This window comes from Hippoglossus stenolepis, chromosome 20, assembly GCF_022539355.2.
Source record: "Hippoglossus stenolepis isolate QCI-W04-F060 chromosome 20, HSTE1.2, whole genome shotgun sequence".
In the NCBI taxonomy this organism is placed as follows: domain Eukaryota; kingdom Metazoa; phylum Chordata; class Actinopteri; order Pleuronectiformes; family Pleuronectidae; genus Hippoglossus; species Hippoglossus stenolepis.
The window spans coordinates 6652941-6725029 of record NC_061502.1 but is presented as its reverse complement, the minus strand read 5'-3'; the positions used below and the strand labels follow the sequence as shown (position 1 = coordinate 6725029).

Sequence of the window (72089 nt, the reverse complement as noted above, 5' to 3'; positions counted from 1 at the left end):
TTACTGACGTTTGGCCTCATCTTTCAAATGACAGTTTCAGAATTTGGGGCAAGTTCTTATCTTGCAGTGACTTTCAGGGAGTGAACAGGCATATATTGGTTTAAGGACGCTTGATAGATGCAGTCTGTGTGTTATAGTGGCCAGTGCTACTTATCAGTTTGATAGGACCAGTAATGTGCTACCCAAGTTGAGACGTGTCTTACAAGGTATTTAATGATAATGTTCAGTTATCTGGTTACTAAACCTCCCCGCTTCGTGAAAATATGCCTCTGCTGTGTTTCAACCAACTTGACACCATGACCTCAACAGCTCTGACTCCCAGAGGTGCAGTTGGAAGTATTTCAACACCAGAGGCAGCAGTTTGCTCAGTTGCATAGCTTTCATGTCTGCACATCTGAAGCTTCAGGAGTCTCCTGTAATTCATCCTTCTCTGCCTGTAACCTCAAACAGTTGGTCTCTGCAAAGCTGCAGCACCTTGATGAATGCAGGGTCGATACTGACGACATAAGACGACTCTGATTGTGATTGTGAAAGCGAGTGGTAAGTTGTGATTGGCCAGATGTAGATGGGTAGTTTAGGGTTAGGCTATGATGACCGGCCCAGTAAGAGAGAAGTGTTATAAGATATCTGATGATAAAACCAGTCACACATTCACCCTCACACACATTTGCAGACACAAACTCGCCTTCTACAGACAAATGGCGAGGGAGCAAAAAACCCACATACCTCCCACAGTCCTGCAGGGTTCTTGGCCCGGCGGAGCTAATCTGATTGATTCCCAGAGAAAAAAAGCAAAGATAATTGTATATGTATGTCTGTCATCGATACAATATTTTTAGATTTTGTTCTTTCTGTTTCATCTTTTTCATGTTTTTCTCTCTGTCAGGGTTGCATGAGAACATTTTCCGTTACGATGCGATCTGTGTGGCTGCGATACAGAAAAAGTGTGCAGTACAGAAAAAGGTCCCATTAATAACAGCCTATATAATAGCATACAAAAGTTTATAGTGATCTATTTTTGCTTTCTTGGTGAAGCCATATTACTGAAATAGTAACAAAACCCTTTTGAATTTTGAATTTATGTCTAAAGAAGTGGCGTATTAACGAGTTTGACCCTCTCAAAACTTCTGCACTCTAAAACGTTTGGATGCAACTGCAGCCTATGACTATTTTCCTGGCCTTAACCCCACAATATGTTTGTAATGGGGCTGTGAAAATTGAGCCACTAAAACAGTTGGAAATAGACCTATTGAATGCTGTCAATGACACTGGTTACTTTAACTATGGATCAGCACCCAAAATAAGGTACAGGCCCTTTTTATGCTGGGCGGTCTCCACGTTACAATCGCAGCCAAGGCTTCATCTGAGTCCTGAGCAGAGAGAAACCTTGAACGTCTTAATGTCGTATGAATGTCGTCAAATACAGTCACTACGTCCTGATAGTGTGTGAGTGCTAACTTTGAGCAGAAGTGAATGGAATGTCACCTCATGAGTGTAGTGGAGGTCTGATGACCACCGTGCGTTCACTGTTGGTAAAAGTATCAGCCAGCGTTGACACACCACAGGTCCTGTCTGTGCATGTGTGTTTGAGTAAGCTGTTATTTAAATGTTATTTTCAGCTGCGATGGTAAAATAATAGATATATACAGTATCAACTAGACTGTTATTGTTGTAACCCCAGACATTTTTAAGGAACATGAGAGAGCGTATTGTGCTGTAAGTTTTAGTTTCAGCATTATTCTTGCCTTTAAAATAACATGAAGGAAGATTTACATTATTCCAAAGCAGCAGATGATGATGATGAATAATTCATGATTTGACCAGTACCAGTAATTATACAACTTCACTATATAAGCTTTCTGATTTTAGTCTATTATACTTTCTGGTCTGTTACTTGAGTCATTCCTAATTTTCTAGTATTAGAATAGTTCGACATGCATGTTATCAAATACATGACTTTATTCTGGGTGTTTGCAGATCCCCCATGAAAAATAAAAAATGTAATAATGTGAATTTTAGGCTTTAAAAGGTCATAGATATGTTAAAATATTATGTGCTAGGTCTTAAATACATTTAGGCTGATCACAATAATATTAAGGTTCATTCAACGCTACTTCCATCATGCTTTAAAATAAGGAATTTTGTAAGACAATTGTTTTGGCGTCGTGCATAGTTTGTAATGTCTCATGTCAATGATACAGATATAAACCTGTAGTTTGCGAGATAACATGTCTTTTCAAGTGTTATAGGCTACATTACATTATCCTCAATCATTGGAATTGTAAATAATAAACATGTGACTCTGAAATTCCTTCATATCTGTCATACTTGACATGGGTCTTAAATTTAATTCATTATGGTCTTAAAAAGGTCTTAAATAGTCTTGAATTTATCTCGGTGAAACCATCTAAACCTTGTTTATTAGTTATGTCATTGATACACTATGTTCTAAGGGAACATGAGAGAGAGCTGTTTAAAGCTGAGATAATCATTTGGCAAGTCAAGTCAATTTTATTTAGATTTCCCATCATCATAATTAAACAACAATTTTCCATAAAAGGCTATTTAGTTCGTAAATCATACAAAACCCTCTATCCAAATGGAAAAAAAAAGCTAAGGACTGATCCCTTTGCAATAAATATTTTAACATTTACAGAGTATAAGATACAGCTAGTAGTTCCCAGGAGATATGGACATCACAAATCAGTTTGCTGAATTTAATCACTTCATTCAGTTCAAAGATTTGTATACATTATGTAGTTTGGTCACACTTTTCAGCATTTTACAAAGATAAGCTGTCGCTAAACAATCAAATCACTTCAGAGGGTGAAAGCATCACTGTTCATCAAACCAGACGTTCTGCTGCCAGTTAATTTTAAGTAGAGGGAATGAAAAGGTAATTACTTAAACCAAAAGGCACTGCATTGTGTGTTTCCTCTGTGGTCTGAGGAAAACTGGAAACTATGACTTTGTAATCCCACAGAAATACTAAAAAATACATGGCCATAATAAAAACTACACAATACAAGATAAAATATCAAAACTTTCCAGGGACTTTTCATGGACAGTGATACTCGTCCAGGCCAACAGGAGGTTAACCAGCTTTTGACCTGCATACAAACAGAACGTGTATCTCATAGATTTAGTTTCAACTTCATGGAAATTAGAGGGTATCAAGCGTATTGTATTCGATAACATAGTAAATTTGGTGCTTTAGTTTAAAACCAACTCTGGTGTTAGTTGACCACATGATACTGTTCCAGTACATAGAAACTCTACAGTCCTGTTTAATCTGACATAAAGGAGTTTGAAATAATGTATTGTAACTTTTCCCCTGTGGATTAATACACATGCAGTCACACACTCGCACAGCCATGTCATGTAAGAGGCACGTCTCCTCCCGGTGCTGCTGAGAATAACCAGATTATTTTATCTGGAGACACCAGCTCCTTTAGACATGGTAGCGATGGAACAAACTCCCCACTTCTGTCTCCATCTGTCCGTCTCCCTCTGACTCTATCTCACACTCTTTCTCTGTTTCCCCCACGCTTCCAATAAAAAAATATTACGAGACAGTTTAAAGTTAGTAAAACCTGTGCGCACATGTTGTGTGTAGTTGGACAGGCGTGTGTCTTTGTGTCTGTTAACGGACAAAGGTAAGAAAATGTGATCTTAGGGTAACAACATCTGAGGGCTCACATGCTGCCCGTTAAAAGATTTTACAGCCGATCTTTTTGGATGACGTGAAGGTCGGGGGGTGAAGGGTGAGAGGTCTTTGGTTGGATGGACAGCCGAGTGGTGAGCAGCTTGATTGGTAGAAGCAACTGTAGGTAAAGCCTACAATCATGTAAAGGAGATATTAGACAAATTCTGTTGGCGTATGGTATGTTAGGAGAGAAAAGGAAAAGGATTTTTTCAGCCCAGTTAAGACGCACAATAGACCCATCACATGATTTTCTCAAGATAAAAAGCAGTTGAAGAAATAAAATGTATGAAATATTCTTAATTACAGTAAATACATTTAAAAGTAATGTGTCCAATATGCCAACATCAGCTATGTTGCAACTGTTAGCTGTAATGTACTAAATAAAGTGCACACATAAAAAACATTTATCTACCCTTTTTTCAGACATATACTAGCATTGATAAAAATCAATTTGCCCATGCTTGTTTCTGCCGAGATGAACACACAATCCTCTATGAGCCAGCCATGCGTGAAATGATAAGGAGATCAAATATAAAATGAGTCACTTTCCCTTGAATAAAACATTTACTGTTCAGGTGTATTCTAACCTGGTGCAGCAGTTACACAGAATCAAGGTTTTGATGGAAAAAAATACATGGCAGGTTATTGGATGAATTATCTATTTATCACAATCCACAGTAAGTGAAGCCAGTCGGGAAGAGAGGGAAAACATCTTTTCCAGTTCTGAAGTACTTGATACTATAGCATTGTCTATGCTGAGCTCTTTAGGAGTCAGCTTTGTTGTTAATGAACAGTTTCTTCCCTCTTAAACTTAAAGCATGACTCTAGCTGCCAGTAGTTGCTGATTGGTCCAAACCACTGTGGTTTGGCCTCGAGCAAAAAGCTTGAAGTCTGAAGATAGATTTGGATGGTTAGGTGTTTTGCCAATTCTTCTTGTGTCATTTCTTTTGTTGAATATGCACAATAATCTGTAAAATTTCACTCAAAGGCTTGTTTAAAAGCTTGATGTTAAATAGCAGTTTATCAGGGATGAACTTTATCATTCTTTATATTTACATATGAGCACAGTGGCATAGAATAACCACTGCCAACTAGTGTTGTGAGGGTGTAATTGCATATACATAGAGATCCACCAGTGCATAAGTAAAAGACACGTTACTCCAACTTTCATCTTGTTGCATTTAATCATCCTCTCATTTATCTTCTGCTCTTTTTTTCCCCCCCACCTGTTTCTTATACACATAATATTCTCCCTCTCTGGGAGGGGGAAAAGGCCTTGCCTTTGTAGAAGATAAGAGTGAGGACAGTATCACATTAATGAAGAGACTCATTATCAAATTTATGAGGGCTGGAGTCACCAAGCCCCATCATTCTGCTGCTATGAGACAAGTAGTGAAAGAAACGCTGACGGTGAGATTGAGAGAGGCAAGGACGGATGGAGGGAGGATGAGGTGGACATGAAGGCGAGGAGGGACCTCTGCGATAAAGAAGGCATTAATGGTTTCATCTCTTTCTCATGCTCTGTTATTCTCTCCTTCTCTCCCTCACACCCACAAACACACAGTCAACTGCCCTTCCTCACTGTGTTTTCTTAAGACACTGATACTCCCCACTTCAAAGAGCAGCAATGAACTTTTGCCATGTATATTTGGACCTTATACACACAGACACACACACACACACACACACACACACACACACACACACACACACACACACACTCTCTCTTCCTCTGCGGTTTTCTCTCTGTGGTCTTTCATCCGGCCCGTGTGTCTCTTTGTTAGCCTCAGCGGAGCAGAGGAACTGAATCTAAAATAACCTCCATCATAGTTATCATATTTACACACGCATAAACCCCCCCACACACACGAAAATACAAAGTCTCCCGGACTCACATAATAACACTTTTGTTATACTCATAGCAGAGGCCAAGAAAACAACTCAAGAAATCACTCCAGTCTCTTTGGCTTCTGAGGAAGGGCGTCCAGCTCACAACCGCTGCTGCCTGGGAGGAAGGAAGAAGCTTCTGCATATGGATGAAATTGAAAGTGTTCCACAAGCTCTGTTAAGTGGGTTCATACATATAACATCGCAGCTAAAGACGAGGGTTAAAGGTCAAAGGCTTGTCTCTTGGTCTGGTCCGCTGCAGCGTTATTGCAGCATCTTTTAAATCAAACAAATAAAACTTAATTTTCTAAGACAGAATATTTGAATCACATCATTACGCAAACACATTCATGAAAATTTGCTTCTATGGTCATTCAAAAATGTTAGTATGTGTTCATGCTCATGTATGTGATAATATATTGTTTCATGATTTATAAGATTTCTAGAGGTTTTGAAGCCAGGAAGTGACAGTGTGGCAGTAACATTTTGTGCACACCAGTGCGTAAATGTGTGACTGCATCAGTATCTGTCCGTCAAACAACGCTTACACTAGCAGTAAGTGCAGCGATGATACTGCCGGCTGCTATCAGACCAGACCCCGAAGCCTGAGCCGTGACAAAGACACACCACAGAGACCTGGTTCATCTTTTCTCACCCTCTCCAGCACTAAGAGCTCGATAAGAGCATGCTCGCCTATACCGCTTAGCGACATGCTACATGACAAGCACACATTCAACTTTAACACTCACATTGTGTAAGGTCGGTTAGAGGCATTGCATGAGGTGTCACAGTGTCAAAAGTTGCTGACTCCAGTACATTAGTGTGGAAGTGTAAAGGCTATTTGTGTGTCTGGAAGTGAGGTAGATGCACTTTGGAAATAGGCCTGTGACAACAAGTGCCCAAAGTTTCACATTAGGACATGTTGAGTGTCCAACCTTTAAGGTGTGTGTGTGTGTGTGTGTGTCCCCAAATATACATATACTAGTTCACTGGGTGGGGACAAATTTGAGACTAAAGAACAGTAAATTGGGAAAGTTAGGGCAGCATGGTGGTCTCGAACAAAGGTTTTGGAGTAGAATCCTGGTTCGTCCGGGGCCTTTACTGTATGTGTGGAGTTTGCATGTTCTTCCTGGGTCTGTGTGGGTTTTCTCCAAGAACTCCAGCTTCCTCCTATAGTCCAGACAGGCACATTGGGGTTAGGTTAACCAGTGTAACTCTAAATTGTCTGTAGAAGTGGGTGTGAAAAGTTCTTTGTCTCTGTATGTTGCCCCTGCGATACACTGGCGACCTGTCCAGGGTGTACCCTCTCACCCAATGACAGCTGGGATTGGCCCCAGCTTCCCCCGCAACCATTTAGGTTAAATGAAGAATGTAATAGATGAATGGTTAGGGTTAGCAAGTAGTGGAAATGGTTAGGGTTAGGCTAAGTCTCAAGGAAATTAATGCAAGTCTCTGTCCCCAAAAGTGTATATAGCAACATGTTCTCCAAACTACTACAGAAATCTTACAATGAAATATTTGCACTTCAGATTCATTTATTTCACTGCAATGTGAGGGTTCATGGAAGGTAGAGCTGAAAAGTTGAACCCTCTCATCTGATACCACTAGAGACAGTGGAAGGTCGCTCTGCTCCATGTCTTGAACCCTTTGGGAGTTTAGCATGTTTCTGCTCTACTTATTGACCGTGTAGTGGTGTAGCCATGTGGGTGTTATCTGATGAACAACTGATGGTGCTTATAGCAGAGTTTCCCCCCTGAGAGATTTTCCTGCACACTGTAAATCTCACTAATAAGGTCTGGGCGCCTGGCGAGCCCCCTCCATTTCACCGGCGGGTGATAAATAACCACGGCCTTGCCGACCAGACAGCAACCGGACAGAGCCAACTGACTACAAAGAGCAAGAGAGCAATAACAGAATTTAAGGGTAATAACTGTGGATAGCAAAGACGCAGGAGTCACTGTGTGATATCAGAGAAAGGAAAGCCATGAAGAAGATAAATGTATGTATTTGTCTTTGTAACTGTGTGTAATTAAAAGGTCAGCGATAGAATAAATGTTGCAACAAGGAGGGTGGCAGCTTGTCTTCCTCTTTCCAAGTTTGTGTGTATGTTGTTTTAATGAAAATCTGGTTAGTTTCTGTGTTTCTACAGTAATGACTGATTACTGATGGAGACAGCCGTCTGACGGAATGTCCTCACCCCCGCAAGCTCATTATTTACACACACAAACACACACACACGGGGCACACTTATCGCTTATCTTCTCAGCTTATGAAGGTTGAAGTGATACACACACACACACTTGTAGAGTCAGGAGGAGCAGAGAGAGGTGATAGGGAGGTGGAGGGGAAGACATAGATAGGAGGAGGGAGGTACGGAAGAGGGGAGTCTGGGAGATGAGGGGGAGGAGATGATTCAAAGTGAGGGAACTGTTGAGTTGCTGTTATGAATGACTTTCAGGGTGAGAGGAAGTGGCAGGAGGTCAGTATCATAACCTCTGATCCCAACTTGCAGACGGTTTTCAACTCTACTGATATTTATTACTGTGATAATTAATGAAATCATGAGTTTTTCTGTTTCCCTGAAAACTAGGCAATTTTGGCACCACTCTGGTTATTGCTTTGGACCTTTTGTAATTGTAACCTCCATCCGGATCATCCAGGATTTCTTTTTCACTTTTTCATTGTGAGATAGGACTTTTTTCAACATTTTCATTAATTTCTCAGAGAATAGTTCACAGGTTCACATGTTTAGGGGACTGATATTTATAAGAGGTTGCAATTTGGTGCAGATCCAAAGAAAAATCTAGATATAGTGAATTTAAATGTAGTTTCAAACGGGGACTCTTGGGCCTTAGTAGAGGTATGCGCTCTTCTGACTTCCATAGTGTTTTCGTCTGCATTTGTAGGATAATTCGTTGATCCTGATGAAAAACATTACACATGTTTAGGAGACTGATATTTATGAATGTATGCACTTTGGTGTTTATGTTTTATGTTTAACTTTAATGTGGTTTAGAGAGTGGACAACTGGCGGAGGTATGCACTCTACTGATGCAGTACTTTAAAATATTGTCAGCAGTCAATCCAGATGAATATTGGAGCTATCTGTGTGTTACCTTCAGCCCATCTACCACATGTTTTAATCTAATAGTGGTTTTAGTTTGTGTACCGGAATAGACTCACTCATTGGGTGTGTTCATATTGCTATTCAGCTGACACTGCACACAACTCTGAGCTGTGTGTGATGATGAGGTCTAGTCACACAGGAAGTTTTTGGGTGGACGGTGAGTCCATGGTCCACCTCCAGTTTCCTGGTCTGGTCAGCAACCATGCAGAGTTGCTGTGCCCCATAAATAATGCATTAGCCCTTCTCATGTGCCCCCACATGCCAAGAAGGAAAGGTTTTATTAAATGATCTGTGATTCCTGTGTTTTTGTGTATCATGCATCATAAATCTGACTGTAATGGTCAAACATCATGTGGAACGTTATGCATATTTGGGACGGATCATATGGAGCAAACAAAGCATTGCATACAGTTGAACCTTACTCATGTGTTGTTTGGATCACTAAAACATACTGAAATACTAAGACAGTACTTTTTTTCTTAGCAAGAGAACCTTATCCCTCATGACATACGTATTATTAAAAACCTTTAAAGATACTCAACTGGTTTTAGTAAGGATTTATTTTATTTATTCATTATGCAAGATAAAAATAACATTTATCCAAAAGTAATCACAACATGATACTGTATATATAGATGAGAGCATGTCCATTACGAGTTTAAATACAGTACACGTCAGGCAATTCTTTAGCCATTGAATAGCCAAAAAGTAGATGCAGTGATTTAGCATCTATTTTTTTGTTTGAATTAATACCAATTCCAATAAATGAACTGCATTACATTATATGTAGATTTTTGTTTTCACAGGGCAGATACAGCTCACAGGAGTGTGTTCCACTGATGAGGTAAAGTGACAGTATCCATTTTCACAGACTGCAGAATCCTAATACAAATATCTGGTTTTGGGTGGAAACACTGCATCTTAACACGTGTATTTATAAGATAAATCTGCAGTGCTACTATAATTCAGTCAAGTTACACCTGCAATATTTCAGCTCTTCAAATGGCTCACTTACAATTACAAATAAACAGTTGTAGCTTCCATCTCATTAGTGAATGCTGTGGTCTTTCTTGCTTTAATTATCAACTGGAGAATCAGTTGTCGTTGCCATGAATTCCTCCCAGTGATTGACAATGTCACTTACATTGATGAGTCCCAGCTGCTACAGAGCGCTGGTCACCTGTTTATTAATATAAAACATATGTCCAAATGGCACCAACTTCAACACTGCACCCCCTTGTACCCTTAACAATGCACGTTCCAAGTGTGAAGCTGATTAGTTCTCGAGATATGTTCGTAATAGACAGACATACATTTCTAGAAATAGTAGATAGATGACTAATGTCCCATATTATACATATATACACTCACTGCTCTCTGTCTCATAACCCTGCCTCTAAACCAGGCAAACATACATAGACGCACACACAATGATGTATGTGTGAATAATAAGGTGTTAATTCCAGAGGTGTTGCCAAAATGCTGTCACCCCGACACACTCACACACCGACACTCAGCTCTTATTAGACCCTTCCACTCATTTCCTCTTTTTTTCCCCTTCCCTCACTGTCTTTAAAATATGTTAGTGATTTGGCCTTTCCTGCCACAACCTCTGATGGCTTTATACGAAACAGACACACACACATACACACGAAGTGCAGGACTGTGTGCCTGTGTGTTTGTGTGCACGGATCAGTGTTTGAGATTGTACAGCGTCACCTCTGCGCCTCACTAACTGTTGTTTCAACACACACACACACACACACACACACACACACACACACACACACACACACACACACACACACACACACACACACACACACACACTGTATCTGCCCCAACTTGTGATTACCTGGAAAGTGTTTGGGGCTCTAATATGCCTGATGGTGGTGTTTACAAGTTACACAGTTTTCACTTGTCAATGTAAGTTTCCTCCTGTTTCAAATACAGATGTCTAGGATTCAGGGCTTGGGGATGTTTACCTCTAGATAACTTTATTTTGACTGCTTTGTTTTGACTGCCTGTGCAGGGATGTGTGTGTGTGTGTGTGTGTATGTGTGCGTGTAGGGGAGGTTGCTGACAGACATGAACAACAGGGCAACCCGGGGGTGAGAGGGGACTTGTAGACTTGTGTGCGTGTTGGTGGTTGTTTATGGCGTTAATGAGCTGCTCGGACCAGGTCTCTTTTGATTCCTCCACACCACCTCAGTGTGGAAGTGTTGTGTGCAAAGACATCTGCTTTCTGAACTTGATAATGAGACACCATAGACCTTTTCTCCAGACAGATTTTTAGCTTGCGCTGTTGCACAGACACAAATAGACGTGTCCTTACTTTCTACATAAGCTTGCATTTGGAGTGGCTTGTTTTTGTTTATGATGTTGATCTTTTGAGAAGTTTCTTTTCTAGGAAAAATTTACAGGCAGCCCATATAGCACACATCTGCTCCATTGGCCTTTTGGGTGGATATCTATGTGCGCCACAGCAATGCATGTTTATGTGCTAACTTAGCAAAGAAGCCCTTGCATTTTATTAGTCTCTGTCTTTGCATCTGTTGAATGTTTGCTATGTTTTATATTTAGCTTTTACGTGCCCATATCTGAAATTAGCTCTGCCACGGTGGAGCTAATTCAGGGAAATATATGCCAAAATAAGTTCCACATAAAACACATTCTCTGGTTTCCGCTCGCCTGACTCGCTCTGATCACTCTGCTGTAACCTGCTAATCACAAGCAGCACGGCAGCACGCTGGTCACAGCCCACTATGTTTAGTGTTTACAAGACTGAAACGCGTCCCTGTTTAGACGCTAGATGCTGTGCTCATATAGGCAGAGAGACAGCAGATGCAAACACATACACAGCCACACAGACCTTGTGTTGTGTATATATCCATGCATACAGCCCAAATGCATGCAACACACGCTAACTACACATTTCTGTTGTTATAATTAGATTTGAGGTGAGGCAGTGCACGTCCTCAGACGGCAACATGAGGACATTCACCCAAACTTCAGCGTGTCTGTGGCCTGGATGTTGCATTTTGGAATAAGTTGGAGCATAATTTTAGATTTCTGACCATATAATGTAAAGACCATCATTCTCCACAACATTGAATAATTTGTGTCGCCGCAGTATAAAGAGCATAATTGGATCTTTACAAGTTGCTCTATCATCAGTATGGAAAGTAGTTTGTTCAGTTTGTTCCCTCTCCTCCCTCATAGGTCACGTAAGGAGACGACAAAAGAGATTAACTAGAAAACGTCATTATAACATTTCACTGAATCTGAATTCACTTCTGACTCATTTAAACTCCTTAACTCCAGTTTTCAGTAATTGTTAGATATTGAGGTGAAACCTGAAAACCTGTACAGGCAGCCCAACTTGAATAAATGGTAAATAGTCAGTATTTATATTGCACTCAAAGCGCTTTACGGTACAGTTTTGCCATTCACCCATTCACATACACATTCATACTTCTTTGTGCAGCACTTTTTACATCATACATCACTGATCTCTCACACTCTGCCGGTTCAGGATCTTGCCCAAGGACACTACATGTGGAAACTGGGAGACTTGGATTGAACAGGCTGGTTAGTGGACGACCCGCTATATCTCCTGAGCTATATGCCTCCTCCACTGCTTCTGTTTTTCTTATAGAATTTCACAAGTTGCGTTACCAGTTTCTTCTCACTCTCCTGCCCTCTCTTTGCTCTGCAGGCCCCTGCGGCGTTACAGAGCGTGACGCCTACAGCAGTCAAGGGAGTCGTAGCCGCGCTTCTAAATTGAATACAACTCTCAGAGTGGACAACACTCATGGCCACACACGCACTGACAGCGTGCTAACATTGCTTTTAATATTATAAGACAATGTGCAGAAAGACATAGATACGCCCATTCACATGCACACATACATACAATTTGTGTATGTGTGGGTTTTTCTTTCGTTTGTGTTGGTGAAAGTTCACAGGATTTATCTGTTAGTACTCAGACACCAGTGTGTGTGGGATCCAAAAACGGGAGAATCATGGGAGATTGGGTCAAAGGTCAATGCCAGGAACACCATACAGTGTGTGTTGTGTGTGGGTATCTGTGTGCACTGGAGGAGTGATGAAACGGTCTGGTCAGGGAGGGCGCTCTGCACGGATCATCAGATGTGTGATGGAAGGTGTTCACGAGGAATTTAGATTAGCTTTGAGAGAAAACAAATGAGAAGAAGGGGGTTGTAAGGTGACCTGAAAAACATAATTTCTGTAGAAACTGCACTCAGTTCTATCCAGTTTGTGTTTATTGAGATATTATTCCAGGTTATGAAAGGTGAAGAGGAGTGGATTCGACACTACGTAGGTCTATATCTGTATAGCCAGGTCACATCTGAAACCCAATCTGAAACCTGACTTGGGCATGGTCAAAAATATATCAAGTATAATTTCAGGTCAGGTGTCCATGGAGAGTGAGAACCGTGATATACAGGGATAGTTTAAAGAAAAATGAAACTTCACTCATTATCTACTCACACTGTGCCGATGGAAGGGTGGGGGAAGTGTTTTAGTCCACAAGAAACTTTGTTTGCAGCAGAATCCAATACAATTGAAGTCAATGTTGAGTCCTTCTTCAGACGTAATAAAACAACAGAAAAAACACAACATGCCTCTTTACTGCTTGTGTGGTTTCCTCCAAGTGTCCACAAGCCCCGACATTCATATTCGACTCGAAACGGCGTCATTTACACCAAGTTTTTTGCCAAAATGTCCACTGATATCTTCCTACGAGGTGCATTCACGGACCTAACTAACTAACTTAGCCTCTTCCTGTGAACTTTTAAGCTTAAAAAACAGTGTAAATGACCTCATTTCGAGTCGAATATGAATGTCAGGGCTTGTGGACACTTGGAGTCGAGTATGAAAAGATGTGATGAAAGACTTCCCTTTAGCATTTCCATTTCGTTGACCCTCACACACCTCACCCACAAGTGCTGAAGTGAAAAGGGTGAATTTTAGGGTTCATAAGAAATCCTATTTTAAACATGGAAAGAGACATATTTTCATTAGATGTTAAATATACTGAACATTGACGACAAGTCAGAGAGGTGAATTCATGTATGAAAAGAAGCTGTGCGTGTGTGTGTCTGTAAGAGAGAGAGAGAGAGAGAGAGAGAGTTGAAGGGACTGTATCTCTTTTGGCTGAACAGGGTTTATAACGCATCACCAGATCTACCAGGTCATAACCTCTGTTCACATTCCATTTTATTTCAATTACATACACAAGGCCTTGTGTGTGGGCACATTTGTGTGTGTGTGTGTTACACTGAGACGGAGGTTGAATGGTGTTTATTTGGTCATGGGTCTAAACCGGATGGGAAGGTGTGGGTAATAGCAGCACTGGGAGATGATATCATAATTTCACACACACATACATGTGCGACCATCGGTAGTATGGTCTTACTGGGAGAGGAGCTCATGCTACATTAGCGTCCGACTGCCGTGTCCTTCCCAGCAGCGTCTCCTGTTGTGGGTTGGTCGTGGGAACAGAGCACGCTCAGACGAGGCGGCTGACAGGCACGGCATTGACAGGAGACTAAATTCAACCAGGCCTGTCTCGACTCCTTATTTCTTTTCTCTCTATTGTTTGTGAGGTTGAAAGAGACAATAGGATTTACGAGATGTGGTTTTTTTGTCACACAAGAATGGATTGTGACCGCGCTGGATGATGTACATACATTTTATATATTCATATGTAGCAGCTAGCCTGGCACGCCCCCTAACAAAGCCAGGTAGAGCAGAGCTGAGGCTGACATATTCTATACATGCTGGATTTGGTAGACCAATCACAACATAGTGGGTCAGCTGGCCAAACAAAGCAGACAGGGCTTCACTGGGAGGGGGGCCTTCAAGAGACCTGAGCTAAAACCAAAACCGTTTCAGACAGAGGCTGAAAAGAGGAGCTGCAGCAATGTGCAGTATGAGGAAAAGTGTTTGGGTTTTCTGGACATTTGAGCATGTAAACCTTTTCAAGTAATAACCCAAATTAAAATGAGGAAACTGAATATGAGTATAATAATTCTCCTTTAAGAATTCAATAAGTAGCACTTCTGTCATCCAACAGAAGGATGTTTTTACTTTTCGTCAATTTTCCCTCCATTGGCCAACCAGATTTCTGTCATTGTAGTGCATAGTTCAGTTTCTGTGTACACATAGTACTGGTAGAATTGTGGTAGAGTTGATAGAAATGATCCTGACCTGGCAGTTACCTCTGCTGCCCAGATAACACAGAGAGGTTTTTGTCACCAGCAATTTAATATGCCCTGATGCTAACACAGCATCACAGAGACGACCACAACTGTAAACAAACACACACACAAATACAGGCCGCATACGTGTCTGAACGGGGAACAGCCAGAAACTAACAGTGACCAGTGGTTAAAGATGAAACAGATGAAGCTTCCTCTCCCAGCCGCTCTCATCTATCTCCCTGCCTCTGTGATGATCCCGACTGGGATAGTCTCGCCTCACTGCAGGTGTAAATGTAAGCTTGGGTGTGACTGAAGAGATCCAGGGAAAGACTCAGAGAGAGAGAGAGAGACAGAGAGAGAGAGCGACTAAAGCAGAGAGAGGGAGAGATATGTTAGCAGATTAGAATTGCCCTTGGCGCCTGTCTGTGGTTCCAGTGAACTGATGTGTCACCCGGATCCTGAGGGTGCTGACAGCCAAGCAGGGGAAAAGAGGTTGTTGATGCTACTTGAAGTTATTTAGCTGTTTTCTTGTTCTGGGAATTCTTGTCTGTGTTTTGAAATAGAAAACAGTGCAGCTCTAGTCTTCCTCTCAGCTGGTTTTTAAGTTTTAAACTCAGAGTGGACATTGCCAAAGTTAAATGATTTTCTTTCCTCAGTATAACACCCTAGACAGGGTGTAACCAACAGCTTTGGGACTTTATTACAAACATGTTTTATGTCCAAATGTTGGTTAAGTACCATGATGAGTATGAGCATGAACCTTCATCTGTCATTAATGAGACAGTAAATATAAAGATTTCCCAATGCTGTTTCTTTACCTCTCAAGAACACTTGGCCCTTTGTCAAACATGAAGGCTCTGTTCACTATCTGCTGCCAGTAGACGGATGTGCTGTATCATTTCAGCAAGTAGATTAACTCAGGAGTTATGCCTATTTTCTTCTTGCAAATTTTATTCAACTCGTCAAATTGTCGATCCCTTTTGAAGAGTAAAAAAGGTAGCACCAAATATTTGATTCATAGTAACTCAGTGGAACATTTAGCTTTCCCTTCTCCCTGATAATATGTGATAGTCGGTCAGACATTTATCAAACTCACGCGAGACTTGGCCGAGAGATTTGATGACAACTGCTCACTGACATCAGTGGAGATGGGAGAGTGTACGCTTGAGAAACAGGTGAGAGAGGAGGGATCTATCTCAACATAAAATTATTAGTCACAGATTACTGGTCACATTTCTACATAACAAAATATGTAGGGCCTCCACTAATAAATAATTTGATATAAATAATTTGGATTTTACTGATGCAGAGATGTTAGAAATGATGCACATGAGTTCATCTTAAATTGTATCCAGTACATACATTTTGAATCGGGACATTTGTGTGAACCAGTGCTCCGATTTGAATCATTGCATCTTAACATAGCTGGTTTATACAAGTGTTCATCTGTGTGTGAGTCTCTGTGCGTTCCTAAGTGACACACACACATGGTTTTCCCATATCTGTTTTACAGCCTTTTGCTGTATAACCCTGACCAGTGTCTAACCATCTGTCCTGCTCTCTGGATGCTTGTAATAACTAGTTACCCCCCATCTGCTCCCTCTGCCCTCCCCCATGTCAGACCCTCACACTGTGCTCACGAGAGTGATCCTCAAAGAAAAGTTGTCCACTTGCAGAAACTCAGACTTCATCTGCAGAACCTCTCCAAGTTGATTGACAAGTTGTCAAACTGAAACACTGCAACATTAGCTGTAGGTGTGTGTGTTTACATATCACTGAGACACTGCTATATTAAGCTATTGGTGTGTGTGTACATGTGATGTGATGCTGTGAGTGGTTGAATATTAAACAGTTGCTTACAAATAGAAATGTACAATTTCTTCACACTCACACATAAGCTTTTAGAGGCGGTTTATTTCATTTTCTTCACACCCTCACACCTGTGTGACAGACGCACAGAGACACACTATATATGCTGTCCATACAGCCATGCAAAATGACACAGCTGGGGAAAAGTTGCAGCTGTAGGGAGGTACCCATAATACACACACACACACACACACACACACACACACACACACACACACTCTGAAACTTATGTTCGAAGGACAAGTTTCCTGTGTGTTGCTGTAGATGCTTGCTTCCTTTGAAATTATGCAAGATCATGTGTGTATGTCTGTGTGAGTGTTTGTGTATGCGCTCTTGATAGTTCACTGGCCTTTAGGTTACATTATATTATACCCATACATACCCTACACTGTTCCTAATTCAACTACACCAAAAAAAACCTGACACAAACAGATAATAAATACAAATGTGTTGTGCAAACACCCACTCGAAAATGCCCCACATATAGATACAGGGCAAAAGAGGTGTGAACAGGATCGTACTTGGCGTATGTCACATAATTCTATAGATAGAATAATAGCAACCTAATCCACCCAAATAAAAAGTTAGGATATCAGTGCTATTTACTACAATCTAATAAAAATCAAATCCTGTAGAGGTGTTGCTTGGTAACCTCCTAAATAGAGTGTCTGTTACCGTACAACTGCTTCGTAGCCGGGTGTCATGTTGCGTCGTCTGAACCCTACCCAGGATACCTTACATACTGTACCGTATGTGTGTGTGTGTGTGTGTGACTATAATTATAGTCAGCTGTGTGTGTCTTTACAAATGTGTGTGTGTGTTAATCTGATGTGAAGTGTCACAAAGTGTGAAATTTGAAAGTAGGACATATGAAAAACCAAGACACCAGGTAATTAATGTTGTTAATTACAAAGTAGTGTATTTTAATGGATCATTATCAGCTAGGACCCCATTAAGACACTTTAAATGACTCATTAAATACTTATTCACTTCTCATTTGATTCACTTTTTGGGTAAACGGTGGATGCTGATTGTTCTCACCTCTTCAGGCTCATGTGTGTTATGTTAGTTGGCTCATTTCCTCAGATTCCAGTGTTGATGTTTTTAGCGGTTTCAAACACCTGTGGAAATCAAACCTCTGCTTCCTTTCTGCAGACCCCACAGTCAAAATACACTTGTTTAGGCTTCACAGGGATTAGACTGAGTTTAGCTAGTGTTAGTGAACAGGTCAAGGTGGAGGGGTGTCTGCAAAACTATGTGGAAAGGGCGTTTAGATGCGGAATGAAGGCAGATTTTAAGATTAGGTTGTTTTTGATGGAGTTTGCTGGTTTGAGACACCAAGTAGCTCAGAACATTTTTCTTCTCCTTCTTATCCATTTTATCAATTTGAAAGGAAAATACAAGCTGAGTGGGGGCTTCCACTGAACTCCAACCAAATGAAAGAAGGATGGAAAGAAAGTGTAAATATAGCAGGGCCCGGGTGGGTGTTGTTGTGTGGGTGAGTAGCTGCTGTTCCAGTCGCAGCAGTGTGCTGTGGGGTTAATTAGGCGTATCAGGCAGTAATCCCTCTCCAGGGTCATCTCCTGGGGTCACGCCTAAAAAGAGAAAGGTCACAGCAACATCCGGCTCAACGCATTAATGATGGGCTGATACTGTAGAGCTGTGTGTGTGGGTTGGAGGGAGTGGAGTAGAGTGTGTGTGTTATGTGTTCATGCAGATGATATATTACGTTTGTACTGTTATTATGTGCTTATATGTTGAAATGGTAATTTATTGCTATTAAAACACCACACAGCAGCTGCAAGTGTCTGATTTAAAGCCTGTTGTGTGTTATTTACTCAGGTCAAATGGTAGCAGATGGAATAGTATTGATGACTTTCCTCTGATCACTATTATTGATCAGCCATTACAGTGAAAAGGCTTTACTGTATACAACTGAGCAGAGGCAGAAAAAGCACTGGAGGAGCTACTGTCGCCCACAGGGGACAGAGTGCCATGTGTATGTACAGCAGTGTGTGTGACTGTTGAGCAAGGACAGGGATTACACACACACACAAGCAAACACATTCACAAAGATTCAGTCAATGACCTAAAAAACACATCAGCCATGAAATATTCTGCCGTCAAGTGGTGAGGCTTCTGAGACTGAGGTCATTTTGGGAATACTGTTTTATGTATGCAAGTGTACGTTCACATTACTTTGTCTACGCTACAATGCCAGCACAGTAGGAACAGTAGGAAAAATCTTTTTTGGTCGGCAAATGGAATAAGAAAATATTGCAATAATAATACGTTACAGAAGACATCTGGACCTCTATTCTGCAGCCTCTGGCTCTCCATGATCACTGACACTGTGGTTCAATACAGACGATCTTACAATTACTTTCTTCTCATTTACATACTGAGGGCACTGCAACCTCTAAGATAAAGCAGAGGACTTTACTGTCCAAGAATAGAAATCCTTAGGTCGCATGTTCGAATCTGCCCAGAAGCACATGACAATTTCATCAGCAGACATGATTGCCCAATAATCACAGGGTTGAGGGTTTGATCTCTGTCTCCTCCTGTCCACATGCGAGACGCCGAACCCCAAATTACTCCTGAGAGAAATAAAAAATATATATATTCTTCTGCTTTTGTAGTCAGGCGACTCAACAAGCAATTTAATCTCAGGTCATAACTGGAGTGGGGTCCAGGAGTCTAATACCAACCATTATGAACAGTCTATCTCAGATTAAGGTATGTGGTGTTGGTCTGTGTGTGAGCACTGTGCCAGATTTAAACTGAGATTAAATAGCTTGTTGAGTCGCCTGACTACAATAGCAGAGGACTTCTTTTTTTTTTAAACAGACCAAAGTGGTTTAAAATTGACCTCTCTCAGGAATACAGACATTTGGATCCCACTGCACACTGTGTGCATTTATAAAAAAACAAATACAAAAACCCCTCTTGAGATCTGTAAAAGCTTTTGCAATAGTGACATTTGTGTGACTTTCTGTCACGCTGCTTCCTGTGTATGCTCGTCTATTTATGTGACTACGTGACGGCCCTGGTTCTGTCGCACTGTGGTGCAAGACCCTGACTTATAGATTGTGTTACATTCATCTTTTCATCACCTACATACAGTATGGGCCTCAACTCCAAAATAGAAAAGGCTCTTTATTTAAATGTTGTGACCATTCTATTTTGCCTTTGTTAGAACTCTACCCTGTGTGAAGCTGACTAACTTAAGAACAACTAAAAGCTAAATGTAGATCTGATGAGTAAGTGAACTGAAAAATGTGTTCCTGGATTGTAATTTGTTAAGATGAGGGATGTGAGTGGTTTTATTAAAAAAAAACAAAAAAACAATGATGACGTTGGAAATTGTTATTAAGCACAGGATTAATCTGATCCTTGGTTTAAATTTGATGATTACATTTTGACGATTCATTTCCCACAGACTTAGATTCAATCTCAGCAGTAGTGGGAAGCAGACCGAAGAATTAGGTCAATAACGGGAAACAAAGATTTCAAATAACACACTAATGCTAAAACTGGCCTGTAGACCTATGTCAGCCTATGTTCTGGTTAAACAATTGCTATTTTGAATTTTAGCACTGAATTATTTATTTTCAAAATCAAAACCTTAATTTTTTTCCCCTAAATCAATTTTCTAACCACTGTTGTCTCAGTGTTGTAAAGCAGACGCTGTATTAATAATTTACATTATAACTGTATCCTAATTTATTACAAAGAGCATCATTATTGGTTGATTTGTAATTTGTTAAATACAGGGTCTGCATTAGGATTGGTTGTGGTGAGGCCTACGTGTGGTTGGCTGGGGGCCAGTGTGATTGACAACTCTAGCTGGGTGGTAGGAGGCAGTGACAGCTCAGTCACTTTGGAAACAAACACAGCGAGCCGAGTAGCCAATCAGAGTTGAGTGAGCGCCCCGGGGATTCATCTAACACATGCTGAAGATTTCCTCAAGACCAAAACACACATAAACACGCACACATATATATTCTTCTACGTGCCGTACTGCTTTGTTGAATACGAGTGTATATTTGTTAAGGTTTATTTGTGTGCACGTGAGTGTGCATGTGTGTGTTAACTTGTGTTGAGTTAATGTGTGTGTTCTCCCCGTGTGGTTTGGTCTTCTTTCGTCACCGTCTCTGGGTCGTTGACGTGGTTGTCATGGGAGAGTGCTCTCTGGACATACATACACGCACACACGCACACACGCACACACAACCACGAAACACACACCAGGGGACAGGGGTCAGCTTGTATTAAAAGACCAAATAAACGAAGCTTTCTGCACCACTAACCCACTGCAGACAAGACAAGCAGACAGAAATCAAGAACGCGACAGGAGGAAAAGTGTGTGGGTGTGGGTTTGGGGGGGTTTAGGGACCTGTAGAAGAATATATCTTTCATTTCTTGGGGCAGCAGGTTGTTTTAGTAGTTTATGGAGACTTTTCCTCACCTGGAGGACATATGGGGAAAAGGTGAAGCCCTTCTTTGCAAGTGAAGCATTCTTAACCAAGACAACTCCAGGAGCATCATCCTATCGTTTACCTGACCTTTGACTTGCATTCGCAAGTCAAAGGCCAGTAGTTTTATTCTTTTCAATCAAAGTATCAAGACACTGATATAAGAGGCTCTAAGCCGGTCATCAGACTCCCAGCCATGTCTTTTGACTGCAGCAGGGTGCTGCTTTTCCCTCAGCTGTCCTACTTGTCTTATCACTCAGGGCAAGACGCATGACATTGGAGCTGGTGTGTGTTTAAGGGCACGGTCGCACATATGTGAGCTCAGTGCGAATGTCATGGGTAAAAGTTCACCAAAGTTGAACTCCCCATGAAGCCACGCTGCGGATTTGCTTTGCCCCCTTGCCCACACAGAATGGAAGTGAATAAAAGGCGAAGATTTGCCTCTGCTACATGCACGTACCAAACCCAAAGTGAATTTTCATGTCACTCGCACAAGCTTGGCCCCATGATCATTTTTTTAATTATCTGTGCTTGTACGAGCAATATGGGTGAACTCAACCCACGAATATTCGCCCGTTCTCCTCCAGAAAAGACAAGAGGAGGACTACCGACTGAAGTAACTAGAGTTGTTGCATTGTACATGTTGTGGAAACACAGGAGAAGCCACAAGTCCACAAAACCATACACATACTGTAGCTAGTGGAATTTCTCCATCTTCTCCAGGAGCTGCTACTGGATGACTGCCATTTCTACTTGAGGCTGACCAGTGACTGGTTTGATGACCTTTTAGCTCAGGTTGGTGCCAAGACCTGTCAACAGTCAGTTTCATTCTCAGCGCTGATCAAGACATTGCATCACACAAATTTTGTGAATTTCACAACTTTGCATCAATCCCCCTCTCTTATATGCGTTTCCCATTCTCAGTGACACAAAGTTCACTTATATTTGCGTCTTTGCATTGACTTTGCATGTAGTGAAGAAATTGTATTAATGTTTGGTGTGATGCACATTTAAAGTAATTTTTAGATGATTTTGTGTTTGATGGGACTGTGTTCATTTTGTGGTCTCACTCTCTGTCTGTGTGTGTAGTACATGTGTGACAGTTTTACTCTCATATTAAAATTTTAAAAGCTATGATAATGTAGTCCCTCGATTTCTTGTTCCATGTCAGATCTTGTTCTCTTCTTGTCTCTCAATCCATCACCCTTTCACCTTTCTCTCTGTTTATGTATCTTTCTTTCCTGTCGTCTTGCTTGCTTTATCGCATCCGTTCAATTGCTCTGTCTGTGTTCCTTTCTCTGTTTATTTCACTCTTTCTACTTCTTTCTCTCTGCTCGACTCTTTTTTTTCTCCGTCCTTCTTTCTCTCCGCCTCTTTCTCTCCCTCTCTGGCCGTCATAAATCGCTGTCTTGTTGGCTGTTGAAGTGTGAGGAATGGCAGATCTGATGGTTTCTCACAGCTGTTGCAGGCTTTCCTAGGTTCACCTCATCGCTCTGCCCTCTGTGCTCCTGGCTTACAGACCTGCAGGCAAAATATACAAAACATGAATAGGGATTTTAAATATTTGAACTGCTTTGATGTGTGCATGTTTCATCTTGCCAATTATTCCAACGAAAGTGGAACACATCTCATGCAAAAATAAGCTAAATAGGGTATGGGGTCTGCTGGCTGTACGAGGCATTTTATAATTCCTAATTAAATCTTATCTTATCATGTACATGTGTGCAGTAACTAAAGTGAGAAAAGCAAAAGTCCAGTTAAGCAGCTCTTTTAGACACACTCCCAATGATTCTGCTTCTGTCATGTTTACACATGTATAGTTCTATAATTGATTTGTCTAAAAAGAAATGTAAGAATGTTGCGCTCAGGTTTCATGAAGGTGGCTGAAATCAGATTGTATAGAATTGCGTCCCTCCTATAATACTTCGGCTTGTGGATCCAACAGGTGGATCCCTCTTGGGCCAACCTATCCCAGGTTTCATTGCACGCCAGTGACAAAGCTAATACGCTAGCTATCTGGGAGGCTGAGCTGCAATAAGTGAAGTACCTAACGATATCGATGTAGACAAGCTGGTGATGCAAATATGAAATCCTCTGTAGACCACACTGTCTCATTTCAGCCTGGTCTTCAGACTACTCTGTCTATGGAGGTCATGCAGCGCTTTCATAGACCAAGTCCTCCAAAGACTGGGACACAGCCATAGCCAGCAGCCAGTTTACTTAGCTTAGCTCTGAAGTTGCAGTGTTAGAAGAGGTTATGTGTGGAACTATTTCCTGGCTGTGACTTTCTGATTCAACTTGTTGCTTGGCAACCTTGTGGTTAAGACAAGACTTTTGTTTTATTTTACTCGTTCTTAATTCTTTGAATGTGTCAAATGTGTATCTTAATTTTAAGCAAGTTGAATTGTGTTATTGTCACAAATTCTGTCCTTGCCAAAATCCTGTGCCTGCAAACATTACGCTGTTTGAACTTTGTGGGATATAGGTTGCAGGTGTCGTGTTTGGAGTCTAATAATAGAGGTGATATTCATGCATATTATATAACGTACTTATGTAAATGTATCTGTGACTCTGAGCATAATGTCATGCTACACTCAAAGTAGTTGCTTATTAGCTCGACCTCACTTGCAATATTTCACTTCTTGTATCAAGATGTTAGCAGGTAAACATGGCCGGTGTCAATCTGTAAATATTGACTTACTGAATCCCTCAGGCACCTCGTGCCCTGAGAGCGTGACAGCTCTGTTGTATGAAGACGCAGTGTCCTGTGTCAGCACAGTCTCGCAGCACATTGCCAAATATCCTCTCGCCATTCCCCACCTCTCAGCAGACCTGCTACCTCCACTGACACACACACACACACACACACACACACACACACACACACACACACACACACACACACACACACACACACACACCAGCCCATTCCAGACCAGGTCTCACTATGGCCACACCACGTCCACAGAGCACAGTATGATCTAAGTCTTGGCGTGTGACCTGTCCAACTCCACCAACAACATAGTATGTGGTGCGAGCAAGGTCAAAGAATAAAGAAGACAACGATTCTGTATAAAAGTGTGTGAGAGACACACAAAGCAACAACATGCATCCGATGTTTCCCTCACTTTGTCGTGTTGGGCAGTTTTCACGTGGCTCTGCTGGCCGTCACTCAAACAAGGAGACGCAGACAGAAGAGAGAGACGATCAGATCATTATTATCACCTACAGGGATAAACAACTCGCCTCCTCGCTCTTTCTCACCCCATCCTTCTTCCCCACTCCCTTCCTCCTCACTTTCACTCCCTGTGTGCTCCCTCACCCTGCGTCCTTCATCTACCCCTCCTCTCATCTTTCCCTGCAACTCCCTGCTCCTGCACCTCCCTCTCTCTTCGCCCCCATTGAGTGAATAGTGATCATGTCTGGCGTTTCATCGGCTCTTTGCACTTCTCTACTCTATTAAGATTGATGGGCTGCTTGGCTATAAATGAGCATGCTAAGTCTTGGACAGGGCCACGGTCAGGCAAGGGCTACAGACACAAACAGACACACACACGGACACTCGCACGCACTTTTCCTATTAGCAGCAGAATATGGGAGATGGGCCCCAGGAAGGGGCAGTATTTTTGTTACATGGACACATACACACACACACAGACACACACACACAAAACATATACACGTACACACACACAGGCATGACCCTGTAAGTCACCTCCAGCAGTGTCTGCTGTGGATCAGTAACCAGCACACTGCCTACCCGTACGTCTTAAAGTCTTACAGTTTAATTACTACTGGAACACAGACTATTTCTGCAAGGTTTCTATTGCTGACCGTGCATATTTTTAATCTCATGCTTTAAATATTCACTTTATTGTAAAGAGATTATTTGTATAAAAAGCACTTAGTCTAGCTTAAATTTAGTCTTAAAATTCAATCAACAATCATCACCATGCGACACATGCATCATCCACTAAATTTACACTGAATTAACTCATTGTTTCTTCATATATTATATATATATATATATATATATCCGAAAAGGTCAACAGGATTTGGCTGTTGCTTTTGTTGCTATATCTCGTGTGAACTAGCTACTTGACATGTGTCATTTGTTCAAATTGGTGACCTTTAACCTGTAAAGTTATTTGGCCAACCCTATCACAGGAATGTTGATGTCGGATGTTTCTGCACAAACCTCAAATGACAATGGTTTTTCATGTCTAATGGGACATTTTTTTAAATTCCCTGAATGAAAAATAAAGCAGTTTATTGCATCTCTAATCTCCTGCATGAAAATCAGATGTAGTCAATAGCCATCCACACACACACACTTTACATTAATGTAAAGTGTGTATAGGTGTAATGTCCCTATCTAGACAAATGAATTAAACTGCATGGCAAACTGTTGCTTATGTTATCATGCACGACTGAATTTGAATAATTTGCATTATTACCAATGTCACCCACATCTGGAACAGAACAAATTTGTTTTTACTTATAGAACTATGTCAAAATATACTTTTTAATTTTAAAGTCACAGTGGTTAAATTTCTCTTAACAATAACATATTTTTTTCTTCTTTTCTTTGGTACCACTGCCGAGCAGGTGCTTGGGTCAAGTGTCAATTCAAGTTTCCAAAAAGTCTTCAGCCCTTAAAACTGGCCGGCTAAGGCAGCTGTGAATATCTGTCCTGCATTTTGCAATTTGTTGGCCGGAGAACTTATACAAAGTCACAGACCACATGGTTAAAGAACTGACAGACATTTACAAGACACCGCAGAGCCTCTCCTCTCCTTTTGGCTCGACACTCAGTCTATCAGACCTTCTCACTTTCTGACATAAGTACACAGCGTTACATACAAGTCTACATGTGTATTTGCATGAGTTACACTGTGTCTGTGTGTGTGTCTGTGTGTGTGTGTGTGTGCGCGCTACAGAACTGAAGAGAGAGTCATTGGAGGCGCCTATCGTCCTCATTGTTGACATGGAACGATTACAGGAAAATATTGTGTCATAATTATTTCTCAACACCCCCCTTCATAGATCAGAGTTCACGGGGTGTCTAATAGGGGGTACTGAGATACATGCCCTGCGGAGCAGACCATAAATCAGCTTAGTGCGGGCAGATTTGATGACAAAGATTTAACGGCTGTAAAGGACACCCTGAGCCTCAGATTCTTGCAACTGTCATCAAATCCCCACAAGGCCATTAACAGGTCACGCAGGCGTAGCTGAGCTGAGCCTGCAACATCATCAGCTCACAGCACCTGCTGAAGCCCCCCGCAGCACAGGTGCACTTACTGGAACAGCAGCAAGGGCACAACAGCCTCGTTGCCCCAATATTTAGTTCCCAGTAAATATCTGGCTCCTTAAAGTGAGAAATAGTCAAGTGTTTGACTACAATATTATAAGCTTATCACAAGATTCAGTTTTGGAAAAGGCTATGAAAGTCCCTTTTTTCAATCAGAAAATGTTTCCTTTATTTCATTATACGCTCTTCTAAACCACCATTTGTAATTCTAATATGCTGCTCATGCATTTTTGCCTCAGACGGTTGCAGGTCTCTTTGCCAAAACCGTTTTCTTCTGTGCTGCAGGGAACTTTCTTGTCACTGCCCAATATGACCTCACCTGTGGACTCCCTGGTTTATTATGCTCTGTCACGTACAGCACGCCATAACTCCCTTCTGAGCACGCTCAACCACGTGGTCATGCCGCTGGCCCTTATGTTAATGCTTGCTTCAATCACATAGGACTCTAAAACCACATAACTGGCCTCTATGCAAATGCTAACTTCTGTGCTCGGGGTTGCCTGTCCCCAGGGGGATGGGGAGGCGGGTGTTGGAGAAAGAAATGGTAAATAGGTTTATTCCACTTGCCAAGGCTCACTCTTTGAGAATGCAATACAGACCATCATACTGGACATGGGAAACATTTTAAAGCAATTCTCATTAGCAGTTTTCCCAACTTAGAGCTCATATTTAATGTAGCACACAGTCTTTTAATCCAAATTTGTTTGTACAGTATTATCATATTAAAGTGCGGTGCCCCTCATGATGGTTTGTGGAGTTAATGTGTGAACTGTTACTGTTTGTGTAAACACTGTGGAAGGAAAGGTCAGAAGTGCTGCTGCTTGTAATAATCAGTGCCAAGCAACAAGAGCAAAATAAAAGACTTCATGTTCTAACAATGCAACCAGGCAAAGCACTGGTGTGTGTGTACATGAGCCAGTGCACCCCCGAACATTCTCCTTCGCTTGCTCTCACTCTCATTAATTTAATAGTGTACGTCTACATTCGTAAGCCTGAGCTGGCTTGAAAATACACACATGCAAACACACACTAGCATTAAGCCCGATATCTTTCAGCTTACATTTGATGCCTCCGAGCTTTGGGAATATTCAGTGTCCTGATCAGAGGCTCTGGCAGCGCGGCTAAATGTGTATTTATATGTAGCTAATGTTAACAGTAAATCAACATAGTCTACTTTAGATAATAATAGACATTACATGCAAAGATTGAGACCCGAAACATAGCGATTCATATTACTATGACATCCATTGTGATGACACATTAAAATACCAGTCAACAAACAAAAATGCGTTTAGGTTATCAGCCAAACCCCGCTCTCTTCTCCAGAGAGTTGATTGAGGAGTTTGACTTTTATACTGTGAAACCATGTTCACACCACAGCTCTTGCTTTAAATCACCCTTAACTTTTTCAGAAACAAAAATAAACATCTTTCGCTAAACCAAGTCTTTTGTGGCCTAACCTTAGACAAACTGTATCTTAAAGCATAGTGTTGCTGCTAGGTTTTGGTTTTAGTATTAGTTGCCAAATGGCATCTACATGTCCTAAGAGGGCTTTATATACCACAGGGGGGTCTTGCTTTTTATTTTTGCTGTTGAAATATTTTGTTTAATATGCTGATGAAAACTAAACATAATTTCAGTGGCATTACATTTCAAGCAAAATATTTTTGTGCAAAAATGTTGTAAATGTCTGGAGAACTGGTTTACCTAATAGTTATTTTTGTGTGTCGGATCTATAATCTTTTTTTTGTCCATTATGCTGGAATCATACGTGGTAACACTTGGCGATGGGCGTACCTGACGCTTGGTGCTGGTACGAACGTAATAGTGACAACAATCCCAGTGTCATGCTTGGTACATATAACATAGCTGGCCTTATGCTAACATGCCATGCTAGCTATTAATTCAACGCTAAAGAAAAGTACGCAGGGAAATAAAATCCACAACCAGATGAACACACACTAGGCAGCTGTCTTTGCCTCCTCTTACGATTTGATTGGCTAGCGCCTGTGCTTGAGTATTTGCTTAAACCCGTTTTAATTGGCTGGTGCCTCTGTTGCCGCATGGAAATTTGAGCTCTTCTCAACTGCTGCCGTACAGAGAGTGACACGACAGAACCACGATGCAGTTCGGCAATGCATCATTTTACATTTAAAGTGGATGAATGTCCTGCGTTAGAAAGAGGCCTTTCTTTTTGGGATGATCAAGTTTTTGTTTGTTTCTTGTTGTTTGGGATTAATGTTGTGTCTCTTTGTTAATTTTTGTTATTTAATTTAAATGTATAAAAAAGTACTTTGAAAAGTACAGTGGTGTAGGAAGTAAATAAGTGTATGGATGTATGGAAGATGATGAGGACTTAGGGTGGCAATAGTAGTTGTATTTGTTCTGTTTGTTTGTCCACCATTTTGATCCATTTTGAGTTCTACAATAAATTCTCACTTTTGCTGTAGGCTGATTATTGATTTAATTATTATTATTATATAATTTAAAGTTTAGATATCCCTAAAAAAGCCGCCTTTGGGCAAAGTTGTTTACAAGCTATAGTACAGCCACGTCATGGTAAGGTTGACATTAAATGTGATGGGAATCTTTCTCGTCTCCAGGGGATGAATTGCACTGACTGTGGCGACCTACTGACCTTTTCTCTTTCGCCACCTTCACACTAAAGTTTCCATCCTTACATAAATTCCAAAGTTAGTGTGACAGATGCACTGAAATATTACCCATGGCACTGACATCCATATGGTTCTGCCAGTTTGGATTAGTGGGACATCATAAGGAAGACTCTTGTTTGAGTGCACATTTTAATTCTGATTTAAGTTTGAATATCATCCTAAAAATGCCCAGAGTCACCGATAAAGAAAACAAACGTTGTACAAATCGTGAACACACACATGCTGCTCCTGCTCTCTGCTCCCTGCCCTCCTTTTCCACCTCCTCCCGTCCTCCCCCTCCAGGAGGATAGCGTGACAGTTCTGTCACGTCGGCACCTGGTCGTACACAAGTGTTAATGTCCCCACCTCAGCCGGGAATCACTGGAACACTGACACCATGCTGGAGTGTGTCGCTTGAATATATGAGCATGTCTGTTCCGCAGTTTTAAACTTTTATCTTTCAGTTAGAACGTCTACCAAGTTTTTAAAGGATGTAAAAGCAAGAAGAACACTGAGCCATTTGTGCTTTTGTGTTACAATATGCATGTTTCTGTCTCCATTGCACTGTGTGTGCGTCTGTGTGTGTGGTACGGATGCACCAGGCAGGGGTCCCATCCCCTGTCACTCAGAAACAACAAGCCAATCATTCCTGGGTTCTAAAATAAGCTCTCCTCCCCCCGCTTCCGTCCTCTCTCCCCTCCTCTCCCTCCTCACATGTGTTCCTCTCCTTAGTAGACACCTGAGGCTGGGGGGCAGAGGAGCTGAAGAGGAAGTGGGTGGCAGGAGAGAGGAGAGACTCAGCAAATATTGAGATGAATAATTGGGGAAGGTGAAAAATCTGTTTGTGAGAATTCAGTTAGGAGCTGCAGATCAACAGATCTACTTTGCAGTTTAAGAACAAGGGCAGCTCCACCACGTTGGAATATATATCAAGATTCGTGTCATGAGAATTTTAATTGCGCAGAGCCCACAAGAAAAAATGACCTGCATCTTTAAAATGCAGAAGATTCAGTTTCATATTTTGTGGTGCCACCATATATTTGGATCAAGAAAGTATGTGGCCTATTTTTGGTAATGGTGGTGCTAAACTAACTGAGGAAACTAACTACTGTGTTTGTCGGCTCCAGGACTGTTAATGTGTTTTGTTTTGAGTTTATCTGAAATTAATTACTGAGACTTATAGAGCAGCTTCATAGAGTGCAGTCTTCTGTTTTATCTCATTCTTATTTTTGTAGGTTTATTACAAAGCCCCTTCAATACCAAATATGATAGTAGCCAGTGTGTTGTGAATGACTTATCATTTTCAAATCCGATATTGAGAACCAATGTACAGAATAAATGGTTTTGACGGATCCAGAGGTTTCTCTGTTTTTGTCTTGTTTTTTTCGTAGACTTTGGTGAGTGTGCTTGTTCAGGTGTTAAAATAGGTTCAAATTCCAAAGTTTGAGTGGCAGCTCTCTGAAAAGTCTTGGCTTGTGCTTTCAGCAGAGTAGTATGAATTTGGGTTGAGGAGGGGGGGGGGTCCATTCTCAGGGATCGACATGAACTTTGAGACTGTGAGGTCACACACTCGCTGACAACTCAACCACCTGTTCAACCACACACACACACACACACGCGCACGCACGCACGCACGCACGCACGCACACACACACACACACACACACACACACACACCACACCACACACGTGCATGCTGGTCTTTATATGGTTGTGAGGAAACTCATTGATATAATTACCTAACCTTAAACATCACATTTAAATGTCCTAACCATGGAAATGCCTAACCCTAACATAAATCTAATTCTGACCTTAAAACCAATTCTTAACCACCAAACAATTGTGTTGACTAACCAAACCAAAACGTGTCATGTAAATCATGTGACTAGTCAGTTCAGCGGATGTGTAGTTATAAGTTTAATTTGTATGGCCATTACACAATAAATATTTAATTTTGTGTGTGTGTGTGTGTGTGTGTGTGTGTTTACATGTGCCTGGGAACTGTTTTTGTCTCCTGTGGTATTTTTCATTTGTCTGGCATCTATAGCCTCACCCACACACACACACACACACACACACACACACACACACACACACACACACACACACACACACACACACACACACACACACACACACACACACACACACACAGACAAACACACACTAACAAAAAGCGACCCAGCAAATACATGAGCATATGTTGTTTTCACATGGAAATATTGTGATTACTTTAGTGAAACAATATGTGCAAAAAATTCACATACACTTATAATTGTCACTACACCATCTGAAATCAGTTAAATTAGAAAATATTGATCAGGCTACATATAAACATTGTCTTATGAATAGATATATTTTATTTGGCTCAAAAAGGTCAAAGATCACGTTAATGTCCTCGGCCAAACAGCGTGCCGATATATCCCATATTTGCAAAGAAACAAAAAAGCTTTTCAGTCAAGTTCAGGGCTGGCTGTACCTGACCCAGTCTAAAGAGCAGAAGCAGGTGCGTTGGGGTTTCTAAGTGCGAAGGGTCACACAGCCTTTTATATACACATCTCTCCTCTCCACCCCGCTATATACAGAGCCATCATGTGCAGTTACATCTGTGTCACATAAGGAAAGACGTTCTTCAGCCTGACTTCCAAACAGCTGCATCATCTGTCAAACCAGACATAGAATTTATAGATCGGTCCGTCATCGGTCGCTCTCCCACAGCTTTAACCTTGTCAGTCCATAACTGTCACAGACATATCTCCCTTGGTTTCTTATGGCAGTGATGTCATCATGTTAGTATGTGACAGGCTCCTGGTGAAGTTTTTTGTTGGTTTCAGTCTGAGTGGTGAAAAGACCCTGTCTGTAGTGCATATTACTAAGTGGATTTGTTTTTAATTCAAAGAATTGATCAAGAACACTGGCAGGCATTTACTGAGACAGATAATTTAATTGACTAAAGGAAATCAGTCGAAATATCTCTTTAAAAAGAAAGTTAAAAAATAGTGTTCAGTTACTCCTTTCAAAGTAGGGGAGATCATAGAGGCCGTGCAGAATGCTGTGTGAGTATAATACTGCTTCAGGGCCTCCTGCCAGGGGTTGAAGTGCTTGCTTTGAGTGTCTGGGCCAGCTCTCTGTCGGCCCTATCCATATTCAGTCCCAGTTCAGTCGCTGAGTTGCATTGCTTGGACTCCTTAATCAAAGCTGCAGGATATTTCTTCGTTTAGTGAACACTGCAGCTGCACATGCAGTTAAAGGAGCTTTGACAAGCTTGCATGCTCACAGAAACAATAGCTCGATCTGTCAATCTTCTCTTTGTCCACTTCAGCTCAATGCCTGTTCAGCACATGGATGATTAATTTGTAGAACTGTCTCAACCAAAAGCAACTTACACCCATTCCAGGGTGTCATATTGTTTTCGTGACAACCTAGACGTCCAGTATCAAAATCAGCCCATGTGGGCAGTGACCTGTGAGGCCCCACCTCCTGGTTGGGTACCTGCTAGTCCTAAAGTCCGAGAGTCAAACAAAAAGCCCTGCTGTCCTCCACTGAGCACACCCAGACTGTCCGTTAGAGTCCCACTAGGAGACGAGCCAAGGAAGGGACTCTGATGATTGGCAGTTGCAGCAGCCATTTTATCAGGGCTGGCAGCGAGGCGCGGTGATGGAGGGAATGTGTAACCGTACAGGCTGTAGGGCGGTGTGTGGAGGCGAAGACCAGCGTAACCCTGCGGGTTGTGGTTGGATAGATAGCCAAGTTGAGAAGCAGGAAGAGGCAGGGTACAGAATCCTTCACCGTCATACGCCGATGGACCTCTGGGAGGTGGGTATGGCTCGTGGGCGTTGCTGAACCGATGGAGGGGGTGTGTAGGTCGACTGCAGGTGTAGTCAGGTGGGCTGAGAGGGCAAACTTGGAAAGGTGAGGAGCATGGGGACGTGGAGAGCAAGTGAGATGTTGCTCCGACCCCTCCATGAGCTCCTGGGATTCCTACAGAAACAGAGCCAGAGAAACAGAAGAATGAAATCAACACATCCACCACATCCACCACTCAGAGTTGGTCATTGGCTTCAATGCTTAAATCAACTACAGATACACGAATCAACTGTTAGAATGAAATGATGCCCTGAGATAAGGTATTAGTCTATCTATCGAGTGAGGAACCGTTTTCCTATAAATGGCCATTTACATTTTTATATCATCTAGGGTCATACTGCATTATTGAACACGTAAATCACACCCCTCTAATGCGATGGCTGGAACATTGTCTTTTGGTTAGGCATCAGATTGCAGATGGTAGTGATGATTATGCAATGTGACTGTTAGCACTCAGAGGCAAAAAGTATTAAAGTATTATGACAACTTAGCAAAACCTCTTGTTTGAAGGTAAATGGTGGACAGTTGAACATACAGAGTGACTTTGACAAGGGAAACTACTTTTTGCATAACAATTATTACCATGTATAAATTGACTTGTCCTCAGTATCTAGAACACTAGTGTTAGTTCACTCTACCTTGCTTGGCCATGCCAGGGATGTCTTCAAATGTGAGCGTTCGCAGAGAAGGACGCCAGAATGCATAAGACTCGACCAAAGCCTCCAGACCCATCCTGCAGAACACACACAAATGCACTCGTTAACACACATACATCAGAATCACAGACAAATCATCACAGAATCATTTGGATCGGAAATTCCAGTCCTGCACTCTGTGTAGTCACTGATGCAGCTGCAGCTGCTTGTTCCCAGCATGCTTTCGTGGTCTTACATTACGCCAAACACCTGGCGGCCATCTTAGTCTGTGGGGCCTCACTCTCCATCTCCATGGAGACTGCAGGTAATGAGGGGCATAAACGCCGTGTTGCGATTGGCTGCCGCCAGCCGGGTGCTCTGAGGTAATTGCTTTCACACGGCTTTTACGGGCGAATCAGGACGAAGGAGCAGGAAGCCGCAGCAAGGATTTATGAGGTGGGACTCCCCTTCCCCCCAAATCTGCGTCGCCCTCCTCCTCTAGGTGGGGCAGAAGGTTGCTGTGGCGGAGTAATGCAAGTGCTCTGTTACCCCTCGTTAGCGTGAGGATAAAAGTCCTCCCCCCCGCGGGGTTGTAGCCACGGTGATAATTTAGACAAGCTGCCTGGAGCGACTCTGGTGTGCACCAGAGTCGCCTATCAGAGCCGAAGTTTATTTAGCAAACTGTTTAACTCTTCCTGTAATATTTAAGGGGAAGATTTTTTTCGGCCTTCCTGAGGTTTACTTTTATAGGGTCAGCAGTCACGGCCCCTCGGTTATCCCGTTGGCCGTTCTTTACCTTCCTAACGCTCTGTCCCATACGTTCCCTCTCCTCCCCTCTCTCCTGCTCGCCCCCATTGCTCTCCTCTCCTCTCTAATGATTTCTATGAGGCCTCAGGGGAGTAGCTGTTTGGAGACTGTTGGAGTTTTACTGCCGTGTTGTTTTAATGCTGTGTTTATATATGTTTAGAAATGTGTTTATACAGATTTTCTTCAGGAGACTCTTGACTTTTATTATTTTGCTGTTGATGTTTATGTTACGAGGCAGGCTGGAATCTGACGCTCCATTTAGGTTTGCAGTTGAGGTTAGATTTTTCCCCGTCAGAGCATGTGCCTCTAACTATGCGATTGTCGGAATTAACGTGGCTTTAAAGTTAGCACATTTAAAAGAAAATGCATCACCAATTAATACGATGAAACCATAATAATGTATGCCACATAAGTATTTTTCTTTTCTGCCAGTTAGCACAGATTTAATGGGGAGCCATAGCACATTTTCCATTAAAACATTTTTTTACAAAAAAAACAGCTTTGCTCCCCATTAAAACAGACTGAAATATCCGTGACAAAAACCACAAAGAAGCCAGAATATAATGCAGCAATGCATCCCACATTATCCCTAATGCAGTAGATAATGTGAAAATCTCTGTGGTTGAAATTAACTCACCGGTTTCTGCCAGAGTCTCTGAAGCCTTTGGCAAATGGGTTTCTGTCAATTTTCAGCCTTGTTATCTGAAAGGCAAAATAAAAGTCTTGATTATTTCCAAACATTTAGTTTGCACAAAGTCCATTGTAACAGTAGAGTGGAAATCATCTATTAATAAATACATTCATGGGCATAGTTAGCTCTTTATTGTGCCACTTGTTTGCATGTGTTCTACTATTTCCCTGCACTTACATGTGAATTTGTGAATGTGTGAGCATTCGTGTCGGTTAATGTCTGTGGGGCTGCTCAGGCTGTGGGTGGTGTTTAAGGCCCAGCTCTGTGACCCACGTCCAAAGGGACTTTTATAGGCATCGCCACCATGTTCCGACTCCAGCCGTCATTGTAGGGTCAGACAATCCCAACTAACTACTTCAAAGCTCATTTTGACTGGTCCAGTGCAAGAATACAAAAACGTTATTTTCCCAGAGATGACAAATTTGTGGGGGAAATCCAGAAAATATGAAACAGTTGGTAAGTACAACTCCCTTTAGAACAAATTAATGAACTGGAGGCCTGTGTTTTGTAAGAAACAAACAGACAAACAGACACACACACACACACACACACACACACACACACACACACACACACACACACACACACACACACACACACACACACACACACACACACACACACACACACACACACACAGTCATGCATGTGGACTGTTCTTAAAATGCAAACCAGACCAAGGTGAAAATCATAAAATTAATATCATGCAGAAATTGAAACTGTTTCTTATTCCAAAATTGTGTAGTCCTGTTCTGTCTGGAAAGTATAGCTAAAGAGAACAGTGTAGCAGAAGTGTATTTTCAACCTTATGAGACATTGCCACCAAACAATACAAAAATGATTTAAGTTTTGTTTTAAAGGGGAAATGTAAGTCATGTTGACGTGAGTTGTGCTACCTGTTGATTCTGATATGCTGTGACTGTGGTGAACACAGTCTCAGGGAAGGAGAGGGTGCGAGTGCCTGCCCCAGCAGGAACGGCTCTCACTGGGGAGAGCTCCTCTCCACACTCTTTTCGGATCACATGGACCCGCGGCTGGTACTTGTGCATGGAGTGTAGAATGATCTGAACAAGAAGAGAAAATTACTCTTTTAATTTGAAATTACTTTAACACAATTTAAGATCGTTTACAACTATAAAACATGATTATTGGATAATGAACATGCACATAAGTGGGAAAAGAGATGCTAGATGCATGCACACACAAAGAAACACACACACTTTTTACTTAAAAATATTGTACGTGCAATAATTAGGAGAATGCTGCACAAAAATACAGTTGGCGTCTTTTATTGTCTTGTAAAATTTGACTTTTTGATGATAATAATAATAACATGTTTAAAATGAGCAAACCCATTAGAAAAATCTAATCCAAGTTTGAAATTAAAGAAAGATTAAAGTGTGACAATATGAATATTATAAACATAGCCTATAATAACAAAGGGATATGTTTGAAGGCTCTGTCGGGGCACTTACGTGTCCCTGGTCATCGAGCTCATTGTTGGTCAGTTTGAGTTTGTCGAAGCTGACCACCTGACGCATCCACGTCTCTCCTGAGGCCGGGGAGTCCGGGTGAATGTACACTCTGGGCGGCACAGGGGAGTCCGCATTCCCCGCTACCATCCACTTGGAGCTGTGGTACACATACCTTCACAAAAACACACAGGGATTTAAAAAGGGAGCATAATGTCACAGGGTTGCAATTTTATAGCTGCTCGTTTCACTTCCCACAACAGCAGGATTTAGCAAGAAACATGACTGGTGATAAATTGTCATCAATAATAATTATAGGTAATCCATGTGAGGGTTTTTTAAAGATTGAGATCATGTATTATTTAACTCTTGTTTGATATCTGATTGGCCTATACTCTAATTTGACTGCAGATAACCTATCTGACTCATTCAACCTTCAAGTAAAGTAATAATACCTATTTGCAGTTTTCAACAAAAAGTTAAAAGTGCTGCACAACCACAAAACAAATAGTTAAAATACAGATGAAGTTCATCAATAATATTGGTAATAATAATACAGATAAATCCCTTGAATATAGATAATAAATCAAATTCAATCACATTTGATGTGCATAGCCCATATTCACAAATCACAATTTGTCTCATAGGGCTTAACAAGGTGGGACATCCCCTGTCCTTAACCCTCAACAAGACCAAAAAAGCCCTATTAACAGGGGAATAATAAACACAATCAATTAAACATCCTTTCTCTTTTGCAACACTTATTGCAACATTTATTTTAAGATGTTAAAAAAAATGGCCCTGCCAAGTCCCAAAATCGTGCATATCTCAAGTATAGTCCAATCCTTTTTTACTACGGTTATTTGTCATTGACTATGTCACAAGTTAAAACGATGAAACATGCACATCGCAGGTTATAGGTTATATCTTCAATGACCTTTAGCTATCATCACCTGCTGTGTCGGGATTAAAGCTTCAGACTCTGCCTGGTCTGAACTGTGCGTGCACAAACCTTTATGCTCAGATGCAATATCTTATCAGAGCGACTGCATGTTCCTATGAAAGGCAATTACTCCACCATACTGCTAAAAACGCCTTTACAAATGACAGAGCCACTGTGTATGGCATGCGAAGACTTGGCTGCATTTGTGCCATCGCAGTTGCGCGCTGTTTACTTGTGCATTAAAACATTTGTTGGTTTGACCTTCGAGGGTGGAGATGCGAGGCCTCCAAAAGGCCTTTTTTCCAAAAGGGACGACAAAACCACCGTGACAAAGCACCGGTGCCAGGCGCCATTTGTGGAGGGAGAGGGAGAGCTGGGGTTGCACATTTGAAAGACGAAAAAAAGGGTTGTCCCATGCAGGAGCGTGAGTCTAAATTAAGACGAACATTCATGCAACATCCCCGTTGCTGCAGGACGTGCATGCGAAGTTATCTGCCACCAATAAAAGCTTCATGATATTTACTTGCAGCTGCGGCCATTTAAATGTCAATTTTAAAGCCCTGAAAGTGACAGAGTGCATGTTTCTGTCATCCCTGTTTGCGTTGGCTTGCACTGCGCAGTGTGAGCGCGCGTGTGTGCGTGCTTTCTTACCTGTATCGTTTGTTGTCCACGGGGATTATATCCATGGCTATGTAATACTGCTGGTGTGGGTCCAAGCCCGTGATCTTCACACGCATTGCGGGGAACATCCGCCTGACAAGGAAACCAAATAAATCATCTATACACAATCATTTAACAACAGTAAAAATTGTGATTATTTTTAATGATTACCAGGTGATTTGCCTTATTTATAACTCTTAAATTATTGTCTAGTCTAATTTATTCTTTTCAGATTTAAATTTATTTTTTATTTTTTTTATTGTATGCATATTTTAATTTTCCAAAGTATAATAATATTATTCTTTCTAAAGCAAAGTTCATGTCTGAGCATTATTTCGCGCATTGAACTACGGATTTCAATATGATCTCCTTCTCACCGTCCAGCCTTGGTGATGATCATCTCCGTGCCAATCTCGTGGAACCGCTTCCACAGGTCCGATCCCTGCAGGTCCACGCGGGCCTCGTCTCCGGTGGCTGTGACCGGCGCCGTGCACACAGCCGCGGGCTGCGGGCTCTCCAGAAGCGCGTCCTCGCTCTCCGCTGCACCGGAAAGAGGCGAGAGATTATGACACGTTTGGATACAAACACAACAAATCACCCAAAACCAAGAATTATTCTCCTACAAGGCGAACGTGCTTTTGTTGTGTGATTCGTAGAAAATACACAAGTTTGAATACAGAACATTTTAAACACACACACATTACAGCAGGGCTATGATATATATACTGGACAGAAGATGTTTTAAACTCCATCAATTCACATTTAGGCCTATAGTCTATATATGAATATGAGTTATTGCAGCAGTCATTTTGCAATGACTATTTTCAGCAGCCATACGAAAAAAACGACTAATTTTACTACACAATTTATTTCACTGCAGTTATTATTTCAAGCAGGTAAAATGTTTTAAGTAGACCTATAATTGTGTTCATGTTGAATTCTGGTGCCCTAAAAGGCTGAAAGAAAATATATGTCTCTTAAGACTAAGGTACTCTGCACTTATTACTGAATATATACACCATCATATATTAGAAATCTAGCTGCGTCCGTCACAGAACAGCAATGGTTTTCATAATGATTTCCATAATGAAGTCCTTGGGTTTAAATCAGTTTTAATATAGAGAGAATACGTTTAGACACTCCACTAGAGTTTATGTGTCTCACTGCTTTTGTTATTTGGGCTGCTCAACACATGGCCTCACCGAGTAATGGAAATTTATGCACATTCGACTTGGGCCTAACGAGCCAAACTGTAACACAGAGGCAAACCCCCCCCAGCCAAGGGGCATTTTACAATTTGCAGCGGATTTTTTAAATCCTAATTCGTCAGAGCCAGTCGGTTTATCCTCTGCTGCAGACCTCTCAGGATCCTCGTACCGGGGGAGTCTCTCTGCCTTTATACGCTGCTAATTGGCGTGTTTATGATTGCAACAAAACTCATAAAGCGTCTCACATTAGTCACGCTCATATTTACAAGAGCAGGGCCGTGATATGATATCACATTTCCACTGTGCGGCTCTGACCATGTAGCCTGTCCTGGTTTTACTTCACGATCTGCATCTTTTCAGCCACGATTATTACTGAGGTTTCCATGTGCTGTAAACAGAGGGAAGTGCGCAGGCCTGGTACAAAGAACTGTGCTTCTCATTGTGGAAGGGAAATGTGCAAGTTGCTATAAATGCAAGTTTAATTTCCCCCTGAGAATAATAATATGACAACAAATGTGCATGGTCTAATTTTAAAGGTAAGATATAAAAAGCTACAGCTCATATTGGGAAATTACATAATACATAACAGATAGACATTTTAAAAATATTTATTTGACCTTTTTAGTGGTTACAACTGATTTGGTAATGTTGCCTCATTTAAAGGCCAATTTCCACCAGGCGACGAAGTCATTTTAATAATTCTGTTTGCTATGATTGTTTTTATTTGTTGATGTTTACTTACGGGATCCGTCACTCGCACACTCAGCCTCGCTGCCCTGCTCCTTGGTGCACGCTCTGTCAGCCCTCGGCACCGGGCTCCCGTTCAGATCAGAGACATCGGTCCCGTCCTCGTAGCCGGGGGACACAGCATCGTCTCCGTCCGTCCTGCGCCTCTTCTCCGCTCCGATCAGCGCTTCCACGGAGAAGGCGTGCGCCTTGACGCTCAGTGCGCACGGGGACCGCCGCTTTTCTGCCATGTCTCTCTCGGGGTCGTGACAGAGCGAGGCGGCGTCACGAGTTTGCAGGGAGCAAGAAAAGTTCAAAACGGAAAAATAAGAGAATCCACGGGGACAGTCTGGAGCTCTGAGCGGGTCTGCGTCTCCGTCCTCCGGCCGGGACAGCAGAGGGAGCGCGGGGAGCCGGGAGGAGATGTATCGCTGTCTCCGTTATCCGTGAGAGCCGTGCGCACTTTTGGAGAGTGTCAACTACTTGGAGCTTAGAGGAGCGCCGGGGAAGGCGACCTGTCAATCACAGCTCGGGGCAACCAATCACAAGTGGTCACAGCCCCCCGGAACTATCCCCCTGGTCCCGCCTGCTGTGGGGCCCGCTCGTGCCGCCTTATGTGGTCAAAGTGGAGCTCGAGAATGAATCATGTCTTCGGGCGGAGGAGCGCGAGGAGCATCCCTCTGTGGCATTGTGCGCATTTTCACACAGCGACCCTACATGCTTTACATGAGTCCCCGCTGCAGCCATCATCCTGCAACATGAAGAGTGACTGACCTCAGAATGTGTTCGTGCATGCGATCACCATTAGACTGGGCGTTACCAAAATATGTTATAGGCTTCTGGGCTGCTCTATATGGTCGTCGGCCTAGAAGGAAAACGTTCATTTTGTGTAATTTTTACTTTTTGTGTATTTTACTGATTTCGAATATTTGAACTAAATGATTAATGCGTTATCCAAACTTTTTCACGTAGCATCTGTCATTCCTATGTCAGAATCCCAATTTATTCAAACAGCAGACCCATTCGTCCACAACATTATCTCTGTTTCATGATAAAGCAACGAGGAATAAATCATAAACAAATTATTAATACAAACATTTATTAAAAAATAGATAATTGTACATTATGACATTATTGACGCTACAACTGCATTGACTGTTGTGCTCAAACATTTCAGCTGTTTCACCGCAATAACACAAATATTTCCCCCCAAAAAATCTGAAGCCATGCGATGTTGAAAATGGCCTAAGGAAAATAGACATGGTTTATGTAAATACATATAAATTAGATGATAATACGTTTGTGGCCAATATTCTCTCTGTTGTTTTGGTGTGAAAATGTAAATGTAAATGTAAATAAGCCTGCGACAGATCGACCCCAATCCGCTTGAGTCAATAAATAATCTAAACAGATATGAGAAATGTGAATTGAGGGATGAGCTGGATTTTCCCTCTGTGCACGTTTGGAAATGATCCTGTGCACTTTCATGGCAGCTAGATGACTGTGCGGACTCGGGGAATGCGTGTAGGTGTGGGTGCGTGCGTGTGGAGGCTGTAACACGCGGAGGAGGAGAAGCTAAATAAACAAGACAGTGCGGTCGTGCTTCTGTGCGTTTGATATGAGTTTAATATGCAACATTTGTATCATTAATAAGAAGTGAATTAATTAACCTGCTGGAACCTCAATTTTAACAGTCAGCATTTTATTGTGTTTTTAAATGGTCCTTGTTGCCTTGGTGACCACCTCCTCCACTCAGACCTCTGTGTAAAGCTGAAGGCCTCTCGTGGTTTGTCCGTCGCCATCGGTTATTGGTGTAAACTCCGTAAGTGATGCTCCCCGTGGGTTGTCAGATCAAAAGACATGTGTTTCCCGTGGGTTTTTAAAAATGACATATGTCTTTTTTTAATGACATTTCAACAATTTCTGTTTTACAATGAGCCTACACACCAAGGGACATTTTTATCACAATTTAATACTATTTTAGTTAATTATTTATTAATTTATTTTCACACATAATCAATGTGAAAAAGGTTGAGTTGCAAGCATAATTTTTACCTGGTGTTACGTACAATTTTAGAGTTTCAAAAAAAGCAATTACTGTACGGACCATCATACAAAAAATCGAACTTATCAGGATTTGTATAATATCAAATAAAATCAATTCAAAAGTGTCTCATATGATAATAGTAATAACAAAAATTGTGTTTTGCAATTAACTAACATACAGTAACTAATAAATAGCGTACAATAATTATCCAATATTGCATGAACATTGATCTATCATTGCCTTTTAATCATCTGGATAAATGGCTTCTGCAGCAGAACACACAGGCCTGTATAACCTCATAGATATTATTTGGCATTGTTTCATTCATAAAATAATAATAATAACAAAATATGAATATTAATTAATATTCTTTAACATTATAATCAGTCTTCACCTAGAAATACATTTTGCTTGCAGACACATGTACAGGCTGTTTGTGAATGACACCGTTTTTATTGTAATTCTCTAGTCTTTTCGTTAGCAGGTGCACTGGTCCGTGCATCTTATAGATCACTGTGCCATCTGCCGTCGGTGTAGCCTCTTTAATATCTCTTAACCTAATAATGATTTACTCTGAGAAAAAAATCAACAACCACAGTGTAACTGTCCGGGAATATTGGTACACAATATAAACATAAAATAAAATCAATTTGACTCGCTAAAATGTGGAAAACTTCAATAATGACTCCAATTGCAATTTGCCTCACACAGCCTGGTTCCCTAACTTCTGGAAACACAGTTAGTTGAACGGGGCTCGTGTCCAAGGAAGTCAAAGCCTTTTGCAGCAGCGGGGTTGTGGAATAAGTTTATCTGTAAAACACAGAGGCTATTTGTTTTATTTCTTTCTGTCTTTCAGGCCATGACTCACAGTCTGACTGTGCACATGCATTGGCTGTAAAAAGAAATAGTGGGAAACTCTGTTGAATGTCTGGCAGCTCGTAATGAAAACAGAAGAAGCTGAAAACAATTCTCGGGCCTTGAATTTGTTTTATTTATCACATTATTCTGTTATTTCTTGCCACGTTGTCTCTAATTTTGAAAACCGTAAAGCTCGGCACAGGCCCGCAGCATTTATTATCGCACTGACATTTAAGTAGTTATTTTTTGTATGTAATTACTGTACACATTTTGCCAGCGCGAGCTTCCTATTTCCATTCATGAAACTGCGCGTAAGATGCTGCATCACTCCAATTGGCTCGAACTGCTGTTTTGATTAATTAATGCGTGATTTAGTCTTAAACCACAAATGTTGGGATATTGAATAATAAAGCATGGGTCATTCATAAATTAAATCCAACTGGAAAAAAACTATAATAATAATAATAACTTGTATAATTTACTCAAACGATAGGTTATCCATAAAGGATTAGTTTTGAATCAGCCTTAATGTGTGCGCGTTTACCTGCGTGTTGACTTTTTTTTTCACAGCTTTGTTCCTAATTCAACCAATCGGAGGCCAGTTCCTCTGAACGAGTATCGTTTCAAAACTCTCATTTAGTAACAGTGAAGGAGGCGTAACCCACTGCGCACTGAATAGGCTGTTTATTAAAAACCTTTGACATAATTACCTGGGAGCTTTGAAGGGACGCAGGGCAGGGGAGAAGTGGCGGTGCAGGGGAGTCTGGGTAATACATTGTTAACAGTTATTTAGCGCCTGCTAATGGGCACGTGGATCACTGCCAGGGCTTTTATGGCGGAAGTGGCATGAAGGGGTGTGTGTGTGTGAGAGAGAGAGAAAGAGAGAGACCTACATTCAATGGTTACATAGTGTTTTTTTAAAAAAGATTTTAGGATTGATACCTTGCACAGTTTGATTTGATATTTCCTGAGGCAAACCTGGGGAAAGCAACTAGAGCTGTTTTCAGACATGAACTCCAGGGAGAATGTCCGCACAATTGTGTCCGGACTTTCTCCGGAGTTTGCATTTCATACAATCATATCCCGATAAAGAAAAATGCAATGTCCAGCTTCGTCCATCTGCCTCGCTGCAGATTCAGGAGTCCCTCAGGGCCCCTGCTGCTCGTCCTGGGAGGGTGAATCCCAGACCAGAACCGCCGGATCCTCCGTATGGCTCCACTGGGGAAAGTCATAACTTGAACTCCATGCCGATCTGCAGTTTGCCAGCGCTGCAGAGCAAATGAGCATATCCTGCTTATGCTGGCTGAGAGTCACTCATCATCCAAGTGAAGTGACCCCTGCTCCCTTTCATAAAGTTAACCTTCCATTGAAAACCTGGTATTTACTGACATGCTTGATAGAAATTGATGGATCTAAGACATTTATTGAATTTTTTTACGAGCCGGTTCTGGTCTTGATGCCGTTTATTCGGGCCTCTTTGCGCCGCGGATGTTATTCAAGTTGAACTCCTGCACTGGCTGCCATAGCATGTCTTGTACACATGAGCGCATGCACATGCACATGCATGCACACATGCACACTCACGCACAAAGACATACACAGACAGAGAGGGAGACACACAGATGACTCAAGCTCCGTGCAGCTCTGAGTTACAGCCTGTAAGCACTGGACTTGTGTTGGATTCATCCTCTTATTCCCCCGATCAAAAATGCTTTGCTGAGCCGAGCCAGGTTGTTGCCTGTCATTACATGGCCTATATCTCATCATTATTTTGAAGAGATCAAACTGAAATACATTTAGGATGATTGATTCTACTATTCACTGCAGATATAAGTCTTGATGATCAATGCAAAGGAGACATCTCCTCTATCCATAAATGTTTAGATATACTATAGGTGACAGCTGTATGCAAAGGAATAGCAGAGAAATGTAATTAGCTTTCATTCAGCCAATATATTATATTTTTTTATCTATCAGATAAAAAAAAATGTTTTGCCAAATGTGCAGGGCATTCCCTTTAAAATCAGATATGTATGTGCTAATGTGAACTTCATGAAGAAGCAACGTTGAACTCACGATGGAACATGTTATTTCACAAGTCACTTAACAGGTATATAATGTTTCATTGTGGAGAATAAACAACCTTTAAAGAAAGTGATACTCTTTTTTCTCTCTCACCACTTTATGAATTTCACGAATCAAGTATTTCTTGTCATAGTTAACTATTGTTAAGTGTTTATAGGAGTCATTAGAGTTAAGGGTTGGCATAGGCAGGAACCATTCACCCTCTTTTACAAGCTTTTATTCTGCATAGGTGTACACTCAGTTGACAATTTATTAGGTACATCTGGCTGAAACTAATGCAATCCAACAACAAGTCATATATTATATCGTCATTTTGGAGGTTGCAGTTTGTGTTGTTGATCTGTATTGCTTTGAACGGACATATGATGCTGTTTTGTCCACCCTAGTTATATCAAGTAGTATATTCCATATTGAGTTAAATGCAAATGTCTCAGCAGCATCACAAACTACAACCTTTAAACAATGTCAAGTAAACAAAAGGAGAGGCTTTTGTCTTCAGCTTCACTGGGGTGTATGGTTAGTGATACTGTGCATGTGTGTGTGTGTGTGTGTGTGTGTGTGTGTGTGTATCAGCAGATGAGAGGACTTCTGTTCAGTCGTGTTCTGGATCAGGCTCATTATTGATCCAACTAACAACCTCATTGTCAGCTCAATGCAAACATGCAATTTTATACAACTTATTTTGGTGTTGTGGTTAAAAATGACTGCAAAATGCGTTGGTCTCTTGCTGCAACAAGAATCACAGAGTGGGACTTAGTGGCACATACCTCCACCACAGCCCAACACCCCTTGAATCCAATCAAGTCACACCAAATTGTATACACTCAGATTTTCTTTCATCAACATCCATTCATTATTCCCTGGGAAATATGTGAAAATGGCAAAAAAACACCATATCTCACAATGCTAAAGACAATGATAAATCTGCACCAGAAATTAACATGTTCTTCCCTGACCCATACCACATCCTTTTACCAAGTTGCATGGGAATCCGTTCAGTTGTTTTGCGTAATCTTGTATTCAATCCAACAAATATAAAAATACAAATATACAAACCAACCAACAGATGAACAAGCAAGCAGGTGTTGTTTTTATGGCTTTCTCCATCCAGCGAAGAAGAGGTGAAAACATTTTCTCCTCTCATAACCCTTGAAACCACATGAAGAGTCGATCTAAGCCGTGTGTGTGTGTGTGTGTGTGTGTGTGTGTGTGTGTGTGTGTGTGTGTGTGTGTGTGTGTGTGTGTGTGTGTGTGTGTGTGTGTGCATGAGGTCATTAAAAAGCAGGATTGTGTGCACGGAGGTTTTGATCACCCCCTATTGTTCACTGCCAGACAATTCTTCAATTCATAGGTGAGTGTGTATGTGAGTGTGTAGTCTATCATTGTGATAATAGCCGCTTTAGTTCTCTGTGATCAGACTGCATGATGAGCTGCTAAAAGCACAGACATTAGAACTATGGTTAATTAAGTTCTCCAGACCTCTTCTTCAGATGTTTCTGTCTCTTTCATCCACACTAACATGCAAGCACACACACTTGAAACTGACAGGGGTGAAAACATATACCTTGGCAGATTTATAAGAGAAAAAAAGTGCCTTTATGGTCAAAATAGGTTTTGTTTAAATTAAGAATATGTCTGTTGATTAATCTCCAGCATCTATGTTGGGTGAGGAACCAAAAAGACTACCCAGGGTTGGGTTTTGTATATAAATGAGGAAATTTAAACGATGTTAGGAGTCTTTCCTGATAATCTCTCCAATGCTTTATGCAGCAGTGTTGTAAATAAGTAACTTTGAACTTAGGTCAGCAGAGGTCAAACACTCTGCCGGTCTGGCTCCAGTCTCATGTACCCGAATCAGCAGGAGACACCCTTACATTTCTCATGCTGGTCTAAAGCTCCATTAATTACAACACGGAGTCAATTTGCAGAAGTGTTGTTTACATTGGTTGGCACTGAACAAACTGTAAAACCAGTTCTGTGCCCAGAAGACGCTCCACTCTCAGTGTCATAACCTCATCATCTGGATGATTTGGAGATGAAGGGGCAGGGTGGCCTATACTGGTTAAAGCTGCTTGGACTTGGCGGAGTAGACCCGAGCATTACACCCAAGATGCTATGGGTGAGAACGGGCTAAAAATGCCTGTGTGATGTGTTTTATTTTGTGGCACGACAACAAAACAACTTATCTCATTACCTCACCTCCTCTTTTTGTTCTCTCTCTCTCTCTCTTCAAAGACAGAAGGAGGAGTGGCAGACATGATGGACAGAGAACAAGCAAGCAGGTGTTGTTTTTATGGCTTTCTCCATCCAGCGAAGAAGAGGTGAAAACATTTTCTCCTCTCATAACCCTTGAAACCACATGAAGAGTCGATCTAAGCCGTGTGTGTGTGTGTGTGTGTGTGTGTGCATGAGGTCATTAGAAAGCAGGATTGTGTGCACGGAGGTTTTGATCACCCCCTATTGTTCACTGCCAGGCAATTCTTCAATTCACAGGTGAGTGTGTGCGTTTGTGTATGTGAGTGTGTAGTCTATCATTGTGATAATAGCCGCTGTAGTTTCCTGTGATCAGACTGCATGATGAGCTGCTAAAAGCACAGACAATAGAACTATGGTTAAGTTCTCCAGACCTCTTCTTCAGATGTTTCTGTCTCATTCACCCACACTAACATGCAAGCGCACACACTCTCCTAACGAGTGCAAACTCATCACGGAAACGCCGCAATTTGAAAATAACAACAATCATAAAAAACCATACAAACATCTGCAGCTCGTAACTGAAGTCTCAGGCCAACCCCAGCACACGTGCCTCTTAAAACTGGAGAACAACGGTTATTTTCATCTCTTAGATGTTGGAGTTTTATTTCTTTTCTCTTTCTCTCTCGCTCAACTGGAACCGTTTAGGCGTTTTTTTTTAATCAAAGAACGAAGTCGTTAGAATTTGGTGGTGAAGGCGTCCAGTAAGCCCGTCTTTCCTCCCTGCCTACATCCAACGTGATAGTTGGCCAGCGCCAACTACCATTTACTGCAGATTTGAGGAATGTTGTTATATTTCTCTATTTAAGGAATGTCTGTGTTAAAGATTGCACAAAACATATATATGTACATTATATATGACATTTTATTTCTTTATATATCCTATTATAAAAAATGTCAGTATTTTCTGCATCCTCACTGGTGCCCGTCACTATTTTTTAGCCTGTTTGAGCCTTTAATTGGTTGTAATCACTCTGTTTTAATTACGGGGAGAAAGAACCAACTCTAAATCTGGAGTCAGGATATCAAAGCTTTCAGGAAGCATTTTGCACAATGATTCACAATAATACACAACCATTGACACAGTATATGACACCATAGACCATTTGTTGTTGGTCTTATATAAATTAGTACCTGTTCATGATTTTATTACAAATAACCATATTTGATACACCTAACATGATTATGATAATTGAGTAGCTGTCTGGTTCTCGGGACAGTAAAGGTTTGACCAGGACTCTTGTTTATCAAACTATTTATCAAATAATGTAATGTAATACAATGCAAAGCCAACTTTCCTCTATCTACAATGCAGTAAGTAGAGTAACTTTTGAGGACAAACACAACGTCAAGAGCAGGAAATACAGAATCAAGGATATATCCTACATGTTCCTTTTTTTTATTTTACATGGTGTTATTCTGCTTCTTAAACACATTGAGCCCACGGGAATCCTTAATAGTTGTGGTGGCAATAAACATTTTAAATGATCAACAAAACATAATTTATAATATACAGATATGGATTAAAACATAAAATGCATTTACTGGAATGGAAACAAAAATAAAACCTAACTTGATGATGACATAAATACTACGGCTGTTAATTACCAGTTTTAGACTTGGTATTTGTTCTGCTAAGAAATTTGCAAAAAAGGAAATGTTACATCCAGTTAACGCAAATGGTAAAACCTCCCTACTCTGGGTTATACATCAGATTCAGATAATGTATTAGTTATTATGAACAATTATATTTCATACAATAATTTCAGAACATGTCACATGGTGTGTGATGTTTCTGTACCACAGAGAAGAGAACAGTCTTTCAAATTTTAAAGTGACAAGTAACTTGCTTAATAGAATATAACTTTAAGTCGGCAAATAGAAAAGAACGATTTTCAACAAACGATTTTCTGGACTCAACAAAAACAAGTGTGTGTTTTGAGTTTTTAATGAAATGTACTGGTCAACCTGTTGATGGTTGATACAGTATTTATATTTGTGTAATGTATGTATTTCAAGTGTCTGTCTGCTTTGAAGTACAAACATCTGTGCGTGTTTGTGTATATATATATGTATATATACTTTTATATCTGCATGAGCACATGCCTGTGTTTGTAGTCATATAGCTGCAGTGATACAGCCTCGGGGCAAAATGTGTTTTTGATATAGAGTCTCTTCCTCTCCCGGCATGCCTCTAATACTCTCCTTCTTCCCAGGATAACAGGGTCACAGCATGGAGACCTCAACGACTCCACACCTGGAATAACACCACCCAGAATATCCGCTCCGCTCTGCTTGTGAGCTGGTGTGTGTGTGTGTGTGTGTGTGTGTGTGTGTGTGTGTGTGTGTGTGTGTGTGTGTGTGTGTGTGTGCGTGCGTGTGTGCGTGCGTGTGTGTCTGGCGTGCGTGCGGCGTGCGTGCGTGCTGCGTGCGTGCGTGCGTGCGTGAGGGAGAGGGAGAGGGAGATGGGAGAGGGAGATGGGAGGAAGAGAGAGGCTTTATGAATGATCGAGAAAAGGAGGTTGTGTGGTACAGTCAAATCATTTGTCTCGCTAATTTCTTTTTCTCTTTCATTATTCTCTCTCTTTCTCTTTGACACATACTCAGACACGACTCTGGCCTTTCATGCGATGGCCTGCTTTGCAGAAAAGGAAATATGAAACACCCTTAGGCATTTGTCAGCGGTCAGTTGCATGTTCTTGCTTCTTTACTCATGTGCGTGTGTGTCTGTTCACTAAGCACATTTCACACTCACAAACCCCCGTGCGTCACTCTCCCCCCTGACACACTGCGCTGAGGTCTGATTAATAAAAGGCGAGTTCTGCGGAAGTATGACTGTTTTGATCCATCAAGAAAAGACAGGATGAAAGAGCAGGAGAGAGTGACAGCGGAGCGAGAGAGGGCAGGGTCCACTCTGATCACCCTGGGACCATACTGTGAATGGGCCGTTCCCCCAGAGGGAGAGAAAGGGGGGAGAAAGAGAGGGATGAAGTGAGGACACAGCGCGAGTGAGAGAGAAAGAGAATTCATACATCTACCACTGTTTGATGCCTGTGGTGTGCCTCTGTAACTATAGCCCTCTTTCTTTAGCTTGCTCTTGCTCTTTCCCTTCCATTTCCAGACCTCCCTCCCTCCCTCCCTCTTACCCCATCACTCCCTCGTTTTTTTTATATCCCTCTTTTTGCCCTCTTCCTGCTGATCTGTGCCAACCACCATGAAACCACCGCCACATTAGAGCCTTTAACGGGCACTGCCTGGCATCCTGCTCTGTCCAAACATATTATAGCCTTGTCGCGAGCGCACATGTGTGTATGTGTTTTATACACATTCAGAATTCACCACTATAGGGTTTCACCGTATATTAAGGGCTGGGGGGATATTTTTCATCCCTACAAAACTGCCACGTGTCATTGCGGCTCCAAATAAACTCCAAAGATGTTGACTGCTTCTAACAGGTTGTGAATGGAGAAGGCGGCAAATAAATGGTTTGCATTCACCAACAGAAAAATTTGATTAAAGCTGACGAATTTACAAGGAATATGGTTTGGCCTGATATTTATACAGTGGGATACTGTTATTATTACATTCCTAGTCTATTCTATACTGGTACAGTGTTGTACGATGAAGGAGTGGATCGATAAACGAGGAAGGGATGGAGGGGGCAAAAGCTAAAACTCATTCTTTTATACATTTTTACAACTATTTATCAGCCCATCTGTGCATCCATTTATCGCTCATATATTTGAGAAAATGAAGACTTGTTGACTTTATTCTTCCTGTGCACCAGCTGAGAAACTGGCAGTCGTTCACTCAAACCCGCTAATTGCTCCAGAACATACACATTTTGACTCAGTCGACTTGTTAGTGCGTTCAGCGTTTAACTGTACTCATCATCAGTTGGCCAACACTCCCAGCCTTTCATCTTTTCACATGAACTGACCATCTGAACACACGACCATGTGAGGATTTTATGATTTGTTAATGAGGCAGTGAGGAAGTCGCCAGCCCCCACCCCCCACCCCCCCACCAGAGGAGGATGCAGCTGGACGGCGCTGATCACACCTGCTGACGTCTCGCCAGGACACCAAGGTGATGCATGTTTGTTTTCATGTTTGATTTCAAGATTTTTACCACATTGTAACAGTGTGGACAAATTTAATAAGGTCATCCTTCAATCTGAGAAAGCCTGCTCACGGTTTGTGTACTTAACGATGAACTTCAAATTTTCAGTGCTTTTCAAAATACATAGCATATATATCACATGAAATGTATCACTATGTCAAAGATATTAGTCCCATATAAGTCCCATAAACGCTAATTACAGTCCATGATAGATGGGTATTAGCAGTGCTGTGCGGATCATAATTCCCATCTATCTTGTTCTTATTTTTATTATTTACAAATAATATCAGGGTTAAAATGAGGAATAAAAATTGGATAGAATAATACGATTTAAAAGTGTAACTATGACAAGTACAAACCACAGTGTGTATATAACGATGAAAGATACAGAAACATAGTAGCAAGGTTCCATCAATACATCAGTGTGATAAGAACTACCTAAAATGACAGAAACCATCTTTGAGAATTTTTTGGGGATTTGTACTATTTAGTTGGTCCATGTCCCATCTACTAACATGGAGGAGGCGGGATTTTGACCTATACTGCAGCCAGCCACCAGGTGGTGGTGATGACGCTTTGGCTTCACTTATGGTGAGAAGTCCTGTCGTCCATCCTTATACATGGTCTCTGCTCCACACACACACACACACACACACACGCCACATCTTTTACAAAAGAATCAGAATGAGACGTTCTTCACCTAAATCTGTCCTGACTGTGTGGTGCTGAACGCTCAGCTTCAGAGGTTCCTAGCACCACTGAGCCAAGAAAAAGTCCCTTGGATAGACGCACACAGATTAGCAGCAGGCATTACTGTCAGGGAGTATCAGTGTCCATGTCCTTTGACTCTCGGGCTATGTAAACAGCATTTATAGGATTATTAAAAACACCCCTGTGTTACTGTGCAGTTAATGGGAAATGTGACGGTTTGTTTCCCTTTCGTAACGGACAGAGCAGAGGAGGTAATTACAACAGGCAGTCTCTTGGTCTGCACAGGGATGAATGTGTGTTCACTGGCCTGGGAAATTTGAGTGTCGGAGCCTCAGAATATGTGGGATATAAGTGACAAACACACAGAGCATAATCTCTTACGACCTTATGATGTTCTGTCTTCATACTGCCTGTCGTTTTGTCTTTTCATGTCTGTCTTCATCTACCTTATCTCTTCCCTTGGTTTTCTCCAGAGTCAGCTTTATTAATTTGTCCCTTAACAGCTTAAGTTTCATACTGTGTTGACAGAAGAGAAGCAGGGAAACAGATAGTGTAATTGTTTCATAAATCAACTGTGAGCCCTGTAAATACTCATGTGGCTGAAGAGATCAGTTCATAGATGGAAGGACAGATATTCAGGGCTGAGACATGATTTTTTTTTTTGTTGATGTAATATGTTACATCAGACTTTCCTTTGAAGCTGGAGCCAGTCAGATCTATGATTTACAGCCTGAATTATTCACTGTAGTTTACAACCTTAAATGGGTTTTTTTTGTATGGGTCCTGACAACTCAGCAACAGAGACCAGCAGGTCACTCTCCAACACAACTTCTAATCTGTATGACCTGGTGAGTGAGAGAGACATTTGTTTTTATTCTTAGTTTGATAATATATCAATTAGTGTTTTAGTTGCCTCAACCTTATCCTAACCAGAGTTTATTTGTTATTCCCATTATCTTTCCCCCAACCTACCCCACACTACAGAAGGAAAAACTTCATGATCCGGCATTTTGGGAGAAATACTTATTTTATATATAACTTCCCCTCTCGTCCATGTTTTATTTCTCTCTAGCAAGAAAGCGATTCTTCATGTTGTACTATTCTTTAGAAATTAACCATTGGTGTTATCGTGCTAACTAATCTGTGTTCTCCAGAATAATACAATATCAATGTTATGTCTGGCAATAAGACTGCATGCTCCTACCAATTATTTTAATTGGAAAAGATTGAAAAAATATATAAATAAAATTATTTTACAGATAAAATCAAAGGATAACAAAGAGATAGAGTGGTGTATATGGCCTTTTGTCACTTTGATAAAGAACTTTCTGCCATTTTGGTGTTTGACTGGACCAATTTGCAAAATCCCTCAAGTTTCCTGCACGTGCACAAGATGTTATTTTTTGGAAAGTAACAGGATCCAAAGAAGACAGAGGAGAAGGAGAAGTGACATGTGAAATGTAGTCGTCCACATTTTGATGGAGGAGTGAAGATGGATTGCTGGAGTGCGCTCACTAGCTCCTTTAGAAACAGGTCTGATGTTATCTGCTGATCGGAGCGTCGTGTGGCAGATGGCAGCAGCTGAATCCGTAATACTATGAGGTGGTGAGAGGACGAAATCCAGTGAGCAATCAAAACACAGGGAAAGGGGCTACATGGCCAAGAGAGCAACAAGTCTGTGGACACAGCAAATTTACTCCTAATTGACTATGACAGGGACCCGTTTTTGTCCCGCGGTTTTGGTTTTGAGAGTGTGAGTGTGTAGACAGTCCAGGAAAAGAGATCATTGTCTTGTGCTGAAAGATGGAGCCCGCGTATGTGTGCGTGCATGCATGCGTGTTAACCTTGGTCACATGTTTGTCCATGAGTTTAAATTCGATCTGAAGGTTTTCAGCGGTTCTTTTCTCTTCTGTCTTTCTCTGCCATGATATGAGGGGATTTCTCAACACACTCCGTGGAGTTTTCTTAAAGCAGAGTTTCCATTGTTAAATAGTCTCTTCAGAATTCACCCTGGCTCATAACTTTGCTCTTATTTGCCTCCTTCCTCTCCTCTTTTTTGTCTTTTGTTTGGCAAGAGTAATAAAGCATAAGAATTGTAATCAGGCTTTTAAACAGTCCTCTCTTCCAAGGATGTTTTTTTACACCAACCTCAAGCTTTCCCTCTCCATCCCTCTTTCCTCCTGCCCTCGGTTCTACACTGCTTGTTGAATACACTCATGCATGATGGTCTGAGTTTGATAGGTGTTCATCGGCAAGAATGCATATATATGTGCCATGTATGTGAATGATGGACAGAGTACGTGAGGTCTGCGTGATTGGATTTTTCATCTCTTTCTTTTGCATATTGTATTCCTCCACACACACATACACTAGCTCTCAGATCTCACTCGCTTTCATCTCTCACTCACTTTATTCTCATCTACAGCAAGGAATGTGTTAGTTTTATGTGAATTCAGCTCATATGCCAACAGGCCTGTGATGTGGGAGCCAAAGTATGACGTCTCAATTCAGACGTGAGCTTGAGACAGATTTAAACAAATAACTGCAAAGAAGTAAATCGCTGCACAGAGAGGGTGCGGAGGGGAGACAGAGTGGAGGGGAGTCGGGGCGTCCGAGCCTGTCATTGCTTAATAAAAGTTGGCTCGCTTATCCTGGGAAGGGAGGATGGAAGAAGGGGAGACGAGGAAGGGAGGGGCTGAGCGTGGGGTATGTAATTTAGGCAGAGGGATTTTTAATGAGGGGAAATCTCCGCAGGTAACTTCCTCTCCTCCCCCTCTCTTCCCTCCCCCCGATCACCCCCCAGTGTGGGGGGAGAAACCCATCTGGTTGGACTAAACAGCAGATTAGCACATTAGCACCGGAGGACGGGCAGGCAGGCACCACGGGAAAGACCAGAGCTAGCATATGACATCGGTGCACATGGTGTACGACTCATTAAAGGCAGACATAAAAGTTACACTAAATTAAGAGGCAAACTCCATCTGCCTTCGTTAACAGATGGTAAAAGTTTGACTCATTCAGATTGCAGCTTTTATACTTTGTGCACAAGCATCTTGATGCAGCACACATCCAAGGAGATCTCCTTTGTTTCGATGGGGTGAGATGAGGTTAGTCTGCTCCGATGATGTTTGGAAATACATCCTTCAAACCTTTTAGATTTCCACCTCTTAGTTCACTGACACCATCCCATTGTCATCAAGGTGCATTGGATTTAGTTTGTGGTGCATATTTAAAAGAAAACACTCAGCAGAGATGTCACTTTGCTGAAACAATATTTTAAGGTACTGTCGTCAGTTTTCAGGACTATTTTCTCCCAAAATATGACTGAAACGTTGATGATTTGGCTGAACTGACTCCTAGATGTAGCACTGGACAAAAAATAAAACTACAATGTTTCAGTGTGTCTTTGCTACTGAAGATGACTCGGTCTCATCTAATACTCAGCAGTAATGGCATTTAAGATGTTTTAAACAGTTCCTCAGGAAGCTGCAGCAACACACAAACCTCTCTAAAAAGTAGACCTGCAGCAGTGGACGAAATAACTGAGAAGAGAGCAGACTTTTGAGAGGTGGTGAGAGTAGATGTTCGCTGACCAGTGACCTCTAACCAGACTTTGTTATTCTGATCTAAGACATGTTTTGCACTTGATCTTCAGTGCAGCACTGTTCTGTATTTGTGTACAACAATTCTGCTGTTTCACGTCCTAAAAAGGTGCTTTTTTCTCCTTCTCTCTAACTTTTTATTTTTTTTATCTCCTAATTAACTTATATAATGAGATGCTAAAGAGCACATAGAATAGAGTTGGGTTAAACTCAAAGTAATCCAGACTTTTTCACCTCTTCCTCAGTAAAGAGGGTGGATGAAGATTGAAGCATTCCAAAGGTGTCCAGGTTAGATATTGTTTGGGGCTTCAGTTTTTATGATTCCAAACCTGAGCCGTAAGAAACTACAAAGTTGCCAGGCATGAGTGGGAGGGGTGCGTGTTGTAATAAAGCGTATCCCGTTGTGAGGTGTAGAGTTAGTAGCTGCTAAAACAGCCACATCTGAGATTGCAGCTGTGCGGACACATCATCATCATCTGTGCTCCTGGTGATAGGCAGGTTCAGAGAAACTAGTCCCACCCTCCACATACCTGCTACCACAGGCTCCATGCTTAGTACATTTCAGACACACATAAAGCCGTCCTGAACAAACATTTGATATTAACAAGCAATTAGTTGACTTTGTCTGATGTGATCACTCGTTATGACCCACAGAGAATTACCATGCAACTCTTGTGTTCCCCTCTATTGGTGTCTTTCAGCTCTGTGTTTTGGTTTTATGGTGAGCAACTTTAATATTTTAAATCACCCTCACTACTCTCACGAGTGTTGTTTCCAGATGCAGGAGGCTGTTGTTCTCACCACAGAGTTAGTTACTAGCTGGTGAACATGGTGCTGAATTGAGTGGCTAAAGAGCCAGCCAGCCATACGCCTCAGGAGTCGGTGGAGACTAAAACAAAGCAAAAAAAAAAGAGAGTGAGATATGACTTCAGATGAATGAGAATGTTCCGCTGTGTCTGCTCGATGTGTAAATAGGTGATTGTTAGCTCACACATTTGTCACATAGTGCTGTCACTTTCTATTTGAAATTTGAACATCCATTTGAACATGGTGGGAAAAGTTTGCATTTGATCTGTAATGACCTGCAGCACATTCAACCGTTAGAAGTAGTTTACCTCGTGATGCAGCAGGGGGGGTGCTCATTACAACACGCCCTCTTGACCTATCAGTAAAGTAAGTCAGTAATATCACATGGTTATACTACGAAGATTGAGGACACTACAAACAATGGTTGTGTCTAATTACGACACCAAAGCATCAGAGAAGCAGTGTGTAGAAGTATTTTGGCTTCCACACCATAGATGACCAAGTAATGAAGAAAGGCTGCTTGTTGTCTTCGTACCATGCACCTGTCTTGCTTTTTAATGACAACAAATCTCTGAGCGCCAAGCTTTCCTCCCAAGTGAGGCAACGGAGGAGGCACCACAGACGAGCGGAGCGATGTTGAGTGTTCGACCTCGGGATATTTGAACTAACAATTAGTCATGTACTATTTGTTCAAACTGGGTTTTTGTTAAATTTGACAGCACCATTCCTACATAGACGTTAATAGTTGATGACGTGCCAGCTCTCCCAGTGCCCTCTACTGGCAAAAAAAATCTGATACCCTTTTCGGGAAGGTGGATCAAAAGGTGCAGGATCATATTAATGCAAATTTATTTTTATGTTGACTTGTGGATCCATTAGAAACTAGCCCATACATTTTTTTTGCAGTTCAATCAATCAAATCAGATTTTGTAACCATGGTTACTACTTATAAGCAATGAGCTGGTTTAGCAATGACAAGAACAAAATGATCATTGGGTCGCTTCTCTTTCAATGAGCTGTCAGTCTATCATGTTAGCTGTTCACATGCTATCACGGCTGTCCGGAGGTGAAGCAATACACACACACACACACACACACACACTCTGAAACTCACAAATAGAGGTTTGTCTTTATCAAGTCAGAGTACACACACACAGTTGTACACCAGTTTAATGACCTAATTTTGCCTGGCCAAACGAGGTGTGCTATTAACAACATAACACATGCTTAATGAATACACACAAACGCACACACAGGCAAGTGTGTGCCGTCTCACCACACAAACTATTACCCAGTTAACACAGACACAGTCAAACTCACCTACACCTAAACACACACACACTCACATTGCCAGGCCGTTTATACACACCCTAATGAAAGGGAACAGACTTTATTAGCTCTCTTTAATGGCCAACACCCCACATACCTAATCAAGTACACACACACACGGAGAAACACATGCACATTTTCTTTCAAAACAAAGATATCATAGACATGTGAGCTGAGACTTGGAGCTGGGAGCGCCGTGAATAATTGCCCACAATTCCATTTCCTGTTGGTTGAGGTGAAGGAACTCGGTGCCATCCGAGCGTCCATCTGGTTTCTGTTTCAGTCCCCGGACCCCTCACTGCTCCACCAGCACCAGCAGCACTATACCATTACTGCCATTACACCCCACTAATATTCCAACATGATGCATGAGCAGCTTCTCAGACCATGGAAATCAATTTAAAAGGAACGCGAAAGGAAAAGAAACATCCTGCGTCCTTAACCCACAGCCGGCAGTCGTCTGTCTGCAGTTTATTGATGACAAAAACTTGTTTCAGCTTTAATACATTTAATAATAAGTGGATTTAATTAATCTCTGTTTCTTATATTACTATAATTCTGATCATTCGGGCCTTTCTTTTTCTTTCTGATGCAACCCCTCGTTTTCCCTGCAGGAATTGTTTTAGTTCCACCCAATCATGTTTTAGCTTATCTCATCCTCAGGCAGAGTCAGAGGTGCTTGTAGCCAGCTGTCAGCTGGGACAGCAGACGGCCTGGAGGGAGGATGGAGAGAGTGTCGAATTCAAGTCCCCACAAATTAGAGTTAATGTGAACATGCGATTCCAATCACCAAAATAGATGATGTGTGCAGATGATGCAGGAAAAAGAAACACATGAATACACAAACATAAAAAAAGCTCGGGTGAATTTATAGGTGGAGAACTTCCTCCTGACATTAAACGTTTGGTTAACCTAAAAAGTCTCAGAAGTTTAGGAATTGCATTCAATATTATTTTTGGATTATTATGTTAATGAAGGTTACCACTGCAGGTTTGTCCAGTTTTCACCTATTGCAGAATTGATTTGGATCACTTTCTGTTATTTGCCTCATCAGCAAACAAATAATCTATATTTTAGCATCTTTGCATTGACTCTAAATAGTTGAGAATTGATGTGACAGTTTTACTCATTTCTTGGAGAAAAAAAAATTCAGGTCGTTTGTTTTGAAAATGTATACCTGTAATATATGTTTGTGTTAAAAACTCCTATTATACATTTCTGCATTACGTGCTCTTTATTTACCCTGTTTTTTATACAAAACCTTTAAAAATATAAACTACCACTTTGTGTACAATTTATAAAAAAAAAAAAAAAACTAATAATTATATGGCAATTAGTAGTTTTTATGTATTTACAGGGTGATTTATATTTTTGTGTGTAATAATGATTAATTTAATGATGATTATTTATATTGTACTTTTTAAAAAAAGTTACAAAGTGCCTTAAAAGACTCATGAGAAAAGCTATTTAAAAACTGTTTAAATATCAAGCCATTATTAATCAAAAGTAGCCAAATCATAAGAAAATAAATATATAAATATGAAATAATTAAAGCAATCAAATAGAATGGAAGGTACAAGAAAGACATTATATTTGTGTATATAAGCATACATTTATATATGTGTGTGTATATACATATGTGTATATATATATGTGTGGCTGAGAAGCAACAGGTTTTGCTTTACAGTGCTTTGAAAGACAGTTTGAGTTATTTTCTGCACATTATTCACATCTTTAAAACAAAGACATCGTACTCATGACACATCCCAGTTTTTCAAATTAAATTATGAGCTGAGTTTTTATAGATATGATACATAACAAATGTGTATGTGTGTGTTTGTGTGTGTTGTTTGAGTTTTGGGTGTGAGTGCATGGGAATTGTGTTAACATTGCAAAGTGGTCACGGCATCGCGGCGGGGAGAGTTGGCAGCGCCTTTACTGTCCAAATTAAAGAAGCAGAAATCGCCACAACAATTGAGAACAGATTTTCACCGTGGTGCCTTAATGACATGTCAACCTTGAAAATACACGCAAACACACAAGTCGTGCTACACACCACACACCAAAACGCGACACACTCACAACTGCTAATGATCTCCTAAGCAAAAGCTTCAGGGCTATCTCATCAGTGAACAGGTTGTAATTCACAACATATTCACTCTAAAGTCCCCTACGTGTGTGTTGGTGTATGTGTATGTACAGTACGTGTGTGTGTGTATGTCTAGTAGGCATCAGAAAACACACACCCGCTGTTCCAGTCTGTTTCCTCCCCATAAAAACCAACACTTAGCACTTCATTCTCAAGCACTTCTGACAACATTATACAGGTTAGTTTAAGAGAAGAGAGGAAGAAACAAAGCCAGAATAGAGGGAACGAGGAGGAGGAATGAGGGAGGGAGGAGAAGAAAAAAAAACGGAAGCCTGGTCACTCAGCTGGGAATATTCAGAGAATTGTTTTTAACGAGTTAAATAAATTCCCCCACAAATGAGGTGAGGGAAAGAGAGAGGTGGAGGGAGGTAGAGAGCGAGAGAGAAAGAGGGAGGTGAAACTGAAGTGAGTGTTTGGCGTGGTGTTGGGAATATTTTACAAGCTGCATTAATGGCTGTTCTTAAAACAGCGCTATTAAGAAATGCCCGAAATGTTGTATATCATGGGCGATTATGTTCACACACACACACACACCCAGACTCACATGGCTTAATGCTCCCTCATTACACACTCACACAGACACACACAAGCTAAAGCAACTAAATGTGTGCGGGTCCAACACCTTTTGTGTAAATAGCAGCTTCCTCCTGCCCAAACAAACTGCACCTCTTCTTCTCCACCATGCACACTATGGCTATTCACACCATCCTCCTTCAGCTGATTGTGGAACTGATTACTCAACACAAGTTGTGTTAGTCTTGCTGTAGCTGAGTACACGTGGCTGTGTGCTGGCACCAAATGACCCGATATATACATAGCTGCGTCTGTCGCGTTTTAGAAACGTCATCAACACGCCCACTCGCTCATGGTGAATCCGCTGGAGGATCTCCTGCCGTATTCTCACATCGGCTCATTCGAACATCACCCAGTTTTTAGGTCTGGTGGAAGAAACTCCGGATAATGTCAGGAGATCATGTCTTAAAGCAGCTTAGCCTTGGTTCACTGTCACCACACATAACAGGACCAGTGTGCTACCGAAATCGGCAACACCTCCCGTTATTTCCCGATTCACTTACTTCTCAAAATGCTCCATTTAACTGGCAGAGGGACGGGATCTGATTGTATTTTAAGTTACAATCCATGAATCATGCGTTTATAGGAACGGAGGGTTTGGAAATATTAAGACATCAGACGGTATAGAGCTGAATATTTTCTTTGTTGTTCTAGGCGCCAGGGTTTGCTCCTGGAGGAAGTGGCAGGCATTGTGGTCAGTCATTGAGTACAGTATGGAAAAGACCCAGTGTGTGTGTGTGTGTGTGTGTGTCCTGAGTGGTGATGGGAGGTGTGGCCATCAGTCTGTCAAGCTTCTTTCTCCTTCCTTCACTTTCCTCTATGCTGCACTCTCAAAAACTCCAATTAAAGTAATAAAATACACACACACACATACACACTTTTATACATTTCCCCAACTAACATAAACATTAAACACACTCCCACATTTGTGCACGCAGGTAAGCACACGTGCACAAATCCTGACACCCGCTCAGTTCCTGCCCCCCTGTATTCCCGCCTCCCCTGGTTAAATATCCTGGTTATTAAAGAGAAATGTGCTGCAGATTTCTGAGGCTCTGTGTGCCACACATCTGGCCTGGGCCTTCAGGAAACGACTGGTTCACTTCACTCTTGTCATCACCTTCCAACACGTTTCTTTCACATTTCAATTTGGCAGCGGCACAGCAGGCAGCTCGAGCACACACACACACACACACACACACACAACACACACACACAAATACACATTTGCACGTATGCATGCGCAGACGTGCACACACACGCGCAGCAGGAGTGCACATCCGAACGTAAGTGCACATCTGCACACATGCGCTCAGGCACAGACACACACACGGTCCACATTAGTGACAGTGGGAGTGCACTTTTTGCTGCTGTAGTGCTCAGTTTTCGGCCTCTCGGCTCAAAGGGGGTGGACTCTTTTTCATCCCTTTGTTTCTGCATTTTTCTCCCCTCTCTCTCTTTTACTTTCTCTTTGTCTCTCTCCAACCACTTCTTTGTTGGCAGAAGAAAAACCTCTAAACCACCCGTGACACAAACTCCCACTTCAGGCTTGGTAAGGATTGTGTGGGAATAGCAGTGAGGCTCGGGGAAAGACACTTTTTTTATGGATATGAGCTTCAAAGGACTTAATAGCAAGTCAACTTTTAGTCAAGAAATGGACACTGACAGACAGTGTTAGATTAGATGGTTAAATAAGTGTGTCATTAGTTTCCAGCTTATTCTGCAAATGAATCTTAACAGGAAACATGTGTATAAACAGAAATGCAAAATGTGTCATTCTTTTGGACGACATGTTTCAACTGTAGCTGCAGATAAGTTTAAAGTTTATCTGATGCTTCAACGTTTACAAATCTGCACATTCTCTTTGTGTAAAATTGAGTTAAGAAATCAAAGCACACCAGCAGTGTTATTTAATTTTTTTGCCCTTTCTCCATTTCAGTTTTTCTTGGCACACACACTTTCTGCAAAATACACTTCCCCTGCCTGGTCGGAGCGGTAATTCAGCACCATTTCTGGTTACATTGAGTGCAGGAGCAACTTGATCTCATAGAAACGTTTCTGTGGGCAGCAATAGTCTGGTCTTTAGTCTGCTTTCACACTATATGATGTGGAAGACACGCGGCTTCAAGTCTGAGCTTGTTGTTTGCCTGTTTAGAAACCAGGGAGAGCCGTGTCTAATCAGTGTCACTGCAGCACAGACCGCAGAACACCAGCGGTTTCCACCACAGCATCGTGCAGGCGCTGACTGATGACACGCTAAGCATGCTACACAGCGCTGACTGATGATGACATGGCGAAGCGGTGGTGGGTTTCACTGACAGATGATGACACATCTGTCAGGCCACGAGGAGGCTGTGGCCACGGATGAAGTCATCAGTGATTTTCAAGCGGCCGCCCCCTCCTTCGTGATGATAAAACTAGACGAGTGATAGCAGAGGAGCAGACAATGACATCATCACAAGATCCATGAACATTAAATCATTTTTAAAATATCATTTTTTCAAATTGAGCACTCACACTTCTCTATTTCTGCTGTGAACTTTGTCAGTATCTGTTGTTTTCCTCCTCTTCGTAACTCCAAGTCCGAGGCCATCCATGCATCCTCTCCTGCTGCTACACAACATCAGTCTGTGCTGTTTGCTCCTCTGCAGGAGTCATTCTGTGATGAAGTGACTCACTTGGCCTAAAGCTGCATCGTGGACTTCATTTATTATTCCATACTTCTCCCAAATCCTTTCTGACAACAACCCGTACACAATGAGTGCTAACATGACACACTGGTTTCACTCAGCTGTGGGATATGTGTGCAGGCTAAACACTGAGTATTTGTCCATGTTTGTCTACTGTGTTAAGGGAAAATGGAAGAGTTGTATATTTCTACCTCGTCTATAAATTATTTCTCTGTGATTTTCTTTCCAGAGAAGAAGAGCTTTCCTTGATTACATTGTTTACATGAGTTGTTTATAGAATATTCCATTCATAGTCCTGTTGACATGTTACAGAGCATAGCCCCATAATGACACACATCATTACGTCCACCTACACCAGTGGTTCTCAATCTTTTCCTCTACCCTTAACTGACCAATTAGACTACGGACCCCCACAAGATTTGGGGTCTTAGATGTTTTATTACAGGACTTGTATGGAATTCAGAACCAAAATAGTCACACATTCCATCAGTGTGTTACATATGAATGAAATTATAGTGAAAATGAATAATACCCCTTTTTGCCAGGGACCCCCTAGAAACCATCAAGGACCCTTACAGGTCCCCGGGCCCCACTTTGAGAACCCCAGCACTATGCCATTACATTCAACCTTATTTCTCCAGTATGAAAACTCCAACCTGAAATAATTAGGATGGTACTGTGTAACAATTTTTGATTCATCTACTGATCAAATCTTTTACTTCAGTCGAGCTGTTGGATTTAAGAGCAATGTCCTTGCATCATTGGGTTGTGTCCACTAGAGGGCAGAGAAACTTAACAGAGGAGGACATGAGGAGGAACATATCAAACATATCATGCCAACCTATAAGACTTCAATTTGTTGTTTCCATCACAGGCATAGTGGGAACATATCACATGTTTACAAGACTAAACCAGCTCAATGCTTTTTAAATAGTTGTTAAGAGGTTTCAGGACAATATCTCTTACATGTTAATGAAAGACACCAGTGATGTTTTATCATCTTTAGCTGAGCCATGTTTTCCAACTCATTCATAACTCCTGAGACTTGATCAAGAGATCAGAAAGACAAACTACACAAATAAATGCTACAGTTGAACAATCATTATTTCCAATAATTTACAAGCACACATTGTGTATAGTTTGCCAAAAATGTCTATTCCGAGATTCTTCTCATTGACGAGACTTACACTGAGGTCAGTATAATGGCTAAGTTGGTAATTCAAATAATTTTGATAATAATTAACTGTATGATCTACAACTTTTAACCTATTCATATTATATTATTTAAATCATAAATACAACCAGTTAATTAGTAGAATGGTAAATTGTATGCATTTATTGAGCACTTCTCTTTTCATCAACCACTGCAAGTGCTTCACAATGAATGTCTCATTCACGCATTCGCACTCTCATTCATAGACTGATGACGCAGCATCATGAGCAGTTCAGTGTCTTGCTCAAGGGTCCTGCGACACAGTCTCTGGTGGATCGAACCGGGAACCTTCTTGCTACTAGAAGATCGCTTAGTATTTTGTCATAAATGTCTTCTACATATTCCCCTCCAGTCTCTAATTTGTCATATTGCTTACGTGTAATATTGAGTCTAAGTATGTATTAAATGAGCGGTATGCTTGATCCAAGAATCTTTTATTTCTGTCAGGCAGTTCTTCTTTTCACTCATTCATACACAACCTCACGTCTTTACTGCCTAGTTGTGACAGTTATGACAGAGGAGACGGTCGTATGACTTGAAGGCAACAGGTTGAATGTAACTTTAGGGAGCCACTGCTGCTCATTTACTGAAACTGTGAAAGAGTCATAACTTCTATTAAACACTCAACAGCCTGCCAGGTATAACTGTTAGGTACATCACGCTGTGGCACCAAAAGATTATTTTAACTTTTAGCTTCCTGCTTGTTTCTTGTGTGAGAGCAACAGAGTGGATTTGAGAAATGAAAAGAGAAGGAGACGGAGTGAGAGATGGTGAGAGGGTGGGGGTCAGCTGTGTCTGCTCTAGTGTGGTTTCGGGGAGTTATTTGGTGTTAAAATATGCCTTAATGGTTGCTGGGGATCCATTTATTACAGGCAGGAAGCAGAAGGGGGTTTCTCTTCTCATTTAATGTGACCACCGAGAAGCTCGCCAAGTCCTACAGGCAAGCCAGCATTCCACTGCACCAACGCAACGCAACACACACTCACTAACTCACTCACACACACGCATAAGAACAATTACACTATAAGCATATGAGGCTTATGTATGTGCATGTGTAGATGCAAATACATATTGCATCTACACATGCATGTGCATCAAAAACATGCACATGCACAATCCTTTGAGAATCGGCTTGCAAATGTGTGCTTTTATGTACAAACACACACACACACACACACAGTCGTGTCTCTATGACTTCAGAAGACATTACATTGACTTACATTGATTTCCTGGAGACTCTTACCAGAGTTACTGCTTGCTTAACCTAAACCTAAATTAAACCTTTTTTCACCTTTACATTTAATGAATGACATTATAGGGACTTCCTTTTGTCCCCATAATGTGACTGTGTAAACAGATTTAGATCTCCACAACATGCACAGACACACACTTGTATTCTCTTACACATACAAACCCATGCACACACACACACACACACAAACATGGTTAATGACCTTTTCGCAACTATGGAAACACTCACATTAACGAACGCATGCACACTCTCACACACACACACACACACAGAAAAGCCTTTGCACAACATTTAGCCAAGGCATGACTGAGGATGTATAAAAGCCTCCTAAGGTCTATTTAATTCACATTATGAAGTTGTTCCAGCTGTGAAGCTCTGTTTCTCTCGCTCTCATTCATCCTCTATTGTTGTTTGTTTTTCACTCACTCCTCTGTTTCCTTCACCTGGTTTCTTCCCCCTGTGTCTTTCCAGTGCATCAGACACAGCTCGAAACCCTTGACTGGCATTAGGGAGGGTGACACCTCCTCACATATACACACACACACACACACACACACACACACAGGCCTTAAGACCCATTTGTGAAGTATGAACAATAATTGACTTTTGTAGGAAAATAAATGATTTTCTTACAGGGGTTTTTCGGGTGTTTTTACAGTCGTTTGGATTCTAATGATGTGAAACCACTAATAGTCGACTGCTTCTGTGCTCTGCTGCTCATTTCAGAACATTCTGAAGAAACAGTTGACACCAGTGTATAGAATGGATGTGTTCTATCTCCTGTGGGTCTTGTTTCATTATAGCTTCGGCAGTTTGGACCCGAGGTGGTCGATGTTGCTGAGATCAGCTCATAAAGAGTTTTTAAATGTCGGGAGAAAGGGAGACCCCAAAGTTAAACGGAGGCTGAATGCATAAGAAAAGCAAGTTCACTGTCATGGCTGCTGCAAATGTGTGTTTTCTCTAAATGCTAAATGCAATTATACAGTATCAACATGTTCTAAAGGAAATGAGGTAACATCTGAAGCGTCACTTGTTGACTGCAGTCGCTGAGTTATAGGTTGTGTAAGGTTTTGTGTGTGTGTGTGTGTGTGTGTTTTCCAGTGTGAGTGTATTGGGTTACATGACGGATATAAGGCTCTATCCCTCCTTTCATCAGCTGAGTGAGGAAGAATTGAGCACCAACACATTGCAATCTGACCCTGACGAGCACACACACACACACACTTTAATACACACAGTAGCAGAAAAGCAGACACACTTCATTGCGAGCCATCGCTCATCAGCATAAAACCTCACCGCTGCTTTCCATTGGTCACCACTGTCATAATGCTGTGGCTCCGATACCTCCTGCCAGTATTATATCACTGAGTCAATATCACTCCATCCCCACTTTGGTTTCTACTTCAAAATGATGAGTGTTACAATGTAAACGCATCGTTTGAGTAAAAAAAAGTGAAAACCATAATTGGCTCTCATGGTCAGCGACCAGCAGAAATCTGCCTCGCTGAAGGGTTGGTGACAGAGAGACTGAATCCCCACCGGCTGCAGGGGGGCTGATCTGTTGTTGACCCTGACCTCTGACCTTTCTTGGCCTGACAAAAGATAATTACCTTGCAGAGGTCAACAGTGAAGTTAGTAGTTGTAATGGTAATGACACCAGGGGAAGTTTTAGCATTATAATATGACATTAATGGAGTAGATCATTTATATTTTCAGCTTTGGAATCTGGGAGTGAATACTTCCTATAGGTGACTGTAGATAATATGTGTGTACAAGGAGAATGACTGGTTGAAAGCGTTTGGTCACAGATGATGATGGTGATTCAAAGTTTGTAGGATTTAAAATTCTTCAGGTTCTGACCACTTATACGCCCACAATATACTTGCTGTTGTTGTTGTATGTGTATGTGCACGCAAGATGGCTGCTGCATGTATCCTGAATCCAGAAGTGGCAGAAAGATCGGTGTGAGTCAAAGATTAATGAGCGCTCTACAATCTTTAGTCTGATTTCTGTATTTCTGTGGTGTGCCCTCTACTGGAATCCTCTAGTAAGAATACTGCAAGTATACCAAAACTCTTATTCTCATCTACCTACCTGTCCACGTCTTGTGTCATAAGATTTGTTCTCACAATGAAGAAACTGGATTATGTCAGTTATAAACTGAAACTGACCAAAATGTAAAAATGTAAAACAGAATTTCAAAGTTAAGCCCAGGAAATAAAGAAAGACAGTTTGAATGGTTACTGTATAACCGGGAGTATCTGTGTGTACCTTAGTGGGTGCAGCGGGGGGGGGGTAATTACGGTGTAGAATGTCCTCCTCATCACTGGAGCTGACCTAAGAACACAACGGTTAATCATCCACTACCCAGCAGAGAGGGACGGAGTGAGAAAGGAGAGAGACGCCAGTTGGATGGAAAGAGAGACACTTTTAAGGCACCTGTACTTGTTTAAAGGTGAAACAAACAAAGAGGAGTCATCTATCAAACCGTCTGGAGTAATGGAATTACTTATCTTATAGTGGAAGGATACAGAAATCTGTTGCCAAGGACAACCACCTGCTCCTGAAGAAGGATTTGGATCACCTCTTTATTTTTAGCAGCATATTAAGTCGAACTAACCATTGGATGTGTGTGTTTGTGTACGTCTGAGTGAGTTAGTATGTGTGTTGTACAAGGTCAGAACTGTTTTGGGATTTGCTTGTGAGTGTAAGAGGAAGCCACATGGGGCCCAGACCCTGTCTGGGATGCCAGCCGCCACAGTGAAGCCTAGTCCGGAGGACATGGTAGCGGAGGGGGGAGGCGAAGGAGTGTCCCAGTGGGAAGCCTCACCGCTGGAGCGGGACAGGCTGTCTCTGCCCTCTTTGAAGGTCCCCAGGGAGCTGCTGCGGAGCTTCCCACACTCCAAACGGGTGGGATCCTACCTGGTGGGCAAAATGATCAACAAGGGCTCATTCGCCAAAGTCATGGAGGGGCTGCACATTGGCACTGGAGAAAAGGTCAGTGCATGATTTGAGTCATGAAGAGACATGATATCAGGGCTGGCACACTTGCGAAGGAAGACATTACACACACGATAACATGATAGCAACTTGTAACTCTTAATTATACTCATTTGAGTTTGAAGAAGACGGTAGCCTGTTATTATTCTTGTCATGTGGACAAAGTCTTTGTCAGAACAACATATATTTACATGATATTTGATACTTCATTACCATGACTCTGAAGGAGATTTTTACAGGAACAAAAGTTTTTGTTGAGCGGATTGAAAGAGGCATGACATGATAATGTTTATTGTTTTCGAAAACAGTTTGAGCAAACAAATCGTAAATTTAATCCAACCCTGCATTGAAATATTCAAAGTTCCAGTTATGATTTGTGTGTGTGTGTGTCTGTGTGTGTGTGCCCGCATTTATATTTAACTTTCTTTCATCGGTCGCTGTGTATTTGACCTGGTTGCCATAGCATTGACCGAACTCATTTCCAGGGGTGTTTGCTCTTAACCCTTGCTTCCCTCTGCAGGTGGAGGTGAAGTCGGCATATATGCAAACACACACACACACACACACACACACACACACACACACTGTGCATTGGGATTTTTTTTAATTTGGAAATAAAGAACACCACATATTTATTAGAAACATTTTCACCTACAATAATTATTAATAATGAAATAGTAACCTAAACCAACTACAGTCATCTGAAAAAAAATATATGATTTTCAATGAATATCACTTTTAGCAATTTCCTGTGGAGGGTGTTTGCTTTTTTCACTCATAAAAAAGCATAAAAATGTGTCAAAGTTTCCCACCAAAGACTCAGACTCCAGCACTGAGAACATTATGAAATAATGTATGACCTCTTGAAAGTACCTCTGGAAGCTTGTTTATCTTTCTTTTGATTATATAATGGTAAAATTACATTTAATTACTCGTGTGTGTGTGTGGGGGTTTAGGTGGCCATTAAGGTGATTGATAAGAAAAAAGCTCGGCAGGACACGTACGTGCTGAAGAACATGAAGAGAGAACCTCGTATTCATCAGATGGTCCGACATCCTCACATCGTAGTGCTGCTGGAGGTGAAGTAGATAAATAGATCAATATTTAGAGTCCATTAATGTTGTGTGTTAAATGTAGCTTGTAATAACAATGTTACAACACATCCGCTGCTGTTGAATAATCTTGTCCAGTTAGTGATACACAACTGTTTGTGTCAGACTCTGGAGACAGAGAACAGCTACTACATGGCCATGGAGCTGTGTGCAGGAGGAGACCTGATGGACAGGATCTGTGAGAGGAAGAGGCTGGAGGAGAGGGAGGTGCGACGCTACACCCGACAGATCCTGTCTGCAGTGGAGCACCTGCACAAACATGGCATCGTGCACAGGTGAGGCTGCAGACACACACACACACACACACACACGCACAGCATGGACACAATGTGCAGTTCTCCTATCTCTTACTCAATTCGAGAAAACCCCTTTACAGAGGCATCTTCCAACTGCTGCTTTACTTCATTAGTCTCTGTTGTGACTGGTATGAGATTCATTTCAACTTATTTACGCTTTGTCCACGACCCTTTGGTCATTTGCTCAGACTTGAAAATTATTTAAAGCTGCTGTTTCATTCATATTTATACTCATATTATACTTATTGCATCCTACACTTTTTAAGCCCTGTTTTACGATGTAATCTTAAAGAAGATCTTCATCAAATATAATAATTTCAAAAACAGCAGCTCTTTAAAACCTCTCAAATGGGAAAGTGAACTTGTTTTTTTTAACCTATAGTTCATATCCTTGTAAACAGACCTCATTCATAAAATACTACAGTGGAACTCTCGGTATCTAGATATCAAAAATAAATCTGTGATCAAATTGTTGTTAAGTGTTTTAGACATTGAGTCTTTTAATATTAAGACCCAATCCATAGGTTTTGTTTATGGTTACCACATTTGGACGTTTCAGCGTTTCAGCGTTTCAGCTTAAATTTGAACTTTTCAACAGAATTCTTTCTAACGCAACTAGTTTGGTCCTGGTCCAATATGTAATTCACACAAGAGGGATGTTGAAAGTTTAAACCTCCAGCACACATTGGACTTTTGAGTTAAGTACTGATGACGACATTTGTCATCTTAGTCTTTAACTCTAAAACTGTGAAATTATATTTGTATATTTCTCTGGATAATTCTGTGCATTTTTTAATGATGGAGAAGGAGTGGATTTGCTCTTAAGACTAAGGATTTGTATCTACCCTAACTTATTTTAGGAAAACTCATATTGGCCTTCAGGGATGTCAGTTTGAATGTAGACAACTGGAAATGTTTTGGCTTTCATATTACAAAAGCTGTGCTCACTGAACCAGCCAGCAGTGGGGATAAGCCGATCAGGAAACTGTAATGTGGGTTTGTCTTGATTTCAACTTGTCTATCTGTGTCTCAAAAGGTAGAGTAGGCGGTTCAATCCCCAGCCCGTGCACATAGATGCTCTGTATGAATGTGCATGTGAGTGGGTGAATGGTAAAACTGTGCTGTAACGTACTTTGTGTGGTCATCAAGGCTTAGCAAAGCTCTATATAAATACAGACCATTTACCATTTTATCTGCTTGGTGCAGGTGGAGAATACAAACCAAAGAGTCCAAAAAGCGAGGCCTTCGAATGTTTACCTACGCCTGAACAGTAGCTGTTTGTTGCCTGGTGGATGTTACGGTTAGACCGTATAGATTCAAAAACATATAAACACACTTGTTAGAACAGGGCACTCAGTAGTTTACAGGGCATTAATAGTTTTACAGAGGAGGAAACTGCAAGAAAGTCAACGTCTGGCACAGAGCAGTGTGGGAGTCACTGTTATTTTAGTGGCATTTTATTCGTTTTAGTATGTGAAGGTGTTAGAGACCCAACAGTCACACACACACACACACACACACACACACTTAAGCTGTAACCACACACAACACGCGCAGCTCTGGGCTTGGGTTTAAGACCTTGGCTCCTCTGAAGGTGGGAATGTGATTACCAGGCAATGACCTCATCATCTTGCGCCGGCGCCATGATTCACACATCATCACAACATCATGGACTTCCTCTCTAATGAAGTCCCTCAACGATGTCGCTCTCAGCCC

At 41.4% G+C, this 72089-nt stretch overlaps 2 protein-coding genes across 2 annotated transcripts in view; one reads left to right on the top strand and one right to left on the bottom strand.

Annotated features, from left to right (window-relative positions):
* Positions 1-31602: 31602 nt before the first annotated feature.
* Positions 31603-40760, bottom strand: tbx18 (T-box transcription factor 18). Its single transcript, XM_035144568.2, has 8 exons — positions 40291-40760; positions 38718-38880; positions 38332-38433; positions 36741-36912; positions 36162-36329; positions 35212-35276; positions 33771-33865; positions 31603-33246 (listed from the first exon to the last, which is right to left on the bottom strand). Exons 1-8 carry the CDS (start codon positions 40523-40525, stop codon positions 32708-32710), a joined length of 1539 nt encoding a protein of 512 aa, XP_035000459.1. The 5' UTR covers positions 40526-40760; the 3' UTR covers positions 31603-32707.
* A 27580-nt stretch (positions 40761-68340) lies between these two features.
* The window catches only part of LOC118099192 (hormonally up-regulated neu tumor-associated kinase homolog), an 11325-nt gene continuing 7576 nt past the window's right edge, over positions 68341-72089 (top strand). The window contains exons 1-3 of the mRNA XM_035143563.2: positions 68341-68962; positions 69922-70044; positions 70183-70352. Of these exons, the coding sequence (XP_034999454.2) occupies positions 68711-68962; positions 69922-70044; positions 70183-70352 (545 nt within the window). The 5' untranslated portion in view covers positions 68341-68710. The remainder of the gene's footprint in view (positions 68963-69921; positions 70045-70182; positions 70353-72089) is intronic.

What these genes read in the sequence shown, in the direction of transcription:
- tbx18 (XM_035144568.2), bottom strand. Translation starts at nt 40,525, where the DNA reads ATGGCAGAAAAGCGGCGGTCCCCGTGCGCACTGAGCGTCAAGGCGCAC. An exon ending in GTGGACAACAAACGATACAG is followed by an intron (nt 36,913 to 38,331) that starts GTAAGAAAGCAC and finishes GTTTTTGTGAAG; the next exon opens with GTATGTGTACCACAGCTCCA. An exon ending in AGCTCGATGACCAGGGACAC is followed by an intron (nt 36,330 to 36,740) that starts GTAAGTGCCCCG and finishes CTTCTTGTTCAG; the next exon opens with ATCATTCTACACTCCATGCA.